The sequence below is a fragment of the Manihot esculenta genome, chromosome 9 (assembly GCF_001659605.2).
Source record: "Manihot esculenta cultivar AM560-2 chromosome 9, M.esculenta_v8, whole genome shotgun sequence".
NCBI lineage: Eukaryota > Viridiplantae > Streptophyta > Magnoliopsida > Malpighiales > Euphorbiaceae > Manihot > Manihot esculenta.
Window position 1 is genome coordinate 33,914,445 of NC_035169.2, and position 58,128 is coordinate 33,972,572.

Here is a 58,128-nt window from a genome sequence, read left to right on the forward strand (position 1 = left end):
CTCTTTGATAGGGTAAGGGGTGTTACAATTAGTGGTATCAGAGCAAAGGTTTAGGCGATTCTAGGTCATAGTATGTATGTGTATATGTGTCATATATGTACATGCCAAAATGAGTTACAGCTATGATATGGTTCTGATGTAAATCTCTTCTTTGTGTCTTTAGGTCATATAAAAGATGTCATCTGAGTCACAGAGAGCAATAGATGAAGAGGTAGATAGTCATGCTCCCTCTGAGGCAGCTGCACCTGCTGCTGCTCCTCCACCTGCTGCTACTGGCGGACCAGGGCAGGATGCATTATTTCAGCAAATAGCTGAGTTGATTAGGAGGGTCACACAAAATGTACCAGAGGTACCACCACCACCACCTGTTGTAGCCCAGGCACAACCTAGGCCTCCAATAGAAAAACTCAGGAAATATGGTGCCACAGAGTTTAGAGGTAAAAAGGAAGATGATCCTTCAGCTGCAGAATTCTGGTTAGAAAGTACAGAAAGGGTCTTACAGCAGCTACAGTGTTCACCAGCAGAGAGCTTGATGTGTGCAGTATCATTGCTGAAAGATGAAGCTTATAGATGGTGGACAACTTTGACACAGATGGTTAGACTAGAGCGGCAGACTTGGGAATTCTTTTTAGCAGAGTTTAAGAAGAAATATATTGGGGCCTTATATATAGAGGAGAGAAGAAGGGAATTTTTATACCTCAGACAAGGCAGGCTTACAGTAACTGAGTATGAGCGAGAATTTGTTAGACTTAGTAAGTATGCCACAGAGATAGTTCCTACAGAGGAAGAGAGATGTAAACGCTTTGAGCAAGGATTGCATGCTGATATAAGGATGTACCTCACAGTTATGCATATTAGGGAACTCTCAGTTTTAGTAGAGACAGCCCACAGTCTGGAGCGAATTAAAGAAGAAGAGCAAAGTAGAAGGCAGAAAGGGCAGCAGAAGAGGAGCCAGAGCCAATATCAGGGACAATCCTCTGCATCTCAGACAAGTAGTAAGAGACAGAGGGAATTTCAGCAGACAGGGCAGAGAGGGCCACCTAGGCAGATTCAAAGACCTGGGCAAAGTTCAGTAGTGAGGTCTGGACAGCAGACAACCTCAGTATCCAGTACAGGAGGACCAGGTAGAGGGTTGCCACCTGTATGTGAGCATTGTGGCAGGCGACATGGCGGAGTATGCAGGAGATTAACTGGGGCTTGCTACTTATGTGGAAGCTCAGACCACTTTATGAGAGATTGTCCTAGAGGCCAGTCAGTGCAGCCTATGCAGACAGAGAGATCTATGCCGACAGGGTCTAGAGGCAGAGGAAGAGGTAGAGGTGAAGTTAGTAGTGCTCAGAGTCACCGAGTATCAGAGACAGTAGACAGACCAGACACTAGAGCACCTGCCAGGGCATATGCCATTCGTGCAAAGGAAGACCAGGACAAACCAGATGTTATTGCTGGTAAATTTTCTATCTTTGGCCGATATGTTTATGCATTAATTGATCCTGGTTCCACACATTCATACATCAGCATACCCATTAATAATGAGATGGGAATTCAAGTAGAACCTTTAGAACATGACATAGCAGTGACCAATCCCTTAGGACATCTTGTGATTGTGAATAGAGTTTACAGAGATTGTCCTATATGTGTGCAAGGTCATACCTTTTTAGGTGACTTGATAGAGTTACCTTTTAGAGAGTTTGATGTGATTCTGGGTATGGATTGGTTGTCTAGACATCATGTCATAGTTGATTGTAAGTTAAAGCGGGTTATACTCAAAACATTAGAGGGTTCTGAGGTTATAGTTGTTGGTGAGAGGTCAGATTACCTCTCTAATGTCATATCTGCCACTACAGCTAGGAGGTTGATTAGAAAAGGCTGTACAGCTTATCTAGCCAGTGTGATTGAAACTAAGAAGGAAGGTCCTACCCACAGTGTGTCAAACCTACCCACAGTGTGTGATTTTCCAGATGTATTTCCTGAAGAGTTGCCAGGGTTACCTCCAGAAAGGGAAGTGGATTTTGCTATAGAAGTTGTGCCAGGCACCGCACCTATTTCAATTGTTCCTTACAGAATGGCTCCTACAGAATTGAAAGAGTTGAAAATACAGTTGCAAGAGTTACTTGATAAGGGCTTTATTCGACCTAGTGTTTCACCATGGGGTGCACCAGTGTTGTTTGTGAAAAAGAAAGATGGATCTCTTCGGTTGTGCATTGATTACAGACAGTTGAATAAGGTAACTATAAAGAATAAATATCCACTGCCCAGAATAGATGATTTGTTTGATCAGTTGAAAGGGGCCAGCATTTTCTCTAAGATAGATTTGAGATCGGGCTACCATCAGTTGAGAGTTAAAGGGACAGATGTGCCTAAGACTGCATTCAGAACACGATATGGACATTATGAGTTTCTGGTTATGCCATTCGGGTTAACAAATGCACCTGCATCATTCATGGATCTGATGAACCGTATCTTCCATCCATATTTAGACCAGTTTATTGTAGTATTCATTGATGATATTCTGGTATACTCTAGAACTAGAGAAGACCATGACAAACATTTGAGGATAGTATTACAGACTCTGAGGGAAAAGCAACTTTATGCTAAGTTCAGTAAATGTGATTTTTGGCTCAATGAAATAGTATTTTTAGGACATGTTGTATCAGCAGAGGGAATCAGAGTAGATCCACAGAAGATTAAAGCTGTTCTGGAATGGAAGCCACCAAAGAATGTTGCAGAGGTTAGGAGTTTCTTGGGTCTAGCTGGGTACTATAGACGGTTTGTGAAAGGGTTTTCACTTATAGCAGCTCCATTGACTAAATTACTACATAAGAATGTTAAGTATGTTTGGGATGATAAATGTCAAGCAAGCTTTGACAGATTGAAGACTATGCTCACTGAAGCACCTATACTTACACAACCTCTTTCTGGCAAGGAATTTGTGATATACAGTGATGCTTCTCACAATGGACTTGGATGTGTTTTGATGCAAGAAGGTAAAGTGATTGCCTATGCTTCCAGACAATTGAAGCCACACGAGAAGAACTATCCTACCCATGATCTAGAGTTGGCGGCCATAGTTTTTGCACTAAAGATATGGAGACATTACTTATATGGTGAGAAATGTTATATCTATACAGATCATAAAAGCCTGAAATACTTGCCCACACAAAAGGAGCTAAACCTGAGACAGAGAAGATGGATGGAGTTACTGAAAGATTATGATTGCATCATAGATTATCACCCAGGCAAAGCTAATCTGGTAGCAGATGCACTCAGCAGGAAATCCTTATTTGCATTAAGAGCAATGAATGCGCAGTTGACTATAGCAGATGATGGAGCTATCATAACAGAATTGAAAGTGAGACCTAGCTTACTACAACAAATTAAAGAAGCACAGAAAGAAGATACAGAGATAGCTTTATGGGCTAGACAAGTACAAGAGGGGAAGAAGCAGAAGCATGTCATAAGTGATGATGGTTACTTGTACTATGGTAACAGAGTATGTGTACCTAACATTGGAGAGCTGAAACAGAGTATTCTTATAGAGGCACACAATAGTCCATATGTTATGCATCCAGGTAGCACTAAGATGTATCAAGATCTGAGGGTGCATTATTGGTGGCCGGGTATGAAAAGAGATATAGCTGAATTTGTAACAAAATGTTTGACATGTCAACGGGTAAAAGCAGAACATCAAGTCCCATCAGGGTTGTTGCAGCCTATCGCTATACCAGAATGGAAATGGGATAGAATTACCATGGATTTTGTAACAGGATTGCCACTCACACCAAGGAAGAAAGATGCCATCTGGGTAATAGTTGACAAGTTAACTAAATCAGCGCATTTCTTGCCAATCAGAATGGATTATACATTGGAGAAGTATGCAGAATTGTACATTAATGAAATTGTGAGACTGCATGGTGTTCCTATCTCTATCATATCAGACAGAGATCCAAGATTCACATCCAGATTTTGGGAAAAACTACATGAAGCTCTAGGGACAAGATTGAATTTTAGTACAACTTTTCATCCTCAGACAGATGGCCAGTCAGAGAGAGTAATTCAAGTTTTGGAAGATATGCTCAGAAGTTGTGTAATTGAATTTGAAGGAAGCTGGGAAAGATATCTCCCACTAGTAGAATTTGCTTACAACAATAGTTATCAGGCTAGTATTAAAATGGCTCCCTATGAAGCATTGTATGGCAGAAAATGTAGAACCCCATTGTGCTGGACAGAACTCAGTGAAGCTAAACTTGTAGGTCCAGAGTTGATAAGACAGACTGAGGAGAAAGTGAAGATTATCAAAGAAAGATTGAAAGCTGCAACAGATAGGCAAAAATCATATGCAGATTTGAAAAGAAAAGATATAGAATTTGCTATTGGGGATAAAGTGTTTTTGAAAGTTTCTCCATGGAAGAAAGTGCTAAGATTTGGCAAGAAAGGTAAGCTAAGCCCTCGGTTTATTGGTCCATATGATGTAATTGAGCGTGTGGGTCCAGTAGCCTACAGGCTAGCTTTACCTCCAGAGTTAGACAGAATACATAATGTCTTCCATGTATCCATGCTAAGAAGATACAGATCCGACTGGACTATTAACTGTTACAACTTGTCTGTAACACAACCAGACTTAACCTGTAAAACACTCTCTGGAGGTCCAATCATATGAACCAAAAGCTCAGACATACTAATCTGAACTAGCCCTCAGGGCTATCTGGAATACATCAGTGATACTCTACCAAGTAACCTCCATGCACTATGCTCTGAAACATAGAACCCACCCTGTAGGGTCAGCATATCATAAGTTAACTTGGCTACCATAGAGTCACAGGAATCAAACCTGGTCTTCTCTAGTGGTCTCCTCTGTGGATCACAGGAATCAAACCTGGTCTTTCCTATTGCACTGGTCTTGGGTCAAAGGAAGTAATCCCTGTCTTCCCTCACAGTTATAAAGCACTGGGTTGTCGAAACACAACATGTATTAAGCCTGGTTTGACTCATTTCTCATTAAGAAGAAACGTAAAACAGGATACATGTATACACTAGGGATTAACATACACTAGACAATAGGCAAAAGCACATTCTAATACATTTATACCTTAACTGCCTAACTATTACATCACTTTACATATATCCTTTGACATACATCATGTCCACACTATGCTATTACATATGCAATCCTTTAGCAACTCTGATGCTTCTACCCTTCCCAGCTACTCTGAACCTGCAAAACTGGGATTAAGGGAAAGGGATGAGCTTCTAAAGCCCAGTGAGTAGAAACACTGAAAACAGTTCATTCATACGCACTATATATGAAAATGCATCACAACACAACCATCTCAATATATCTTGGATTAGACATGACCCCAAAACTCCCTCGACGGGCTATTGAAGTCGCCTTGGTCCAATCCCCATTAAGGTAGACATGACCCCAAAAATACCCTCTGTCAACACTGGCCCCCCAAAGGAGCTACACAGGGCATTCCAACAAGTAATTGCCCAACTGACCTGACACAATGACAGGAGCCGAAGCTTAGGCTATTGGAGTCGCCTGGGTCCACCTAATCTCTGATCACATAATATGCAATGCAACAACTTCGTGATTCTAATGCAAATCACCCTAATATAAATCATAGCATCCATGATGCATGAACTATGCTCATACAGTCTGTGTCTGTAGTAAAAAAAAATTAAGTTTCGTTCTACTCACCTCTGCTCTTCTAGCAGAAACTGAACTGACTCTGTAATCTCTAACTCTGATGACCTCCTCGAACTCTCGGGTCCAAACCTATACAAATGGACTCGAATGAGGTGTCAAACATACTCTACAACAACTCTCCAAAACCCCTCTACAAGCTCATAAACCAAACACATAAAGCATGCAAAAGAAAGCTGGACAGGATACTTTCGGCGGCAGGTTCGGCGGCCGAATGTCCTCTCCAGAGACGAAACTCATGCACCTTCGGCGGCCGAATCTCAACTTTCGGCGGCCGAACCCTTTCGGGGCATGGTTCGGGGGCCAAACCACACTCCAGAGACGAAAGTCTCCTACCTTCGGCGGCACCTTCGGCGGCCGAACCTCCCCTCCAGAGACGAAAGTCTAATCTTTCGGGGGCAGGTTTAGGCAGCCGAAACCACCTCCTCACAACGTTCGGCGGCCGAACCCTCCTTCGGCGGCCGAAGCTGGGTTCTCCAGTTAGGCAGAACCTCGCTCACCTCATGCTCAACTTCCCCCAAACCTTACTCAACATGCATACAACACTCCACAACGTGCACATATGCTTATATATGCACAAAGGGGTCCAAAACTAGCCTATAACCCCAACAAAACACACTCAACTCATCAAATAGCACATAATCACCTCAAACTCCTCAAAAACTCAAAACATGCAACGAACCATGAAAACTCCTTAAAACCTTCAAAAATCATGAAAACATGTAAGAAATCTCCATACTCCTCTTGTAAACAAAAGGATGGAAGATCCTAACGTGAAGAAATGGAGGAAACCCTCTCCAAATCATCACACCGTCAAAACGCAACCTTTTTTTCTTAAAATCCTCAAAACATGCTTAAATCTGAGTAAAACTCTCAAAGATTGGAAAGAACACATAGAAATCACTTAGAGAGGAAAGAAGACACACCTGAGGCGGCTGGGGAGTCGGAAAGCTTATCCCTTGACCGACTGAGGGCCCCCATAAATAGTGGCTGGCCAAACCTCCTTCGGCAGCCGAACGTGCCTCCTAATCCATGCAAAGTTCGGCGGCCGAAACTCAACCTTCGGCGGCCGAACCTGGCAATTCTCCTCTATGCAAGTTCTTGCCAAAACTCCATGCTTAAATTCATTTAAAGAAAAACCGCTAAAAACACGTGTAAAAACATCCATGATACCCTTTAAGAGGAAACCGGCTCCGGAAAGTCCATCGGAACACCGGAATTCCAGACCCCACTCTAGCCGGGTATTACATTCTTCCCCCCTTTTAGAACATTCGTCCCCGAATGTTCCTCAAAGGAAAAGAACAAAAACAGGCAAACAAGCCTAAACTCTCCTCTAACAGCGATACAGGTGTACCAGAGATCCTCTTGATCACCACCTCTGGTCCACTATACCCTGTACTAGGACGTATCATGCTCCCTCTGCGCTACTCTGATTCCTTGCCCTTCTCTCTTCATCTTTACTATCCTGGTTTCTACACTGCTCGGACTATTCTCAAAGCTCAAAGCTGCAGGTGCCATCCTGGAGGGAGAAGGAAAGAAATGGTTCCGCGTCTAGACACCACTCCTGAGCTACCCTCTCACTCCTGAACAGAAGGGAACCCTGACAGCTCGTCTGGGAACATCTCGTACTTCCTAGGAACGGGCACTGAGGCTGATTCCCTGTCCTGACTACTGAACTTGCTCACAAGAGCTAACACCCTTTGACAACCTTTCCTGAGCAAAAGATGAGCCTACGGGACTGATATCAAACCTCTGAGCATCTATACTCTGTCCCTCCAAAGGACTACCAGTCTGATCCATCCTGAGTTACTGCACTCTCCTACCTTGTCTCTGTGGACACAGGTAGTACTCTGAGTAGTTAGCCAATCCGCCCTAGAATGACATCACACAGTCAAATCTAGAACCATAAGGTCAGCTGGATCGCATCTACTCACCCTAAGCTCTGAACTGAACTGACTGTGTCTCAGATGGATCACACTTAGGGCCACTGACCCAAGAAAAACACTCTAAGCCCAGACGTCATCAAACCCCCTCTAGCAAATGGCTCACTACGCAACAAGGAAAGCGAAACACTGGGGTTTACACAAACTGTATACACATCCGAGCACTTCTAAGTGAACGTATCTCACGTCACGTGCTCAATGTGTTAGCCTGTACTATGTCAGGGTGAAGATCCAAGCGAAAGCTAATGGAACTTCCCTCGGGAATTTCTAAAGAAAAGGCTAACCCTTTCCTCTGCCTCTCCCTCTCAATCCCAGACGGACTCTAAGCTCTTTCTGTACTCTTCCTCTTTCTCTGTTCGTACTTACTCTTATGCTTACTCTCTTTCACTTACTTCCTCGTCTTATTCTCTCTATTGACTCTTCTACTCTAGCTTCCTCTACTCTTTTGCCTTACCAATTCTTATTCTTTTCTTCCTCTTACACTTTGCTACCTTTTGAGCTGCATATCTCTCTCTCATACTTATACACTTCAGACCACGCAAAAGTAAACATACCTGGTACCACGGGGTCTACTGTGGCTGCCTCCTCTCCTTGGCTCCTAGCCTGAGCCACTCTGCCTGCCAACATCTGCTGGGACTGACCTATCCTGGGCGCAGTAGGACACTCACGTGCGAAGTGCCCTTCCTGTCCGCACTGGAAACATGCCGTAGTCCCTGCACGACAGACTCCCTTATGCATCTTTCCACACCTCTCACATTGCGATCTTCCTCTGCCAGAGCTTGCACTCACATCTCGATTTACCCTAAAACGCTTCCACATCCTGCCCTTCCTAGTCCTACCCCACTCCCTCGTGGTTTTCCCCCACCTTTTGCCTCTTGTGGCAGCTGTACTCCAAGTGGAGGGATCATTTTCTCCTGAACCAGAAAGTTTGGAAGCCTTGGTCTGAGCATCTCCTGAACACTCTTCATCCATATTCACCTGTATACCTACACTCCTTCTCTGCCTCGCTAAGGCTACCTCTACTTCTCTTCTTCTTAGGTCTATTCCTTCTCTCCTTTGCTCAAACGATCCTTCAGACGGATCTGATTCCACAGAGCGACTAGCTCCACTCATCTTAGCTCTCCTGAAGATCAAAAACAAACATGAGCACACATAGAGGTCATATGAATACACATGAACACACAAACTAGACACCTGCATACACAGCAGAGCAGTCATGGCATTCATATCATCCTCAAAACTGGACTCATCCTATGTGGACATGAGTGAACCTAATGTGCTTTGCCGTCTAAGACAACCTCGTTCCGATGTGAGATCTCTCTCATCCCTGAGCATCTTAGCTCAACACACCGTACTCTAGAGGCCCTATGCTCTGATACCATCTGTAACAGCCCGGAAACCGGTACCTCTCTTTGTAACGGCCCAAACTGCTCGGCACTAGGATCCAGATCGACTTAAGGCCGCCTAGACCCGTAGTAAGCCTATCCTGAACTCTGTGTATCTGTTAAAATCCCATACATGATCCGACTGGACTATTAACTGTTACAACTTGTCTGTAACACAACCAGACTTAACCTGTAAAACACTCTCTGGAGGTCCAATCATATGAACCAAAAGCTCAGACATACTAATCTGAACTAGCCCTCAGGGCTATCTGGAATACATCAGTGATACTCTACCAAGTAACCTCCATGCACTATGCTCTGAAACATAGAACCCACCCTGTAGGGTCAGCATATCATAAGTTAACTTGGCTACCATAGAGTCACAGGAATCAAACCTGGTCTTCTCTAGTGGTCTCCTCTGTGGATCACAGGAATCAAACCTGGTCTTTCCTATTGCACTGGTCTTGGGTCAAAGGAAGTAATCCCTGTCTTCCCTCACAGTTATAAAGCACTGGGTTGTCGAAACACAACATGTATTAAGCCTGGTTTGACTCATTTCTCATTAAGAAGAAACGTAAAACAGGATACATGTATACACTAGGGATTAACATACACTAGACAATAGGCAAAAGCACATTCTAATACATTTATACCTTAACTGCCTAACTATTACATCACTTTACATATATCCTTTGACATACATCATGTCCACACTATGCTATTACATATGCAATCCTTTAGCAACTCTGATGCTTCTACCCTTCCCAGCTACTCTGAACCTGCAAAACTGGGATTAAGGGAAAGGGATGAGCTTCTAAAGCCCAGTGAGTAGAAACACTGAAAACAGTTCATTCATACGCACTATATATGAAAATGCATCACAACACAACCATCTCAATATATCTTGGATTAGACATGACCCCAAAACTCCCTCGACGGGCTATTGAAGTCGCCTTGGTCCAATCCCCATTAAGGTAGACATGACCCCAAAAATACCCTCTGTCAACACTGGCCCCCCAAAGGAGCTACACAGGGCATTCCAACAAGTAATTGCCCAACTGACCTGACACAATGACAGGAGCCGAAGCTTAGGCTATTGGAGTCGCCTGGGTCCACCTAATCTCTGATCACATAATATGCAATGCAACAACTTCGTGATTCTAATGCAAATCACCCTAATATAAATCATAGCATCCATGATGCATGAACTATGCTCATACAGTCTGTGTCTGTAGTAAAAAAAAATTAAGTTTCGTTCTACTCACCTCTGCTCTTCTAGCAGAAACTGAACTGACTCTGTAATCTCTAACTCTGATGACCTCCTCGAACTCTCGGGTCCAAACCTATACAAATGGACTCGAATGAGGTGTCAAACATACTCTACAACAACTCTCCAAAACCCCTCTACAAGCTCATAAACCAAACACATAAAGCATGCAAAAGAAAGCTGGACAGGATACTTTCGGCGGCAGGTTCGGCGGCCGAATGTCCTCTCCAGAGACGAAACTCATGCACCTTCGGCGGCCGAATCTCAACTTTCGGCGGCCGAACCCTTTCGGGGCATGGTTCGGGGGCCAAACCACACTCCAGAGACGAAAGTCTCCTACCTTCGGCGGCACCTTCGGCGGCCGAACCTCCCCTCCAGAGACGAAAGTCTAATCTTTCGGGGGCAGGTTTAGGCAGCCGAAACCACCTCCTCACAACGTTCGGCGGCCGAACCCTCCTTCGGCGGCCGAAGCTGGGTTCTCCAGTTAGGCAGAACCTCGCTCACCTCATGCTCAACTTCCCCCAAACCTTACTCAACATGCATACAACACTCCACAACGTGCACATATGCTTATATATGCACAAAGGGGTCCAAAACTAGCCTATAACCCCAACAAAACACACTCAACTCATCAAATAGCACATAATCACCTCAAACTCCTCAAAAACTCAAAACATGCAACGAACCATGAAAACTCCTTAAAACCTTCAAAAATCATGAAAACATGTAAGAAATCTCCATACTCCTCTTGTAAACAAAAGGATGGAAGATCCTAACGTGAAGAAATGGAGGAAACCCTCTCCAAATCATCACACCGTCAAAACGCAACCTTTTTTTCTTAAAATCCTCAAAACATGCTTAAATCTGAGTAAAACTCTCAAAGATTGGAAAGAACACATAGAAATCACTTAGAGAGGAAAGAAGACACACCTGAGGCGGCTGGGGAGTCGGAAAGCTTATCCCTTGACCGACTGAGGGCCCCCATAAATAGTGGCTGGCCAAACCTCCTTCGGCAGCCGAACGTGCCTCCTAATCCATGCAAAGTTCGGCGGCCGAAACTCAACCTTCGGCGGGGGTCCCATAGAGCCTCTCATAAGGCGTGGACCAACCAAAATGCTCCATAGGCATTCTGTTAATGAGGTAGGTGGTAGTTAAAATGCATTATGACCAAAAATGAATAGGGGCTTGTGATTGTATTTTCAAAGCTCTAGCAGTGTCAAGTATGTGTCTGTGTTTCCTCTCTACAACTCCATTCTGTTGTGGAGTGTAGGGGCAGGATCTTTGGTGCTTAATTCCCTTGCTCATAAGCAGAGAACTATAATTATGGCTTAGAAACTCCCCTCCATTGTCACTTCTAATGACTTTAATGGTAGTATTAAACTGATTTTCTACCATGTGTATAAAGTTTCTAGTCAAGCTAAAGGCCTGACTTTTTAAGTGCATCATGAAGGTCCATACAGCCCTACTATAGTCATCAACAATGGTGAGGAAGAACTTAGCTCCAGTGATAGAGCTAGTCTTATATGGCCCCCATATGTCAATATGAACCAATTCAAAAGGTTTTGAGGCTAAGGTGTGGCTTCTGGGAAAAGGTAATCTGGCTTGTTTAGCTAAGGGGCAAACAGGACAGCATCTCATAGCCTCATTACTGATGTTCATGCCTTTAACATGTTTGAGCTTACCTACTGATGCATGCCCTAGTCTATCATGCATGTCATTCATGGTCACTACATGCTTATGTGTCTGCTCAAGTTGCATGGTGTAACATCCTCAAACCCATAGCTAGAGCAGTGACATCACTAGGTATGGGTTAGGCTATTTCACTACTAAAGTAAGTGGCATTAGGGGAGGTGCTAGCTTACCCCGAGCTACTTAGGGGAGGTACTAGCATAACTCTAATATGCTAATAACTGAATTATAGAAAACTCAAATATAGAAACAGACATATTCAGAAATAAAGTAGACAGTGTGATTAGCGAGTCGGGAACGAGTCACTTTTGGGAGGTGCTTAGGGTTTTCTGACGTGCTTGCTTGAGGTGTTTGTTTTAAATCCGTCATGCTTGCTTAAGTGGAAAGGACTTCTAAAGGCTAAAAGCATATTTTAGTAGGTCAATCTATGATTATTGAAAGTTTAAAAACTAAATTGAAATATGGTAAAAAGTTTAGTGGGTTAAAGTATAAATATGGAAAGTTAAAATATAAAAGTCAAATTTTACTTTCCATGTGTCACCTAGCTATTGGATGAAGAAATGACCAAGCAATTTGAAAAAGGGATTGTCATCTTCTCCATTTCACTTTGCCGTAGCTCACACCATAGGAAACCAAAGAATTTCTTTTCTTTCTCCCACCAAAGCCAAGCCAAAACCTCACCAAATCAACTTCTTTCTTTAACCAAAATTCATCCTAAGATCAAGATCTAAAGGAAGAGCCATATATTGAAGGGATTGAAGAAGAAAAGTTTAGGGTTCCATATACACCAAGCTTGAAAATCAAAGGTAAGTTTAGAAATGAGTAGGAAATAGCATCATCTCATTTCTTCATGCATGGATTTGAATTATAAAGCTTTAATTTATAGTTTATTCAATCCTTTCCTAAGACATAAATTGACCTAGGTGAAGGAACATCAAAGGGAAAGGAGATAGCTAGAGATTAGAAGAGGAAAAGAAAGGAGGAATTCAAGAAAGGTTTGGTGTTTGTATGATTTTCTGTTTTCCTTGGATTCTGCCATGAATAAGTGAAATTAGGGGTTGATTTTACTTGCTGGAAATGTTGCTTTGACTGTATAAATATGTTATATGAATGTTAAAATGATGTTTGAAAGGCTTAGAGTAAAGAAATTTAACATGAGAGCTAAAAGTGCAAATCTGCCAGAATAGGTTCTAACAGGACAGTCAGTGTTGGAAGCCTTATAACTTATTGTGTATTTATTGAAATTAGTCCTAAGATATACCAAATGAAAGATAAGACAAAGATCTAAAACTTTTATGAATTGACCAAATTCGAAATCTGTATGTAAGATGATGAAAATTGCAAGTGAACCTAAACTGGATACAGTGGTAGTGCATCCGGAACAGAGTCTATTGATGATACCATAACTAATTTTTTACTCAGTGAAATTTGTTAAGACCAGTTCCAATTGAATCTTAAGAAGTATACCTAAAACTTTGTAGAAGACACTTTAGCTTGAATTAGTATGGAAATGCATGAATCTGATAAGTTTTGTGATACTATAAACAGGTACCAATTCTGGACTGATTAAGACCTTATGGAGCAGCTTGTAAAGAAAAATTCATAACTTAAGATAGGATGATCAGATTTGCATGAACCATATCTTGTTGGAAAGATAAGACATAAATTTACATTTCTTATGAAGAAATTGAAGTCAAATTGTGACTCTAAGCTACTTGAAAAGTTTATGCAAAAGATGGCAGAATGTAGTTTTCTTAAATTGGAATGCTATGTTGATAAAGTTTTGCACTATTTGCCATGAGTTTTCCATATTGTAAATCTTGGCATATGATATATGGACTTTGGAAAATGAATTCAAATAGCTTCAAATGGCATGCATTTTACATTGATACATTGAATTAATGGTACTTGGCCCTGGTAAACGTAATAGGAGTCGAGGTTAGCTTAAGGGTATGGCATGCCATATAAACATACAGAGTTCGCAGTACTGCTACCGATACATGATTTTTATTTGAGGTTACATATCAGGTACCTCATAAGCACGGTCATAGAGCCCTGCTATCACAGTTTTGGCCTCTGAGCCTACCGTTCGGCACCCTGTGCCTACCGTTATAACTCCTTATCTACCTAGACGATCCTACTATGTGTTTATAAGGGCTAAGATCTTAATTAAGATTGATACTTGATTTTGTGAACTTATTAGTGAGTGTTAATATGTTTGCATCTCTTACATGCACTAAGCTGTGGTAATTTATTATAAATAGAAAATGTGCAATAACGGAAAAAGAAGATGTTTTTATTCCGATTATCTGTATACGTGAACTTGTTTGCTCTATTTTGTTATTTGTTTGCTATCACCCACTGAGCATTAGCTCAGCGTGTTGGTTTTTACCTCACGCAGGTTGTAGATAAAATAGGGCAACAGAAGTTATCAGAGATCTACATCAGATATCAAGGCCATCATCATAGCTGGTTGTTTTGAGTCTCGGAGTCATAGTACAGTTTTATTTTGGCATGTACATATTAAATAGAGTGAGTTGTGAAGGTTATGTAAATCAAAGAATAGTAAGATATCAAATGACAGTTGTTAGTGTAATTATAAGTGTGATGTTCATATGTATTACAGGTTAAAGTGCTAATGAAACAGAGGAAATTCTGCCGAAAAATTTTGGTTTAGAAATCTCACATTTATTTTAATCACTTGATGAAAGTTACATGCATTACCTAAAAACTTGGTATTTACAGATAAAAGAAATTGTTTAGTCCTGATATATCTAAAAAGGTATAGTTTGTGACATTCCTCGCTCTATCTACTCTTTGATAGGGTAAGGGGTGTTACACATGGAATGTTCTTTATTCAAATCCATTTGGGAGAAAGTGCTATTTACAAAGCTGTAAAGATCAGCATTAGAGTTCATGATTTCAAACAAACAATTCCTTACATCAGAATGAGAAAAGCTCATTTGGTTCAGCCTGAAGAGGCCTCTTTGTTTCTTGCCTATGGCCACTACCTTCTTATTCAGTGGGTCCTGTATAAGGCAATAATCCTTCCACATTACTATACAGTAGCCATGGCTATTCATTAATTGACCAACAGAAATCAAGTTATATTGAAAGTGTGGAATGTAAAGAACATCATCTAAAATCAATTTTCCAAAGAGATTTAGCTTTCCAGATTGAGTAACTTGAGTTGTTTTCCCATCTGGAAAGCACACACATATGTGCTTGTGTAGTGGATGTAAGGTGGTGAACAGATTGCTGTCTGAACACATGTGATTTGTGGCTCCAGTGTCTAGGATCCAATTAGATACATTTTGCATATGTGCATTGCAAGTGTTATAGACAGGAGACTTACCTGCAAAGTCCATGAAATGTGCCTCAGATCCATGAGATGTGCTTGGGGCAAGAGTTCCTTTCCCTTTTACAAGCTGGGAGACTTCTTGTTTTAAAGAGCTCAGCATGGATGTCAATTCATGTATTTTACCTGATGTGTCCAGGTATTCCAGAGGATTATCCTCTTCTGACTTGTTGCCCTCAAAAGCAGCCATAATTCTGGTGCTTCTATTTCCTTTGAAAGATTGAGTTCCTGCCTTGTTCTTACCCTTGAACCAATCAGGGTACCCAATCAGCTTAAAACACCCTTCTCGAGTGTGACCATCCATGTTGCAGAAGGTGCAGTGGCCCTTCTTGACCTCAGACCTCCTTGGTCTGGACAGATTCTGAGCTTGAGCCTTATTTAATAAGGCAAGAGATTCTGAGTTGTCATTCATTGCCCCTAGAATCTCCCTTTGAGACTCAAATTTTACAACCATGGAGTAGGCCTTGTTTACTGTAGGTAAAGGGTCCATCCCCAATACCTGATCTCTCACAGACCCAAAGGCCTCATTCAAGCCCATTAGGAATTGCATGAGCCTATTCCTGTTTGTTATTTCAGCTATGTCCCTAGAGGCTCCACAGGTGCAGGTTGGAAGAGGTTCGACTGACCCAAGCTCATCCCACAGCCTCTTCAGCTTAGTGAAGTAGACAGATACAGACTGGTTTTCTTGGGAGATGAGAGACATTTTCCTGTGTAACTCATAGATCATAGGACCATTGCACTCTCCAAATCTCTCACAGATCTCTTGCCAGAGATCTCTGGCAGAGGCGGTGTATATGAAACCATCGACTAACTCCTTAGATATGGAGTTGAGAATCCAAGATGTGACCATGAAGTCACATCTTTTCCATTGTTCATAACCTTCACTGTCTTTACTAGGTGCCGAAGTAGTGCCTTCGACAAAACCTAATTTCATCTTGGCTCCTAAGGCTATTCTAATGGCCCTACTCCAAGATCTGAAATTAGTTCCTACAAGAGGTGCGGAAACGAGACTCATACCTGGATGGTCGGATGTTTGAAGGCTCAGTGGGTCTCCCATCCCCGCATTCGCGATCTGCAATTTTTCTGGAGCTCCAGTCCCTTTCTGTTCCTTGCTATTGCTTGCCATGACCAAATCTATCGAAAGAACCAAGGATCTCTCCTATGCAATCGGCGACGCGCCGGCGTGAGTTAGGAACCGCGCTCTGATACCATGTACAGAAACAGAAGAGAGGGAGGAAGAAAATGAGAACTTTTATTTAAAATCAGAAAAATGACGTTATGTGCTGTTCTGGAAGCATCGCTTCCTGTTTATACCAAACTGAGTCACACGCACAGCATGTGCATACAAACAACTCAATCTAAACAAAACGACACAGTTTAGATAAACAAAATAAAATAACAACTACAATCAGTAAAACGACATAGCTTTTAACAAATTGTTCTACGTTCCGCACTAAAACGAAACAAATAAATTAATTAATTAATTAAAAATTCAATTCGAATTAAATTCAAAACTAAAAAACAACAAATTAAACCAACAACAATTTTGAAAAAAGACAACTCAACACATAGATTCTAAGAACATAGATTCCAAGAAAAGACATGCAAGAACATAGATTCTAAGAACAATAATATATAATTTACGTATACAATTTTTCAATATATAAATTTATGATTTAAACTTATTTAATTCGAAAATATTACTTTCCTTATAGTAAACTTCTAAAAAATAATTTAATTCCTTCAAGATAAAAATAACTTATCTATCTGATTTTTTAAAAATTTAAAAAATATTAATAACCAAATAAATAAATTTTTAATAATTATAATTACTTATAAATATAAATTTGTTAAATAATTTTTTTTTAAGCAAAACTATTTATTGTAGTAATAAAATTTCATCAAATAAAAATGATATTATCTCAAACATATAAACGATTATATCTGATAGATTTTTTAGCTAAAATATAAACCGTTAGACTATTATTATGACAAATTTATCTAACAGAAATATCAGTTTTAAAGTCTAACAAAAATTTACAATCATTTAGAATCAAATCCCTGCATAAGATAATTTGGTAAATTGCTTCTCAAATGCCTGTCTAAACTCCATAATTTGACAAATATACTCTTCATTTTTTATCATCTCTCGAGTATAAATTATTAAAATTTATCGAACAAAATCACGGCAGAGAGTTTATATGAGATAAAACTCGAATAAGGTTTCAAGACTGACGTCGTTGCTGCAATTCCGGAAACCCATAATAACTAGTAAACCTCCATTGAACATTACCTTCCGAAACAATCGAAATAATAACTAGTAAACCTCCATTGAACATTACCTTCCGAAACAATCGAATTAATAAAATTAAAAAAAAAACCAACCACATAAATAAATTCATGACTCTTCTATATTAACGAAAAGACTTCTCCCAATAATTGTCTATTAACTGAGAAACAACCATTAAAATGTAAAAACTTACGAAAAAATTATATACGAAAACTAAGAGTTTTATTTTCATAAAAAATAAAATGTCCGCCTTGTAATTAGAAATCAAATCATTCAATGCAATAACTGTTAGAGGATTGTCGCTATAAATTTAGATTTATTAAAGAGATATGTATATTTTAAAAATTGATTAGATTATATGTGATAAATTTCTCTACCATATATAAATCATAAGTGACGATCAAAATATCTATGAAACTCGAGACAATAACATATTCTTATTTATCGATAAAAAATTAACACAGATTATATTTTATAAAAAAAAAATAAAAAAATAAATTTAAAATAAAAAAAACGAGAATATCGAATAACAAATTGAGTATATAAAAAACTTAATTAAATAATGACTTTATTAAATCTTCTTTTAAGTAAACTTTATCATTAACATTTTAAATTAAAACTACGTTGTATTTTAAAATTGAAAATTTTAATTATATAAACTAGAAATTTTATACTTCAACCAGATTCGATGCATTTAAAAATATTAATTCTAAAATAATACGGTCAAATATCATTTAAGATGAATATTAAGAGAATTTTATAATAAAATAAAATTTTCTAGCTTTAGTCAGAGATTTAATTTTAATTAAAATATCAATAATTTAATTAAGGAGGAAGAAACATTTTTTATATTATAAACCACACTTATATGGTGGAGATTTAATTTTGAATTATTATAAAATATAATATTTAAATTATTTAATTTTAAAAATGGAGAGATATATTCGAAAAGGATAGTTTTAACTACGAACAATTGCAGGTAAGACAAACCGAGCAGAATTGCACTAGCTAGAAACTGCTTACGTGGCAGAAATTGATTGGAGAACTGTACACACAAAAAGCAAACTTGAGAGTAACATCCCAAAACCCAAGCTTTAGTCAAGCCCCTCTATTTCCCCTTTCAATCTTCCCTCCCTTTCCTCCCTCCTTTTGCAGCCACCACCACACACAAAAACTCAAAAAAATTCCATCCGACTGCCTATCCATGGCCGCAGCCGACCCAATTCAGTTGCAGCAACTCGCCTTTCTCGTCGGGCCCGATCCTACTCACTTTGAAACCTTAGTAAACCACCTCATGTCTTCCTCCAATGAAAAACGTTCTGCAGCTGAGTCTCTCTTCAACATCTGCAAACAAGCTCACCCTGACTCGCTTGTACTCAGACTTGCTCATCTCCTGTCATCCTCCGCTCTTCCTGAGGTTCGTGCCATGTCCGCTATCCTCCTGCGCAAGCACCTCACCCGCTCGACTGCCAACGATGACGCATTCCTCTACCCCAAGCTTAACGAGTCAACTCGCTCTGCAATTAAGAACATACTACTCTCTTCTCTGCAGCGAGAGACTACAAAATCGATAATTAAAAAGATTAATGATACGGTTTCAGAGCTTGCTGCCTCTATTTTGCCAGATGGCGGGTGGCCTGAGCTGTTGCCGTTCATGTTCCAATGCGTGACGTCACAAAATCATAATCTCCAAGAATCGGCGCTTTTGATCTTTGCGCGATTGGCTCAGTTTGTTGGCGAAACCCTAATTCCGCATTTGAGCACTCTTCATGAACTGTTTTTGAATTGTTTAAGTGATTCAACGAGTGCTGATTTGAGAATTGCGGCTTTAAACGCAACAATTAATTATATACAATGCTTATCGAATAATAATGATCGCGAAAAGTTTCAGGATTTGTTGCCATTAATGTTGCGGACTTTGACCGAAGCATTAAATAGCAAACAAGAGGCAACGGCCCAAGAAGCGCTTGAATTGTTGATTGAATTGGCAGGGAGCGAGCCGAGATTTTTGAGGAAGCAAATAGTGGAGGTGGTAGGCTCCATGTTGCAAATAGCGGAGGCGGAGAGTTTAGAGGAAGGGACGAGGCATTTGGCTATAGAGTTTGTAATTACACTAGCTGAGGCGAGAGAGAGGGCACCTGGGATGATGAGGAAGTTTCCGCAGTTTGTGCATAAACTGTTTATGGTGTTAATGACGATGTTATTGGATATAGAAGATGAGCCGGTGTGGCATAGCGCAGAGAGTGAGGAAGAGGATGCTGGGGAGACTAGTAATTATGGGTTTGGGCAGGAGTGTTTGGACAGGCTATCGATTTCTCTTGGTGGGAATTGTGTGGTTCCAGTTGCTTCTGAGGTTTTGCAGGGCTTCTTGGCAGCTTCAGAGTGGGAGAAGCATCATGCTGCACTCATTGCACTGTCACAGATTGCCGAGGGTTCCTCAAAGGTATAAAATGTTGAGCATTATGGTTATCATTTGCAATTTGTATTAATTGAAGTTTTTATTATTCTCTCCATTATATACATGATAGATTTTTATACTGTAGGCAAAAATAATGCTATGTTAGACACATGCTGAAGGATGTGACCATATTTATATAATTTATCCAAAGAGGAACTGGTGCTTGGTTTTCCTTTTGGCACCTTAAGTTTTAGTATTGGTTTCCTCTTATTGTACTTGTTATTGTAGGAGTTTTATTGTTAATATCATTTCAAATGTACTTCCTGTTCTTTAACATTTGATTGATATGTTAGTTGTATTTTAATAGGTGTTCAAGAAGGTTTATTTATCATTCTCCTGGCACACGTGTTCTTATATTTTCTTTCTGTTGGGTAGGTAATGATAAAGAGCCTTGAGCAGATAGTTTCTATGGTTTTAAACTCATTCCAAGATCCCCATCCCCGTGTGAGGTGGGCTGCTATAAATGCAATTGGACAATTGTCAACTGACCTGGGCCCTGATTTGCAAATAAAGTATCATCAGCGTGTGCTTCCTGCTTTGGCTGGTGCAATGGATGATTTTCAGAATCCTCGAGTTCAGGTTTGTGTGTCTCTTATATTTTCATGAATATAATTTTGCTTTCAGCTTGTGAATGGTGTATATACAGTGCCAACCTTTTTATTTGTTTCCATAAGATGCACCCTAAAAGAGCACTCCCTCCATCTAACCTGACATATTTGATTTTCACTTGTGTACATGCATAGAAATGGGGAGCGGGAGAAAAAAGTAAGAAACTTGTGAAAAAAGTGATTTATTTAGTTCCACTTAGTGCTTGAGTTGATACTTTGTAGTAATACCTGAACTAAGTGATAGATGTATTTAATGAAGACATAGATCATGTCTAATGGCAAGTAAATAGTAACAAATTTACAATTATTTACTTTTAAGATAATTATGTTAATTGATTTTGCTTACCTATAGCTACTATCATTGTTTATAGAACTAAAAATTTAAATTTTGAATCAATTTCTGCAATTTTGGGAAAATATGTTTTATTGTCATTTTGATACATCGTATTTAGTTTTTGTGAATAGTTTCTGGTTGGTTAATGTTTTGATGGATCTTTTCTTTTACTTTTTTATATTTATTCTCTGTTTATCTTACTATCTATGGCTTTGTACTTGGTTCATCTTCCCATTTGCTCAGTCAGCAGTATGCTTATCTGTCATATTTCCTTTGTTGTTGTAGGCTCATGCTGCTTCAGCAGTACTTAATTTCAGTGAGAATTGTACTGCAGAGATACTGGCACCATACTTGGATGGAATTGTGAGCAAACTTCTTATACTCCTCCAGGTATATGATCGTTTTCCTCATCAATCTCATCCTCAAGCATGCTTTTTTTTGTCTATTATATGTAATTATAAGTTGAAGTGCTTAATTCATACATGCTGAGCTCTCACATGAAAATTCAGAATGGCAAGCAAATGGTACAAGAGAGTGCCCTGACTGCTTTAGCATCAGTTGCTGATTCATCACAGGTACTTTGTTTATCTAATTAACTTGAAGTTTATTGTTTGTGCTTCCTTCTAAACTAATATGAGTAGCATGGTTAACTAAGGCTCTGACTTAGGATTCGGATGCGTCAATTATACTTCTGCTGAACAATCAGGATATGCAGTCTGTTGAGTTCTTGTGTATCTTGATTGTAGTTAAAAAAAGAGAGAGAACATGCTTTTTTTCTGAAGTAGTGTTTTTGTTTTAACAGGAGCAATTTCAGAAATATTATGATGCTGTAATGCCGTTCTTAAAAGCTATACTGGTGAATGCAAATGAAAAATCTAATCGCATGCTTCGTGCGAAAGCTATGGAGTGCATTAGTTTGGTTGGGATGGCTGTTGGAAGGGACAAATTTAGGGATGATGCTAGGCAGGTAATGATGGAAAACACATTATACACTTTCTTTGGATTATGGTAATTATTTGTTTAAGATTTTTCCATCACATATTCTCCATTTTGCTACGTTGTGCTTATATGGATGCCTTGTGTTAAGTAGTTGATGAAGTCTTGCCAATCTTCTCATTAATTGAATCTATGCCCAGATTTGCTTATATGTGCAGCCTAACTCCTTGATTAGGAGGATAGCCCCCCTGCTATCTCAGGGTTTTGGCCTTAAATTTTTAGCTGATAGTTCAGATTGTGTCACACACATCAATTCTAAACTTTCTAAAAATTAATGGCTTTGGTAATTGTTGTTTTATTCAAGGTTATGGACGTCTTGATGTTGCTTCATGGATCTCAAATGGAAGCAGATGATCCAACAATAAGCTACATGCTACAAGTATGTTTTAACCAGTTGAAGTTGTGATTTGACATTGCAATTCTATGATTCTCTTAATTATGTTTGATCATCTGGCTTATGTTTCTGTTTGGATATTGAAAAACTAAGGGGGGGTAACAAAACCTAATTGTATATCTGTGTTGCAGGCATGGACCAGGCTTTGCAAATGTCTTGGGCAGGATTTTCTTCCGTATATGAATGCTGTCATTCCCCCTCTGCTTCGGTCTGCACAGCTTAAGCCCGATGTAATCATTTCTTCTGCAGATTCAGATGTTGATATTGATGATGATGATGACAGGTGGTTCTTTCTGTTTGGCTTGTTCCAAATCATGGGATTTATGACTTCTAATTTTCACCTGCATGATTTTGTCATCCTGGTTTATAAAGATGCTCTTTTTTTTTGTGTATTTGCTTGTTATATAGATTTAAATAGTTTTCTATGGTTGACGTGCCTAACTGCCTATGTTGTTCTATACTATCTATACAGATACAGGTAAAACACAAGACACTAGTTGGCTGTTGGATACAGTGGGATAATTTCAGCTAGGCAAATTGAAATACTTATGTGCAGTCTATTGATAAATGTTTTTAGATGCTCTCTTGCCTGAAATAAATACTAACTGAAAACTTCCCTCTTTTTAGGGTGAGAATACATAAATTAACATGAAGCCCAACTGCACCATTCCAGTAATTGTAAAGAAATTATTTGTCTATCACCTTTAAAATTTTTTTTTCTGGGTTTCCATGTACACCTTTGCCATGTGGAAAAAGGAGGATCCCTTCGAAAATAACATTATTATTTATTACTCTGGGTAAAGATGCCACACTTAGCGACATGATAGATTTGCTCTCAAATAAATATCTTCTTGCAAACTCCATTGTTCTCAACATACCCCTGCTTAGTCCAATGCTTAACTTGCATACAGCATTTATGAAGATACTGTGTTATGTTATATTTCCTCGTTTTGTTTGCTATTGTTAAAACTCCTTTTGTTCCTGGGAGGGAAAGCAGGAATGAGGTTTTAGTATATTTGTTCATTGGTTATAGATGTGGAAGTTACTTATTGAGGCTCTCTCTCTCTCACTTCTTTTGCAGCATCGAAACAATCACTCTTGGGGATAAAAGAATAGGGATCAAAACTAGTGTTCTGGAGGAAAAAGCTACAGCATGTAACATGCTTTGCTGCTATGCTGATGAATTGAAGGAAGGATTTTTCCCATGGATTGATAAGGTTCATATTATTTCATGCTATTTGTGGGTTTCTCTTGTTGGGCTTTCTACCAGTTTGTTACTTATAAAACAATGCATGAAAACTGCAGGTTGCCACCACACTGGTTCCTCTCCTTAAGTTTTATTTCCATGAAGAAGTAAGGAAGGCAGCAGTTTCTGGTATTGTCTAGCCTTTATTCTTGAGTAATACTACATGCATATATGCACATAAAATCTTTCTGTGTAGCTGTTCAAAAAATCTTGATTTCTTTTGCTTATGTTGCTTGTAGCTATGCCGGAACTGCTACGTTCAGCAAAGCTAGCTATAGAGAAGGGTCAATCTCATGGACGGAATGAGCTGTATTTGAAACAATTGTCTGATTACATTCTACCAGCTTTGGTGGAGGCTTTACACAAGGTTTCACTTCTGTTTGCCTCATAATCCTCTTGAATATGCATATTCAAATGTTCTTATATGTGTGTGTGTGTGTTTTGTTGTTTTAGATTTGCCTAATTAGATAAGTAAATTTGTCTTCTCAAATCTTCTTGCAGGAGCCAGAGGTGGAAATTTGTGCATGCATGTTGGATTCATTGACTGAATGCGTGCAGGTTTGTGACATTGATTTATGATTAAATGGACCTGGAAGCAAGTTTGTATAATGTTCTCAGTTTTAACATATTAGATGAGTGATTTCTTAAACCACTTGCAGGAGTAACAGTAGATACAGTTACCTTTTTTCATTTGATTAAGCCTCAGGTTATCTGCACATTTGTGGGTTGACTTGTGATATCCTGGCCAAAGACTTTTGTATCTTTAGTGGGCTAAGGAATTTTAAAGGTGCAGGGGTCTTATATGTTGCTTTTGACTAGCTTCCTTTGGATACTTTTTCAATAGATTCAATTCTCACTGTTCCACTTTCATATATTAACGATTGTATTTGTACCTTCATGTTCAGATTAGTATAGTTTTTAATGGTCGTCAGGTTTAAGGTTTCTCTTTGAACTGGAGATCTTATGAAATATTTTCATTTATACAGCTAGTCATCATTCAGTCTGGCACATGTTCTGTAATATTGTTGGTTAAGACTACTGTTTAAGTATAGTAAACACAGATTTAGTACTTTCCCTTCATGCTGGAGCTGTATTTTTAGTCGACATTAATCTTAATGTAGAGGTTCTCTCCCTCAGGTTTCTGGACGCCTTTTAGATGAAAGTCAAGTAAGGTCCATTGTGGATGAGGTGAAACAGGTCATCACAGCCAGCACAGCCAGGAAACAGGAAAGAGCAGAGAGGGCCAGAACAGAGGACTTTGATGTAGAAGAAGGGGAGTTACTAAAGGAAGAAAATGAGCAAGAAGAAGAGCTCTTTGATCAAGTAAAATTTCTGCTTGGATTTGGGCTTATTTTTTGTTGGATTTTATGTGCATATTAGACATATTAATTTATTGTTCTGATTTCTCTTCTTATTCAAGGTTGGTGAATTACTGGGTGCGCTAGTTAAGACCTTTGAGGTCTCTTTCTTGCCTTTCTTTGATGAGCTCTTATCTTACATAACAGCTATGTGGGTGAGTTCTTAGTTCTGCATATTCTATGTTCTTTCCTTTCTTTCAAAATAAGGTGCCACTTTTTAGATATGTTTCAGACAAGCCTTCTGTCAAATTGTCTTGTTGCTTTTCAGTACATGAATATTGTCCTGTATGATACCTTTGGTTTATTTTTCCCAGCTTTGAGCATCTTTTGTCTGTGAGTGTAAGCCATTAACAATTTTTGGTCGTGAGGATGCCATATAGTTTACTAACGTAACAACATGATTGTAAACTTAAATTATTTTCCTCAAGTCCTCTTGAAATAAATATTATGTTAGAGGTATCGAAAATGGGTACCATATTTGTGTTTCAGATTTGTGAACTTTTTAAATAGAAAATATGGGGATATTGATCTAAATTTAGATGCAAGTGCTCAAAGCATTATGTAAATAAAAAAATATAAAATTATTTAGAAATAACTATGATCTAAATGGATCATTAGATGCAACCAAATGTATCATCCAAAATACAATTAATAACTATTTTCCATCTAAGAAAAAAATTGCTCTGTTGGCTCTACTTTTCGTCTTGAGAGAAAATGGTGCTATACAAATTGTGTTTTTTATCTTCAGAGATTTCTGTCACTCAGAGTGTCCGAGTGCATGAACATATGTTGGATACATATGTCATGCTGTGCCCAATTATGTGGTATTGTCATGGGTATAACATGGCAAAATGAAGAGTCAGAATATCAGAGTGGATTACTTATTAAGTTAACACTAGACATATGGTGATCAATGAGCATGATTAAGTTTGGCTAGTTGATATTTGACTTGATCCAGATCTCTATAGATTCAGCTTTCACTTGTTAGCCTTTGGTTTTAAAAATATTTGCCTATTTTGTTCTTTCAACCAATAATTTTTCTGCACTTGCTGATTGGATTTTTATTTTGCAGGGTAAGGATAAAAGTGCAGAAGAAAGGAGAATTGCTATTTGTATATTTGATGGTGTTGTGGAGGAATGCCGGGAAGCAGCTCTTAAGTAAGCATTCCCTGCTTTTCAAGATACTACTGTTGACAAGGTTTTTCTAATTGCTTATTCTATGTGTTGCTGGAACAGATATTACGATACTTGTCTTCCTTTTCTTTTGGAGGCCTGCAATGATGAAAATCCAGATGTTCGTCAGGTTTGTATTAGTAACTATTCTGTTCTGGGTAGCTTGTGAATATGGGTTTCTTCCTAAATGACTGCCACTTGCTTTGCAGGCAGCTGTTTATGGGGTTGGTGTTTGTGCAGAATTTGGTGGATCTGTGTTTAAACCACTTGTTAGGGGTAGTTTGTTCATCTGTTGCGTATTTGCTTTTCTCCAGGCTTTGGTGCCTCCATATGTTGTAATCCTTTTATCTTCTTGCAGAGGCTCTTTCTAAGCTGAATGTTGTAATAAGTGATCCTAGTGCGCATCTTTCGGACAATGTGATGGCGTATGACAATGCTGTTTCAGCGCTTGGAAAAATATGCAAGTTCCATCGGGATAGTATAGATGCAGCACAGGTATTTATATACTAGTGATTTATATGTTGATCATGCTTTCTACATTGTCAATATTCGTTGGAATTGAATAAATTATTTGTGTAACGGGTTTTTATTTTTGTGCTTTGGGAATAGGGAATGCATATGTTGTTATTTCATACAAAATACAAACAAATTATGAAAAGAGATGTCTGATTAACTACATGATTCTGGTAGATAACATGTAACAACATTAGATTGCTTAGTTTTTCAAATCAGTGCAGCATTAATATTTTGTACATGATTTATTCCTCTGTGTTACCCTTCTATGTTTTGAAATTGCTTTATGTTCAGCTCCTTAATTGACTTGACAGATGAATATCGAGTGGTTAGAGTTACTCGCAAACAAGCCAGCCCAAAAAAAGAACTGCTTTATAAATCTATATGCTGGGTATGATAGCTGGTGAATTGATGTAGTTTCTGTAGGGCTTGACCAAATTTCAGATTATGTGAAGCTTTGGCATAATAAAAAGTAATTAACTAACTTGCTTGAGGAGATTGAGATAGCATGCTAAGAGTATAATTCCTGAATCTTAGATGTATGTCTCTCCTGGAATACCACTGGGCAATAGCCACTATCTAGATTTCCTCCACTGTCTGTTGCAGTGGGGGACTTGTTTAATCTATTCATAATGAGCACAAGCTATAGAATTGGCGCAGTGTTATATTCTGAGTTTTGGGTTATTTTTATTTTTATTATTTTTTTAATGCTTGGGCACTTGTCTGATGCTATACAAGTAGAAGAAATTGCCAATGCAAAGATATAATTGCAGCATTTCTCCTACCGTGTCTCATATGTGTTGTTTGGCAGGTGTTCCCTGCTTGGTTAAGCTGCTTACCAATAAAAAGTGATTTAATTGAGGCCAAGCTTGTGCATGACCAGCTTTGCTCAATGGTTGAAAGGTAAAGATTTGGGACTTTTTAATCAGTTCCCTAGATATTTTGTTCAGACCAGCTGTATTGTAGTGCATATGCTCATCGAAAGAGAAAAAATGCAACTGTTTTCAGGTCAGATAGGGAACTTTTAGGGCTGCATAATCAATATCTTCCCAAAGTTGTCCATGTTTTTGCTGAGGTATAGTTATTTTGTTTTCTACTTGTAGTATTCTTTTTCTTCTTCATATCTGGACATCTATAACATTTCCCTTATTTATACTTATCTTTTTCTAACTTCTTGCGATGCTTGTTGTAGGTCATATGTGCAGGTAAAGACTTGGCAACAGAGCAAACTGCTAGCCGAATGATTGATCTATTGAGGCAACTTCAGCAGATGTTACCGCCTGCCACCCTAGCATCAACTTGGTCATCCTTGGAGCCACAGCAGCAACTTGCCTTGCAATCTATTCTGTCTTCTTAATTCCCTGGAGATAATGGAATGCCGTAATCATTTCCTTGGTGAAGCCGCACTTCCTTAATCTTCTTCCATTTTTGGCCATGCCATTGTTCCTCCTTGGAAGGAGCTGTCCAGTGATCGAGTTGCTTAGTGGTGGTGGGCACGTCATTGTTTTTAGGATGCCTTTATATTTTGTGCATACCGTGTGCATATTAGTATGTGTTAATATCTTCCTTTTTTTCCCCCATCAACTGTTACTGTGAAGAAATTTCTAGAGTGGCTCTTCATTTGATGTGGAGGTAGGATTTGTATATTATGAGTGCTATCCATTGATTGGAGTGAATAGGAATTTATCAAAATTTACAGCTCATGGATGTCCAAGTTGGTGTGACGGAGGTTGAGGGACTGAGGTTTGTGCGTGGGCTATTTTTGTTACACAACTGGTGGAAATGGTTCATACATATATATATTCATATATATATTCATTTGGTAGAAGAGTGTGTATCATGCTACTCAATTTTCTGTTCCAGTACTGTTGAATTCACTATGAATTCTTCGAATTTCTAATTTTTCTTTTGGCTTTTTGAGTTGTATCCCATAAGACTAGGTTTTTATTATTCTTGGAATTGATGAGATTCCAATTTGAGTGATGTGGAAAGTTAAGCATATTTAATGTAATATTTATATTACTAAACAGGTGTATATATAAATATATTTCTATTTAGGGGATTTGATATATTTTATTTAGTTGGAGAATCCATTGTTGATGGTATCATAGTATGTCTTGGGTCAACTACAAGTACATAAATCTTTGTATTATGAGAGATGGGGAATCCAATCAGATAGAGATGTAGCTTCTTTAGTTATTTTTCTACTGTCTCATTCATTTTCTTCTTTTTCTTATGATAAGAAACAATTATTATTGCTGTTTTTAACTTGATGTTGCTATGTAATGATGTGATGATGATGATAACTTTTAGTAGTAATAAGTCGTTTTCCCTGATTATAACCGACTGTTTTTGAAATCCTAGTCAGCAAACGTTCATTGAGAATTGAGAATAGCTCAAGTGAAATGTTTTTGTTGATAATTTTCACATCTTGCTTGAAAGTTATCAGACCATAAATGATTGATTAAAATAGGTTGGTTCTTAAGCAATAGTATTCAATTTAAATAATTATAAACGTATTTTTTACTTTTGCATTGAAATGTTTAATTAAAATGAATGTAATTTTATTTACAAAGAGAAGAGGGGACGGGAGAAAGAGTGCGAATGGTGAAAGAGAATCATCTAATAGATATCCACACTTTCCATTTTCACTTTCAGAAACAAACTATCCTTAGATAAGCAACTTAAAATACTGTTACCAGATAAGTGTATACCATAAAAATTAGGATGACAATCATCATTAGATATTTAGTTCTCTTCACTAGTAATTTAATGCAAAGATACAACAAGGTTTTGCTTGGTGATGTAAGAACCAGAGCAGCGTGCACGATGATATTACTTTGTCTGCTTAGTGCTTGACAAAGTTATCCATATTTTTGTCCTGAACCTCAACCATGGTTTGGATCTTAACTTCTGGGTTATGTAGAAATTCATTTTGGTGCCTCCAAGTGGCAACCATTTGAGCCTTCAAGACTCCCCGTCATAACCTCGACCAATATATAGTAAGAGTAAATACAAGACTAAATAATTACACCAAGTATTTTAATTAAACTTTTATGAGAGACTCAATTTGAGTTCTCAAACCTCAATCCCCTACTAAAAAAAGTAACTATTTATATCCCTATCACACATTACCGCCAAATTGCTCCTAAAATCTCAAGGGAACCTTTCAACTCTGTGAATATATATAGGCATCTCCACTGAAACCCAAACAAGAATTATGTAGACAGGCTCTCTATCTCTCCTTTTGAGTTACACTTTCTCTTTTTTCTCTCTTCATTAGATCAAATCAACTCTTTTTTCTTTCTAATCCAGATCTCTTTTAGTCCCATAATTTAATTTGTTGTGCAAATTCTTTAAAGGATATTCAGTTCCAACAACAGAAACGGCATAAAAATTTAGGTGTTTCAATGAACAAACCAAGCAAATTCAAGGGAAGAAATAGGGACAACAACAAGAACAACAAGTTTGTTGGTGTTAGACAAAGGCCTCCTCAAAAGATAAGAATGTGGCTTGGCACTTTTGAGACAGCTGAAGAAGCTGCAAGAGCTTATGATGAAGCTGCCTGCCTTCTTCACGGATCGAACACTCGCACCAACTTCATCACTCAAGTTTCATTGGATTCTCCTTTTGCTTCCAGGAGAATGCAAGGAAAAAACAACAAATTGAAGAAGAACGTCTTGAAGTCTCTACTCCATCAAGTAGTAAACTCAGTACTCGCACTAGTATTAGCAGCAGCAGCAGCAGGAGTGATACCAGTAATCCTTCCAGTGAGATAATTAATGATACCCAGTATTTTTATGATGTATACAAGCCAGACACAAGCAACTGCAGAGAAGTTGAATTGGGTTCTTCTCCTTCTGATCTTTCATGGAGTTTTGGAGCCGGGTTTGATCTGTTTCCATTTTCTCAGGAGGTTCTGGACTTTCCCAGGCAGATACTGTTGCCTGAGACAACAAGTGACCTGGAGTATTTCACAGAATTTGATAGGATGAATGTGGAAAGAAAAACATCAGCATCTCTATATGCCATGAATGGAGTGCAGGAGTACATGGAAACAGTCCATGATCCTATTGAAGCTCTCTGGGATCTCCCATCAATATATTAATTACTGTAGTCTCTGTTTCTTTTGTTTAAGATTTGCTGCAAAGTTAGAAAGTTAGATAACAGTTGGAAATCTTCTTGTCTAAATTTGTTTCCTCTGTTTCTGGAAGATCTTCATGTACAATCATAGATGAGTACAAAGTCTAAGCCCTATTAAAAAGAAGTTCAACAATGACGCCTTGTTTTAGAAATACATACGAAAGAACAAATCATTTCAGATATTAAAATCATTTCCAGAATTATGAACTCTCGAATTTAAGTCCCTATAGAAAATCAGGAAGGGAGGCGGGAAAAAATCTCTTTGGTTTAGATGTTATCTATGTTGCTAACATAGACAAGCATGTTGCAACCTCTGAAAGTCAAATGGGGAACTCTCAAAGGCCCCACAGCTAAATTGACCATTCAATAATCAAGTTGCAGATTCTGCTAAGGTTACCTCCAAACATTTCTGAAAAGTTATGGTCATGTGTAAATTATCATGTAAGGCTCAGTGCTTGATCCATGCTAATCTTGACTTTTTTCTTTTTTCATTTGTGAAGAAGATTTTTCTCATGGGACAGATGGGTTTAAAAGGAGTCAGTGTCCTTATTTTTATCTAAAGTTGCTAGATTTTGTTAGGTGGGTTTGTTACTTGTAAAGGCTTTCTTTTGCTGACAGCGATTTGCTGCTACAAAAGAGAGAGTATTGCTATAAAAATGAGAAAGAAAAAAAAGAAAAGAAAAGATGTATTTGTATTTTTTATGTCTTTATCAATGAAATTTGAAGTTCATTTTCTCTCTATCTTCTTTCTTTTTGTAATGTTAATTTCAAGCTTTTGAGAGGTGTTTGTCCAAGTCAAGAATCCAACTTTTGTTTTTTGCTTTTGTTGCTGCATATTTAATATTTTGTTGTAGAAATTGATTCTTTTTTGCTTTTGTTGATACTTTTGTTCGCCCCAGAAAAGTCGCAATCAATGGATAGTGTAGTAATAATTTTCCTCACAACTAAATCTTTAGAAGCAGTATTAACTAAACTGTTTTGCCAACACAGGAGATTTATCAGTAGAAGATAAATACTATAAAATTGAAGGAACTTATGAGGGAAAGATTTAAGATTTTATTGGCATTGACAAGCCCCATTTAAACAGGAGGTTTGAAATGATACAATTTCATACCATGCTTCAAGAACACCATTAAGTACAGAGCTAAAATAAGATGGACATACAATACAGTGATCACTGACATGGATGGTTTTCACATGCTGAAAAACAATAAGAGATATAGAATGAAACACATACATCTGCTGATGACTCGGAGAAAACATATTTCAATAATCTTCTCCTTCATCCTCATTTTCACCACCTTCAGCACCAACTTCTTCATAATCTTTCTCAAGAGCAGCAAGATCTTCACGAGCTTCTGAAAATTCACCTTCCTCCATGCCTTCACCCACATACCAGTGTACAAATGCTCGCTTGGCATACATGAGATCAAATTTGTGGTCAATTCGAGAGAAAACCTCAGCGACAGCTGTATTGTTGCTTATCATACAAACTGCACGCTGCACCCTGGCAAGATCACCTCCAGGTACTACTGTTGGTGGCTGGTAGTTGATACCGCACTTGAAACCAGTTGGGCACCTGAAAGCAAGCGTACAACACATGTTCTGTTTTTAACAGAAAAAGAGAATGATGTGCAAAATGTGAACTCTGGAACAATTATTTGAATGATCCTTTGCCTATTATAACCTTTTAAAAGCTCTTTCAACCTGGTGGAATTGTTCCCTATTTGCTAAAATGTGAATATAACCATAAAATTTCATGCCATAATGAAAGGCAATTGCCAACTAAATTGCAAAGTGAAACCGGCACACCACTCAACAGAATGATGAAAACTTTGTTTCTTTCTTGAGCAGAGGAGAGGATCACAATATCAGTTAGCCTCCAGAAAGAAGCAGCATAGGTTACATGCTATGACTGTGAAAACAAGTCTCATCTCAATGGGGGGGGGGGGGGGAGGTGGTGGTGGAGAAGTTCAGCTAGAAACTAATTCTGATAAATTAAGCACATGGGATATCAACTCACCAGTCAACAAATTGAACAGTCCTCTTTGTCTTAATGGTGGAGACAGCAGCATTAACATCCTTTGGCACCACATCTCCACGATACATCAGACAACAAGCCATGTACTTCCCATGCCTTGGATCACATTTGGCCATCATACTTGAGGGTTCAAATACAGAACTTGTGATCTCGGGAACAGAAAGCTGCTCATGGTAAGCCTTTGCAGCTGAGATTACAGGAGCATATGATGAAAGCATGAAATGGATGCGAGGATATGGCACAAGGTTAGTTTGAAATTCTGTAATATCCACATTGATGGCCCCATCAAATCTCAATGAAGTGGTCAAAGAAGAGATAATCTGGGATATTAAGCGGTTCAAGTTGGTGTAAGTTGGCCTTTCAATGTCTAATGATCTCCTGCAGATATCGTAGATAGCTTCATTGTCTAGAAGCACGGCTACATCTGTGTGTTCAAGAAGTGAATGAGTGGCGAGCACGCTATTGTAAGGTTCCACAACAGCTGTAGAAACCTGCATTATGGGAAAGCGTTTTGTGAGAGAGTCTCATACTATTAGTTCAAGCCTAGAGAGAGCCTTTTGCATAAATTCATGAAACACCCACAATTTTCAGTCAGTGTGTCGCAACCAAAGGCAAACAGGTTTGTAGATTTTAATTTGAAAAATCAATCATTATGTTATAATTTGAATTTAAGAATTGCAGATTATTTGAATAAATTCCTTATGCTTACAACCAAACCAGTTTATATGTTTCTACAGCAATAGCCTGGTGCATAAGATCAGGAAGAAGAATGAATTTATGAATCATTTGTATTCTATAAGCATGTTATAGTTTGACTTTAATGCATATGCTAAAGGTCTTTAAGTATGTACTTGAGGAGAAGGATAAATGGTGAAGCCAAGCTTTGACTTCTTTCCATAATCTACCGACAAGCGTTCCAAAAGTAGTGAGCCCAAACCAGAACCAGTGCCACCACCAACAGCACTGAAAACCAAAAATCCTTGCAAACCAGTGCAATTGTCAGCCAGCTTCCTCACTCGGTCAAGGCATAGATCAACAATTTCCCTTCCCACTGCAGTATTCAACACCAAGTAATCAAATTTTGTCAGCATTATCAGAACAAGAATGCCATTTATCAGTAAATTATGAATCTGTCAACCTGTATAATGTCCTCTAGCGAAGTTATTAGCTGCATCTTCCTTGCCAGAAATAAGTTGCTCAGGGTGAAAAAGTTGTCTATAAGTCCCAGTTCTAACTTCATCAATCACAGTGGGTTCAAGGTCAACAAATATAGCTCTTGGCACATGCTTGCCGGAACCAGTCTCACTGAAGAAGGTATTGAAGGAATCATGTTCAACACCTATCGAGGTATCACTGCAGTAGAACATGAAAAACACTAATCAGGTTAAAACAAAGGGAGTAATGAAGTCATAGGATCCAACCTTGAGATATGCAGTTCAAAATTGATTTAGACAACATTGGAATCAACGCCCTAAAAATAGCAAATGGAAAATTATGCTGCTTCAAATTTAGTATTAGGTTTTGATTTTCATATTCCTCAACTGCTCTTGTAAAATCAGGGCATTTGAATTACACAAAATTCCTACACCAAGTGAACAGCCTAAAGAATTAATTCACCACAAACACAACAATTATCTCTTCAAACTGCTCAAATTTGCATATTACCGAACTACAAAGAAAAAGAAAAGACAGAAAAAAAACCTGAACAAAATATCTTCAAACATCAAACACTTCTTACGCAAAACGGAACATATAGAATTCGGAGAAATCAAAATCATCCCATAGCTCAAAATCTTATAAAGCAAATTCCTATTGATTTAAAACCCAAAAACTCAGAGAAAAGCAGAAAGAAGCACAATGATCCTTGATTCCCTTGCACTACAAGACCTTTTTATACAAAATAAATGATCAGATTAATTACATAAAATACATAAAAGAAAGAAAGAAAGAATTGGACCTGGGCATCATTCCATCAGGCTGAATCCCATGTTCAAGGCAGTAGAGCTCCCAGCATGAATTCCCAACCTGAATTCCTGCTTGTCCTATGTGCATGCTTATCACCTCCCTCATCTTTTCTCTTTCTCTTCTCTTTCTCTCTGCTCAAACAATGTGTAGAGAACGTAAAACAATATCAACTATATAGACCCAATTCTCCCTCTATCTTCCTCTTTCTAAAACGTTTAAAACTTTTTTGCTGGAGAGAATATGAAGAAGAGAAGAAGAAGAAGAAGAATGAGATGAGGAAGAAGAAAGAGAGAGAGAGAGAGAGAGGGGACAGAGGTGAGGTAGTTAAATTTAAATCTTAAAAAATAAAACTGCCAATTATAACTTTGAGATGGGTCCCACCACTTGGCGCCAACTGCGTGGTGGCCACTTTTAGCCTGGCTTGGCCGTTGTCGGTTTCCCTGGGCCCACGCTAATGGCTGCTCCAGCCTCTGCCTTATTTTCAAGATTTTTCTGAAAAAAATCATATGTACATATATATATATATGATCTTATTTTTATTTATTTTGTTTTATTTTATTATCTAAATAGCATTCAATCTGAATACATTTTAATTAGATCAAAGTTTACAAATTTTGAATTTTTATAGTTTTCTCAATATTTTTATAATTTTCGATATTTTTTATTAGAAATAGTGAAATTGAAGATCAATTTAGAAAATATAAGAAAAGAATGATATTTTGAGAGGTCTGGTGGGGTTGGGATGGCAATGGAGCTTCACAATCACAAGTGGTTTGGTCATTCAGATAATGAAGAAGAAATTATAATAACTTGGAAAAAGAAAGATACCCGAACATTAAATTCAATGCTGTGTTTGTGCCAATGATTGCCTTCAGAGTAGGGGACTTTCTCTTTAGAAAAATTATTGTTAATTAATCAATTTCATTAATTAGTTTTGCAATTTTAACATTAAAAGTTCATAAATTTTAAAAATTTAATAATTAACTTTTAAATTGATTTTTTGGAAAAAAAAGGATAATATAATATTTTGCTTAGTCAAAAAGTAGTTTTAAATAAACAGATAACTTGTAGGTAAGGAATAATTATGACTTTTTATCTATTTTAAGTAATATTCTCAATTTATAAGCCTTAAATACTAAATTAATTTTGATCTTTTATTTATAAATAAAATTGATTAATTTATAAATTAAATCAAACACTCTCTTAAATTGGTAAAAACCCTAAAAACATTTAAAATGGGAAGGAGGAAAATACAAGGGATTAAAGCATTCTATATATTATTGCAAAGCTAAGTTAGGTAATTTCACTTGTTGTATAAGAACTAACTATTATTATTATAAATTCATGTTGCATGCTTTTCTTACAACTCAATCCCACACAATTTAAGCTGTGAACCAAACCAGTAAAATTCAGAATCAAAATTAATCAAACAGATCTAACTTATAAACCAAACCGAGATTGTTTAGTAGAGGTACCAATTGCGAACTTTTCCTCCTCAAAAAATTATTTAACAAACAAAAAAAATGTATAATAAATTTATTTTAATTTGTTTACTATAGAAACTTAAAACAGCTGTAACTACTTAAATCGAAACCGGTTTGAATTGTTAAATCAAAGAACCAGTGGTTTGGGCTTGAAGCAGTGATTTCAATCCAAAACCGAATCGTGGCCACTTTTAAAATATAACCACCATATTCAGACCCATTGCCTCAGATCTTTTACTGGTTTAACTACATCTGCCATGTACTAGAAACATTATCCTGAAATGGGCAACATCATGCCTTTCAGACAAAACTAGTAAAAGAATTTGGAACGTTTTCAAGAAAGTAGAAAACATTAACAACAATGGATTAGAGGCAGAGCCTCTCACAAGGTAAGGAAGAGGTGTTTCCCACTTTTTCAAAGAAAAATGAGAAACGGCCATATTCATTCTTGCGGAGACGAGAAACTTGCGCCTAGATCTAACAAGCATTGCATTTTATCTATAATCATCTAACAAGACAGGCAACATAGTGAACAAATGTAACTTTCAATGCCGAATAAGGTATTGCATTAAACTCACATTTGTCCAGCCAGTATGACTAAATCCTACAGGATATCAAGTCAATCAGCGGACCCATAAGTTGAAAGCTTGAGATATGAAAGGATTGCTTGATCAGGGAATGAACTGTAAATTGAAGCAAGGGTCAGGAAAGAAGCCTCTGCACCTCGATTGCTCATCCAGCTTCATAATCCAGGATATTTTAACCTCTCAACCAAGTGTTTCTATATGATGAGTTGTCGCGCAAAGAAGCATCATGGGGCTTGTATTCCATGACATAGTTGTGGGGAAGCTTTAAATGCCTTTTAAGCGAATCTCTTAGAGCCATCACAGCCTATGTGGCATACAAACAATAAAAATGGTTGTTGCATTACATTTTCAGATAGAATGCAAATAGGGAAGGATGGACAAAAAAAAGCCAATAACAACAGACCTGATGGTCAGATGCATTACGATTCCAAATACTCAGTATATCCTCGTTAAAACGAATGCTTAGTACTGCACCACATACATTATCACTGTAACCAAGTTGGTCACCCACTAAGGCAAGCACCTGTATTTGCATGTGAAAGCAAATAACAAATATCAATCCCAAACTTTCTAAAGTAATGGAAAAGCCACCATTGAAACACCATAATCTTAGCTTGTAACTTTCATGAGTGAGGAACAAAAGAGGACCACATAATGCAATTGAAAAGTGACATCACATGCATCTAACTTGTATAGAAACTTACAAAGTCTCAACTATTACCTGTTACTATTATATGGCATCCTTCTACCAAACAGCCAAACACCCACAGGTAGAAGTTGACTTATTCTATATGAATTATAAATAAAATAACTTAAATTAGATGAAATCTAATGCAGCACATGTCAAAAATAAAATAGCAGCACAATGAACGTGTTCATCTGCACAGCCGCTATCTTCCGAACAGTCAAACACAAATTACAGGCCTTCAGTAAGGATCCTTATAACAAAGGAAGCAACATTTCAAGAAGCATTACACTGTCAAAAACAATAACAAAGCAACAAACAAATCATTTCAACTTTTTCTCTTACCAGATCCTCCCAAAAGCGACCTGAGACAGCCTTTTTGAATCGTATTATCCACTTGCCACCATTGGAGTTTGCAGAATCCTGACAGAGAAATTTTAAAACTACGTGTGTTATATTTGGCATAATATGAGAATATATGTATGCAATAATGGAATTACCACAACTAAAATAAAAGGGGACCAAAATGGATCAGAAAGTTAGGTTTATGATGAGACCTCCCATAAAGGACGGATACCCTCCTTGAAAAGATGGAGATCAGTTGGAATAGGCAAAGAAGAAGGTCGAGCCAAGTGGCAATAGCAAACCCAAAAGCCTTCAACCTATAGAGAACAATGCTAAAGGTCCAGTTAGCAAACTGAACCACGAAAAAAGTCTTGTATTTAAGCAAGAATTTAAATCAAACCAGTATTTACAAAAGTTCAATGGTGATTGAACTTACTGTACTGAACTCCATGATTTTCTTTATATTCTCCTCATATGATGTCTGTGTTCGAACTCCTGGTGTACGGCGAGTGTACAAAAATACAAACTTGTGCTGATCACAGATATGCAAAAGCCCAATAAGCACTTCTATAACAAAGCAATAATAAATTCAATGTGTAGAAAAAAAAACACCATGCTATTAGTAAAGATGAAAGGCTCCATGTGGGCAGTAATATAATGCACATTACAGTTTGATGGCATGCGCTTCTGCAGCCCTAAATTAAAGTAGCGACAACTCCAAAATGAGCTTACTTTCATGGCATGGCTATAATTTATATCTCAGGAAGGGCAATTAAAGGAGGTGGGGAGAGAGAAAAGGAACATGCTTTCTCCACCCACAGATTTCCTTAGTGGCTCAACAATGAAATGGTCTTCAAATTCCATAGATACACATGCTTGGGAGATTAACTAATGCACATAGCTGCTATTGTAAAAGTGGCATATAATTAAAAACTCTGATGCCTTGTAGATTAATAATCTAAAACGCTTAATTTCAAATATGTGTATAACTAACCTAAGCAAATAACTGTTAAAAATATTAACTTTGCCTTCAGAAAAGGGGGAAAATTTCTTTCTTCAAGTTTCCAAATTAACTATATGTATTTTCAACTTGAACCTCCTGTTAGGCATTTCACCAATTTCACAAACAAGGTCATTCAAAGTTCCCATTTGCCTTTTTCCCCACCCAGTTAAAGATCATACATCAATGTTTGTACTTTCCAGTGCCTAAAGTCCATGCACAAAGGTGGTTCAGGAATTAACTGTGTTTCTTAAGAACTCATTGCACCAAATGAAAATATGTGGATTTTAAAAAGAGACATAAAGACCTAAAAACTCCTGAATTCAAGTATAAAACAATAATACAAGATAATAGAGCATGCTTTTCCACAATCTACTTCTAACCAATCTTCTAAAGCCCGAATACATTTAAGCTCAATCTTGCCTTATACATCAATTAAAATACCTATCAAAATTTTTCCTTTCAAACCCAAATATAAAAACTAAAACCCTAAATCCCGCTAAATTGACCATCTCAAACTTATGAATCACGATATAATTTGGCTAGCATTTCAAAAACAACATATCAAAATTCTTTCTTATTGTAACATAACCGCAGATACAACCACTTAAAAATAATTAACAAACAGATTCACCGAATGACATTAATGAATCCCATTAATCTATCGCAAAATAATCAAATTTCAAAAACTGGCAAGGATCGAATGTCTACCTACAAAAAATTACACAACACAAACTCAAATAAGGAGAGAGGAAGCGAGAACCTTGAGAGGATGCAAACCAGCTTTGAGGTCCCTTGCTTGGCGTTCTTCGGCTACTTTATCGATATTATCCGGTGATGATGCAGTTCGAGCATTATTATTGCTATAGTTATTGTTTTCTGTTTCCTCCTCTGTGATCTCCATTTCTTTTAGCTTCTTTGCTGAACCCCAAATCCTAAAAGCTCTAATAGGAGGTCTCTGTATTCGAGTATAGCTTCCTATGAAGTACAGTTGAGAGCGGAAACCAGAGAGGATGACAGGTGAAAACCGTTCACCTCTAGCGCTCTTATTCATCGGTAAAATTATTATTTAATCCTCGTATTATAATAAAATTAAAACGATCGAATAAAAAAATTCAAATTTTAAATATTTAAATAATTCACAACTATATCCAACCTTTCAAATCTTAAATAATAAAATTAAATTTTTATTGCACTCCGCGACTTAATCTGGTGGAAAGTGTATGCTGATAGATCTGAGAAGTATAAGGTTCGACTCCCCAACCCCTATTTCAAAAAAAAAAATTAAATTTTTATTTTTATAATTTTTTAGGTATTAGGTGATATTATTAATGTCGATGAGTATATGTAATATGTATTTTGTTAATATTATATAAATTTGAAATTTACTAAGAAAATGTGAAATTAGAAGTGAAATAAATTTTAATTAAATAAGTTATTAGTATATAAAGTAATATGAAATTTATATTTTCCCAAATTAAAGCTAAAAAAAATAAAGTTGAGAAAATAGAATATAATTTATTTATCTTTAATAAATGGAATATGTTTAAAAAATGTAGTAATAATTTTTTCAAATGTAGGACAAATTTTAGAAGTTAAATAATAATTTTTCCCTAAATAAAAGAGAAGAAAAAAAAATTGGACATTTGGTGGAATATAGAATTGGGAAGGGGACAGCCCAAGGGCAAAGGCGCAGAAAGAACACCCACCTAAACCCAATAGCAAAGCTTCATACAAATAAAGAATCAAGAATTTCTATGCATCTGCGCTTACGTCTACAGAAACCCATCAAAATCCAAAGCAAATTTTATATCTTTATTATTAATTATTACTAAACACAAGAGGGATCTTCATTTCTTTCTCTCTTTCGTTCTTCTTCTTCTTGTTTCTCTGTGTATCCCCCTTTCTTTTGTTGTTTGATCTTCTGGGCTTTCCTATTTTGACCTCGGAGCTGGTTTTGTTTCGCGATTTCTGCCCCTGAAATGGCTCGGCTTGCTGTTGTCTTGCTCTTTATTGGGGCTTTGTCTTCGATTCCGTTCCTTTCGGCGTCGGAATCCATTTGCCCTGTTGAATCTGCTTTCTTTTTATATAATTTTCAATCTACATGTCCTCTTTCGATCTCTCCAATTCCCCCTCTCGAGGTAAGTTTTCATCTCTCTCTTCTTTTTATTCTTTAATAATTTTTGTTTTTGTTTAAATTTCTTTGCTTTGATCGATTTGTTGATTGCTCTTGTTGTTGTTTTTGTTGTCCTTAAAAAAAAATTCGTGTTTTGGTACAAATTTTGTTCCTATTTATTTGCTTTTGCTTGGTTTAAGAGGTTGTTGTTGTTTTACTGGATATGTGAATTTGATGACATTTTCTCTGTCGTTCTAATTTTGTTTTGATCCATACTTCGATCTTTGTGGATGGGTATTTAGGTTTTTAGGTTTAATTTGCCAGTTTTTTGTTGAACATAAAAATATTGAATTTGTGATGGAATTTTGCGGATTGCAAATGATTAATTGACCTTGATTTTCTTGTATTGGGTGGTTTGATTTATCATATAATTTTTGGTTCGAAATTCTATTAGGTTTAAAATTTCATTGGTAGAATTTGTTTATATTCCTAGATAGGGTTTGATTTGTATTTTCCTAATACGGGTTCCAATTCCTAATACTAGTAGGATTACAGAGTATACTCTATATCTGTGACTTATAGGTATTTTGATGAACTATTTTTTATGATTGACAATTAAGTATAATGAATATTGAGAATTTGTTTCTCACCCTTTATTTTCCATTTCTTTATCTGTTTACATCAATATGCTTGGCAAAAAGTATATATATATTTGAACAAGTTGTGAAGGAAATTTCGATCACTTTTCGGTGCCTATTCAGTGAAATGAGGTGTCAAGTCATGATATTCCCCTCATTCTTGTGGAAAATTATGTTTTTCATGTACATGGGTAAAAAAGTTATGGACCACTAGCTTCTTTTTTTTGGGACGGTTCATCACATTATGACGTTATTCTTCTTTCCACTTCCTATCCCAAGTGTTGCCTTTGTTCTCATTTGAAATTGATGATAACTTTTCCTTTACATGTGTCACCTTTTGACTAATCGTCTGGGACAAATTCATAGATGAATTAACATTGGCTTTTATTGTTATTATTATTATTATTAGTTGAATTTGCAATTCAGTTCAGTAGTTTGAAGAACAAAGTTAGAAGCGCACATTTGAATTGCAATTTCTATTGACATCACACAATGTCTGGTTCCAACAACAAAAGTTCGCCCTAAATGAAAATTGAATTCTATGCTTCTTGCTCAAGACAGGTTGAAGAAATATTAGTTACTGCATAATGTTTATTTATGGCATTATAATATTGTGTCTCAGCGCCTTATATGCTTCTTTAACACTATCTGCTGGATCTGTCTGAATTTCAGTTTGGTGTATATGATTCGAAGTATATGCTGTCTCTGATCAAGTTGATGTGTGTTCCTTGCCATGTTTCCTTCTTCTTTTTGTCATCATTTCCTCCATAGTATTATAATGTCATTGGCTTTGATCTACATTTGTAAATAGCGTACAGTACATACATATCATCTACTTACACCATGTCTTATTACTAAAAAAATTTGTGTGTTACTTATTCTTAATAGGTTGGTGAGAATTTCCTGGACAGAGCTTTGACTTCAAAGCAGAGAAACTCATATACATCTGTACTGTTCTATGCTTGCTGGTGCCCATTTTCACAGAACATGCGTCCTAAATTTAATATGCTAGGTTCCATGTTCCCTCAGATTGAGCATTTGGCTATTGAGCAATCTTCAGTCTTCCCAAGGTATGATTCCATTAACGTGAACTCTTCTAATAAATCAATTGAGATATCTGTTCAGAAAACTTTTGCTTTTCTGAGTTCTACTGAGGAATGTATTTTGATATAAATTCTCATCATTGTTTTATCTTTGCTTCCATATGCCAAGTGTTTGGAAAATAATTATGCTCTATACCTACTACTGTATAATACATGCGGAGATGGACGTATGATTGTCTTTATCACTAGATTTTATAGTTGTAAGTTTATATACAGTGCTTTTGGGGAACAACTATATGAGACTTTTGAGCTAATCTGTTTACCCCATTTCTTTAGTTGTTTGCTTTTTGGTTGAAATTCTCCTGAACTTTTTAGGCTTCCTTTCCATCTACTAGCTGTGCCCCCTAGTAAATTTGGCATTTCTGTTACCTTTTCTCCGTGTCAGTCTTTATAAATGATCGTTCTTTGGAGGTATCATAAAAAAGCCAGGGTTATGTTTGACTATGTTGTACTTTCTACTGATATCAAAGTCACGTCATTTTCTTTCCAGTTTGTTTTCAAGATATGGAATTCATAGCTTGCCCTCAATATTGTTGGTCAACCAGACGTCTAAGGTGCAATATCATGGGCTGAAAAATCTCCAACCCCTTGTACAATTTTATGAGAAAACAACAGGTAAATTTAATTTTCTGTACAATTATTATGAATACCAGTGTTACATCATCCATGTTCTTGCTTTGTCTGTACAAATATTTTTAAACATCAAGCCATTTGTCTGTCAAATTATCCTTTCATCTAAGAATCTCAGCGCCAGACAAGTGAACCCAATTTAGGAATCTTCATTAAGATTTATGCTTCCTGTTTCGTAACCAACCTTTCTGTAATTCAGGGCTCAAACCAGTTCAGTATTTTGCTGAAGATGAGCCAAGAAGTTCGGATAGTGTTGAAGAATTGATCATGCATCCATGGGATGGATCTTCCTTGGAGGATATGATGAAAAGGGATAGCTACTTGGTATTTGCTGTGTTGTTCCTTTGTTTAAGAGCAGTGCTATTTATGTCTCCAAAGGTGTTATCTCATCTCAAGGCTTTCTATGGGTCGTATGTTCCCCATCTCAACTTGGAAATATTTGGGGAGACAAGTCAATTATTTGGCCGTATCCTCCATATGGTTGATGTAAGGAGGATTTGGACCAGGCTAAGATTATGCAAGGTGAGGAACTTCCACGAAGGCGCCAAAAATTGCAGGGTTTGGGCTTCTTCACTGGCTTCTGTTTCATTGGGTGAATCTTCATCATCAGGCAGGTTACAATCCTAACACAGTTGCCATCTTGCCGCGGGATTTGAATGAGGTCAGAAAGGGGCTTAACGATGAGATAATGTATTAACAACTGTTTTGATGCTCAGGGACAGGTAGTCTACCCCTTCTCTCTCTCTCTCTCTCTCTCTCTCTCTCTCTCAATTTCTCTTAAAAGTTTTATTATAATTAGTGATGATGATGAGGATGATGATGATAATAGCTGAAGCTGTTGTGGTTTGGTTGAGTTTTGGGAGGAGGAGGTAAAACAGGCATGTAAATTTGAGAACATCTTTTCCCTTCTTGTATATTATTTGTGGTTTGGAGTAAACTCCAGACATGAGTGGAACCTAAGCATATAATATTATGTGCTCTTTTCTGTCTCTCACACACATCTGCGTGCAATAAAAGTTTTTAAAAGAGAGCATTGCTGGTGACACAGTGGTGTTAACGGTGGATTGTGCATTGTCGCCCATTTTTCCAATAATGTACTCTTAAATAAATCACTAAAATTTTGCATATTTTCCTCTGTCTACCCTCAATATTCTAAATGTTTAATTGTTTACTTACGAGTGAAACAGCTAATCCTTTTTCTTTCTCCTATTATGCATTTTCTCTTTTATCTCGAATTATGCTTATCTCTCTTTCTCTCTCCTCCATAGTCCTCTTCTATGCTTATTGCCATTAAGCCAGCAGGTAAAAAACTAGAAGCTTAGAAAAAAGAAAAGAATGGAAATTTAAGCATCAAATGTTAACAAACAAATTTAATATCCATAATCCAACTCCTTGTGATAAAGAATGGCCAACTAAAGTAAAATTATAGCCGTTTCTGGAAATTTTAAACTCTGCTTATAATGTGAGGTTGGCTAGAATAGAAAATGACCAAAAAATGAAAATTCTTACCTGCTTTTAATGTGAGGTTGGTTGGAATAGAAAATGACCAAAAAATGAAAATGTTTATTAAGGTTTGGCTAGCATGTGAAAAATGAAAGTAAAATATTTCCTTTTCAACAAGAGTAAAACTTGAAATTCTCAATCATTAATTCAAAAACCATGTGAAATATTGACTCTTAATTTTTTTAATGTTTTAAGTAATTTTCTTTAGCTTCCTTATCATCACCGATCTGCCTTAGGCGTGTTTAAGAAGTAGTCGGTTGTCAGCTTTACATAATCAAACTAACTTAGTGTATCTATATATATATATATATACATATTTTCTTTCTTGTCATGGATCAATTTATATTTATGATTCGTCAAAATGTTGAAAATAAACAATTCATGCAAAATTGTCTAATTAATGAGAATAAGTTATTCTTTAAAAAAACAAAATATAATTGTTGAAAAATTTTTATTTAGCTTTTATAATTAGTGAATTAACTACTTATTTCTTTATTTTTAAATACTTTCGTTTCACAGTTAATTATTTAGTTTATTCATTTATTTAAAACTTTTTAAATTCATATAACGGATCGAATAATTAATATTTTTAAAATAGATTCATTATTTATTTTTCAAAAATAAATGGGTTATAAAATAAATTTTAATAAATTATAAAAATTAAATATTATTTTTTTAAAAAAAACAAAAAAGAAAAGAAAAGTGGAAGGCCATGGCTTTCACTTTCATGTTTTCCGACGTTGCTTTCTTTCCTTTGATGGGAGCGAGCGAGTCTTTTTAAAGGAATCTCTTTGCTAAGAACAAATCCTTCTCTCCCTCCTTTTCTTTATCTCTTGGTACAATTCTAGAATTTTGATTTTTTTTTTAAAATTATCCAAACCGACGTTATTGTAATCAAAATTAAAGAATATAAAAATTGAAAAGAATCCCATGGAATAAGGTTGGGTCACTTAAGTGGGTCCCAATGGACCACCTCCAAATTGTCAGCTTTTGCAGGGATAAGATCTGAACTCAAGTCTCATTATATCACCGTCCCCATCTGTCTTCCTTCTCTCTGGCTTCAATCTTAACACTCCCAAACGCACCACAACATGCCAAGCTGCTGCCCTTGATGAAATTTCCATGAGAATCCCCCACCTTCTTTGATCATAATTCAACCCCAGTTCATAATCGACGCATATCAACCCATCTCTTTGATCCTATCTCACTTCCAAGCTTCCACATCTTTGAAATGGATTTGGAAGAATGGGAGGTTTTGCCTCATGGGGGGTTTCTTGATTACCATGAAGATGGTGACAATAAGAGTTCTGCAGCAAGCAGACGCAGTTCCAGTTTAAAGAGTGTGTTTGATATGAACTACTTTGTTTGCCCATCTTCTTCGCCTCCGAGAAACTCGAGGATGGTGCCTAATCAGCTTGTCCCAGTTCCTTTTCAGTTGGAACCGACAACAATCATAACTGGTAAGGAACAAGAAGACAAATCAAAAGCTATTGAAATAAGAGTTGTGCCTTTGCCAGATGTTAAAGGTCCTGATATAGCTTCAAAAGAAGCTAATCAAGACCCAGTTTCCCAAGTTTTCTTCAAGAAAATGAAGGAAAATGAATTTGTCGACATGAAAATTGATTCTCCCAAGTCCCCAACAAGCAAAAGTTTTACCCCTCCTCAAATTGATGCTGCCAAGTTTAATTTTGATGATAAAGGTGAGACCTCGGAGAGCGTCAGTTCTCCAAGATTGAAGAATGAAAAAGAAATTCTGGAAGTTGAGGAAGTTAGCTGGGAGGAGAATAGTGGTGGCTTGAATTTATGGAAGTGGAGCTTGAATGGAATTGGAGCAATTTGCTCCTTTGGCGTTGCAGCTGCTACCGTTTGTATTATTATTTTTGGAAGCCATCAAAGAAACAAACAGCAGCAGAACCAAAGGCTGAGGTTCCAGATTTACAGTGATGACAAGGTTTCTACCAATCTCTTCAATTTCTGGAAATTTTTTTGATTACCCAGTTTCATTTTTCTTTTTCTATCACTTGGGTATCAAGATTCCTGATCACCTTAGTATATATAATCGTTGATAAATTAGAACTTGACATGTTTTGCTTATGAATTGAGTGTTTCTTGAAGCTAATGATGAACATCTAAATATTTGTTGCAGAGGATTAAGCAAGTGGTTCAGCATGCAGCAAAATTCAATGAAGCAATTACAACAGTAAGAGGAGTTCCCATTGCTAGAGCTCACATATCTTTTGGAGGTTATTATGATGGCCTTTGAACCAAAATTCCTGTTGCTTTCAGTTGTGGGAATGAATCTGTTATGCCTATATTTAAGCTTTTATTTCAGGTTTTTCATATTTTGTACAGAAAAAAAAAAGGGAGAGGGAGAGGTTCCTGTCTGCAGTAGAGATTCCTCTTTATTGTGATGCACTATCAGCCCTAGATAGCGGACAAAACGTTATGTATTTACACAGTAAATTTATATGAATTCTAAGTTAAAAGGTTTATATTTTGAAGATCAATTCTTTTAACCCTGTAGGCTATGAAGAAAGAAAGTGATTGATTGAACAACCCAACTATCCAAACAAAAGAGATTAATTAAGTGATGACCCACTTGAGAAAGAGTAGACAAACACAGATAGCATGGACTGTGTAATTGTCAAAATTGGTGACATGTGGTTCACTATAATTGGTGGCATGAAATGAAAGCTTAATTAGAAAGCATATACTTAGATACGTGTCGAAATTTATGTTTATGAGGTGGCTGCAATGCCTCCTTATGGAATAATGTAAATCATGCGAATTGGTGGGTTGGCTTTGGCCAGATGAGTGTTGGGTTGGGTATCCTCTTTTTCACAAAATCAATCATAAAAAATTTGAAAATCAAGTTGCCCATCAAAATTTATTATTTGTTTTGTTTTTTTTTTTTCTGAATTAGATGTCGACAACATATATGTGACAAATTGTCCATGCCACCAACTTTGTTACGCAACCTATATTCCTCAATTTCGTTTATATATATATATATATATATATATATATATATATATTTTTAAAAAATAATTATACATCAAACAATAATTTTAAATTAATTTACCAATAATTATTAGATTTAATGGCGGATAATCTAACAACAGAATACCCTTTTAATTGTTAAAAATACGAAAACGTAAGAAAACGAGATGGTTTTATTTTAAAAAGAAAATGACATTCTGAAAGTTTGTTGTTTTCTTATCAATTAGAAAACAAAGAAAACAATCTATGCACCTCTCGTGCATAGTCAATCACCAAATTACATATCAATCTTAAACTAACTGAATATGCACACAATAAAACAACGCAGTTTATCAATATAGAGTTGCAAAAAAAATATATATATATAAACAACGTAGTTTCAACACTTTCTCTTCAAGTTTAAGCTGGTAAAAGCAAAAAATTCAACTTGTGAGTGAGGTTGCCATGACAATATACAGACAAGACTTTTGTAAAGATGTTTGCCAACTGTTTTTTGGTAAGGAGATAATGAGGCAATATGAATCCTCGTTAAAGCTGATCTCGGACCAGGTGACAGTCTATTTTGATGTGCTCTGTACGTTCATGAAACACCGGGTTCGCAGCTATATGCATGGCGGCCTTGCCGTCACAGTGTGATGGGATTGGCAATGGAATGGTAACCTGCAAGTCCTGCAAAATATAGTTAATCCAGAGGAGTTCACATACAGTGTTAGTCATAGCACGATACTCAGCCTCGGCTGAGAATTTAGAAACAGTAGAGTGTTTCTTAATTTTCCAAGACATAAGGCAATGTCTCAAGTATATACAATAACTAGAGAGTGACTTTCTGGAATAGGTACAAACAGCCCATAATTTTGGTGCTTCTAAACCCTTTGACTGGTTGTGTCCCAGCCTTGTTTTTACTCTTGAACTAATCAGGGTAGCCAATCAACTTAAAACACCCTTCCCGATTGTGACCATTCATGTTACAGAAAGTACAATGTCCCTTTTTATTCTCAGACCTTCTTGGTCTAGTTAGATTTTGAGACTGAGTTTTGTTTAATAGGGCAAGAGATTTAGTGTTATCATTCATTGCTCCTAAAATTTTCCTTTGAGATTCAAATTTCATAACCATAGAGTAAGCTTTGTTTATTGTTGGCAGAGGGTCCATTCCCAATACTTGGTCCCTTACAGACTCAAAAGTCTCGTTCAGACCCATCAAAAATTGCATGAACCTATTTCTGTTTGTTATGCCAGCTATAGCCTTAGACGCTCCACAGGTACAGGTTGGAAGCGTTTCTACAGACCCAAACTCATCCCATAATCTCTTCAACTTAGTGAAGTAGACCAAAACAGATGCATTTTCCTGATATATAAGAGAGATCTTCCTGTGCAACTCATAAATCATAAGTCCGTTGCACCCTCCAAATCTCTCACAGATCTCTACCTAGAGATCTCTGACAGAGACAGTGTATATGAACCCATCAACCAATTTCTTAGAGATAGAGTTAAGGATCAAAGATGTGACTATGAAGTCACATCTTTTCCACTGTTCATAACTCTCAAAATCTTTGCTAGGTGTCGAAGTTGTGCCTCGACAAATCCGAATTTCATCTTGGCACCCAAGACTATTCTAATAACCCTACTCTAAGATATGAAATTAGGTCCTATAAGAGGTGCAGAGACCAAACTCATACCTGGATGATCAGAGGCTAAAGGCTCAGCGGATCTTCCATTCTGACGTTCGTGATCTGCGATTTCTCGAGTGGTCTAGTCGCCTTCTGATCCTTGCTACTACTTTCTTGCTCTGCTATCATCATATCTTTCAAAAGAACAAAAGAGCGTCTTCATGCAACCGGCAATGCACCGAGCTAAAACCCTAGCTCTGATACTATGTTTAAAAACACGAGAGAGAGAAAACAAGATGGTTTTATTTCAAAAAAAAATAACGTTACAAAGTATTCTGGAAGCCTGTCGCTTTCTTATAAACCGAATAACAACCTGTGTACGTCACGTGCATAGAGAGTCAATCACCAAGTTATGTATCAACTCTAAACTAGCTGAATACGCACACAATAAAACGATGCAGTTTATCAATATAGAGTTGAAAAAAAAAACAACATAAACCACGTAGTTTTAACATTAATAAAATAAAAGTTTATAGTATTATAAAAAAAATGAAATATTTTCTCCCATTTTTCTTAAAATTATCTTCAAAGATTTTTATCAGGCACTCTACCATTTCAGAAAAAAAATTTTATTTGAAAGTTATACATAATTACTTAATTATATTCATCACTAAAATAATAGATAAATAAATTTTAATTCAAATATTTAATTTTACAAATGCATAAAATAAAATCTTTTAAAGAATTAAAACTCTAGGAAACCAAATGAAAGGTTTATAATAATTCATTATAGTTAGGTATTATCATTATTAATAAATTAATTTTTATATTTTTAAAATTTTATTAGAACATTTTGAGTTTTAATTCCAGCTCATTATTATGGAAATATTTTAATATATTTTCTAAAATAAAATATTAAAAGTGTGAAATATACTTAAAAAGTAAATGAAAATTTACTGTGTATGGAAATTATTATTATTTTTTTTTAAATATAAAAATCAATTTATTAGTAATAAGAAATCTTAACGTTGAAATTAAAATTGATCCAAAGCTGTATGAAGATAAACCAATGTTATGAATTATTGTTATTAGAAAAATTGGTTAATTTAAGGGAAGCATGCGGTTAAGTGTTTCTGTTTTTGAAGTTAAGCCGGCAATTAAGGTGGCGTTAGGCCCACATTACTTTGTAATGATTTGGGAGTTCAGCAAACCTAATCCCAATATAATTATGTTTCTTGGTGGGGCCTTGTCTACCCATTTTGAGGGCAATGTCTCCACAAACCATGTGCGCAGATATCTTTTGCAAAGAATTTTTTTATGATAATCTACAATATTATATTATATTATTATTTATTATATTTAAATATAAAATTGAGAATGAGGGCTGAACTTTTGAATTGATTAAAATATTTTTATATTTTTAAAAATTAAATAATAATTTTAATTTTAAAATAATTTTATATATATTCGATATAATTCTAATGAGAATAGGGTTGTAAACGAACTGAGCCGAGCCGAACTTTGAAGAGTTCAAATTTGGTTCGTTAAAATTTTTTCGAGTTCGAGCCGAATTCGAGTTTTACTCATATTGAACTCGAGCCGAGTATTAAGAAGCTCAAGCTTGGCTCGTTTAGCAAACGAGCTTAGACGAGTCGAGCTTTTATTGAGCTGAGTCGAGCTTTAATTGAGCTGAGTCTCGAATAGTTCACGAGTAATTTAATTTATTTATATGTATAATAAGTTTTAGTTTAAAACTAATAAATTTAAAACTAAAATAATTTTAGTTAAATAAGTATATCTACAAATTAGCATGTAAACTTATAAAGATGAGTTTTTAAATCTCAATGATCCAAATATATGCAAGTTTAAGAGTGTAACTAAACTATATAGAGCTGAATTTTAAAAAATTTAGATTTGGCTCATTAAAATATATGTAGGGTTTGAGTTTATTTCCTTTATGATAGTAATTTCAGTTTGCTTAACGAGACTGTTCACGAGCCTATTTGCGAGCCTGCTCATGAACTCAGAAACGAGCCGAGCTCACGAGTCTTAACGAGCCGAATACTATGGAGCTCAAACTTGACTCGTTTACCAAACGAGCCTAAAAATTAAGCTCGAGCTTGGCTCGTTTAGAAATCGAGTCGAGCTCGGTCGAGCTTTTATCGAGTCGAACCTCGAATAGCTCACGAACGGTTTTGTTCATTTACACCCCTGAATGAGAATATAGTGTTGTATAACTAGGACTCTTAATAATATTAAGCTAATTAAAGAAAATCACAAAACTGTTGAATTTAAATTTTTATAAGACTATATTTATAAATATAATTTTATTAAAAAATAATTAACTTTTTTATTTATCTAATATAATAAAATATTAGTAAATAATAACAATAATAAGTGATCGGTGATGGAAATTATATTATTTCGTATTTCTATTTAATTTATTTAACAAAATATTTAAAAAATTTAAATTAAGAATTTGTACTAAAATGACTTAATATAATTAATAAATTTTTTGCCGTAAATGATAATAATTTAATTTAATTTAATTTTTTAATTTGATTAATGTATTTATAATAAAAATAATAAATGCAAAATAATGAGCCATTAACTTACTTTAAAAGATAATAGAGTCTGATAATCTTATTTACTTTTTCCATATAATAGATTTTTTAATTTATCACAAAAGTTAAATTAGGTTGCCCATATTATTTACTATTTAAAATTAAAAGTAAAATAAATTTATATAAATTATCTTATTTTATATGGAAATTTGTAAATTTTTATATAATAAAATATTTTTAATTGATGTTGTTTTAAATTTTTTTTATATTTTTAAAATAATTTGTTAATTCTATTTTTTATTTTATATTAATATATCAATTATCAATGTAAAGGAATCATTTCAAATTATTCTAATAAATTTACTCTGTAAAAATCGAACTATTTATGTTTGGATAAAAAAATAATTTTTACAGATAATAGGTAAAAAATAAACAAAATTATTCAATTTATCATGTGAAAACTATAATCCATATATATATTTAATGCTTTAAAAAAAATCCATATATTTAACAATAAAAATATTTTTTTACTTTTAAAAAATGAAATTTTAAAAATTTTTATTTAATAAATAAATAAATAAATAAAAAATAGAAAACTTCATTAATTTAAAGAAATAATATGAGGAGAGGGATATCAATCCAAACTCATTGACCTGACTCAAAATGAACCGATATTTGATTTTGCTAGAACATAAACGATATCATTCGCAGATCTATGAACAAAAACACACTTTATTTCCTTATACTGTTAAATGTTATGACTAGATTTTATGATATTATTTTAAAATTTTATTCAATAAAATTATAAATTTATTAATTCGTGTAATTAAATTAAAAAATTAAAATTTTAATATTAAAATATTAACCCAAATGAAACTAGTTAATTCATGAAAGAATGAAACCATTAATCATTAATATTAACTCATACCAAAGGCATCATGAGCCATTGTAATTAAATAAAAAGGAGAGGACAAAAACAAAAAATGTAAATATAGATGGAGAAGAAGATGAAGCTCAGGCTGCTCGGAGAACAATTGATGGTGAGATTCGCAAGATTGTCCTTTCAAGAAGGCCTTGGATTGTGAATTACCAACCATAGATTGATCAAACCATTTGATCTCTGCCTCCTAACTAAGCCAGATATGAAATTGCAATTACCATTCACATGGCTACTCTATCTGCAGTTATTTTAATCAAGAAGAAGAAGATCACGATGATGAAGATGAACAATCGGATAGGAAAAGAGAAAGGTGGATGATAGGGAGGAGGAGTTGGCGAAGGCGTTGGAGCCGAATTAGGGATCTAAAAAGAAAAAATTAGAGAGAGATGAATAATTGAGGCAATAGGTGGTGGAGTGTCGTTTCAGGAATCAAGTGGCATGTGCAGACACCTTTTACTTTTCATTTTTTAAAGGTTTGGTATAGATTGTGAAAGATTCGCTTCGATTCTTCAACTTCTGTTCATTTCTTTTTTTTATTTAAAGGGAAAATTACTTTTTAGTCCCTCAAATTTAACATAATTAACACTTTTGTCCCTCTATTTTGGCGATCTAACACTTAAATCCCTCACTTTCTTTTCTGTCCAAATTTATAGTCTTTCCGTTCAAAATAGCCGTTTGGTTGAACACGTGAATTGACAAAATTAAACCTCACTAAAAATCCTGCTATTTCAAAATCACAAAACCCAAATCCAAATGCATCTTCTTATTCTTCTTATCCTTTCTGCAACTTCTTCTTATCCTTTCTGCAACTTCTTCTTCTTCTTCCTACCCTTTTTGCAACTTCTTCTTCTTCTTTTTTCTTCTTCTTCCTATCCTTTCTGCAACTTCTTCTTATTCTTTCTACCCTTTCTGCAATTTCTTCTTCTTCTTCTGCAACCGGAGAAAAAATAAAAAAGAAAAAAATAGAAATTTCACATTGAGAGAAGGGTATTTTTGAAAAAAATTATCACCTCTCACCTTTGACTCTTTGACCAAACGGTTTAAATGGACGGAAGGACTATGAATTTGGACGGAAGAGAAAGTGAGGGACTTAAGTGTTGGATTGTAAAAATAGAAGAATAAAAATATTAATTATGTTAAAGCTCCGGGATTAAGAAGTAATTTTTCCTTATTTAAATGAAAATTATTATTTTTTTAAATAAAAATTACGGCAGAATATTTACTCAAATAATACATTTATTATTATTTTATGTTCAATATTACCATGGATTATTATTTTGTGTATTATTTTATGCTTGATATTTGTAAGGTTTAAATTTATTGCTAAAAAATCATTTTTAAAAATATTAAATATTAATCTCAAATTAAAATCAATTATTATTATCACATTTCAAATTATATTTTTAATTTTTTAACCTTTTAATTATAGTTTTTATAGCTATGATGTGTTATTGAACTTTTTTTTCTCCAATTAATTCTGCATGTCAAAGATTTCACAGTTTCAAAGAAGAATTAAGCAAATCACATCAAATATACAAATAAAGAAATGGTCATAATAACATGATGAGAAATGAAAAATCAAAAAGCAAAAGGAATCAAAGTCCCTCACATCTCTTGCTCTCCCACAATTACAAATTTACAATACCAAATTAGCCCTATCAACTGGGGAAAACAAAGAGCTCAGAAAGCAAAAGAACTCGGAATGTACCCATTTTCAAGAACCCAAGCAACAAAGATTCAAAGAGAAGATAAAATAAAAGACCCATTTAGAAGAGAAACCCAAAAGCAAAAGCTGCAACAGATGCGAAAACAGCAGGTACAAAAACGGTGGCATCAGAGGCAGGGCTTGGAGCTGGGGCTTCCTGAGCACCCACATTCTGAACAGCAAAAACGGCCATGAGAACAACCACAACAGCCAGAAATACTCTCATCTTCAATGCCTCCATTGTAGAATCGCGTTTTTTTTTCCTGTTTGGTAGATGAGAAAATGAAAACTTTCCCAACAAAGTATAGAATTAGAAGATCGGAAAATTTGTGGAGGCAAAAGGAAGTGAGACACTGGTGGTGGTGGTGGAGTGGCAGGAAGTGGGGAGGTTGATGGTTTATATAGGAGGCGGTGGTGGAGACAGTTGATGGAGGGCACATGGATTATGTGAGTTATACTTAATTTAGGGGTGGTAATGGAGCAGACAAGTATTGCTGTCTGGGACAGGGTGGCTTTCGCTTCTTTTGGTGCTTTCCAGCTGTTGCCAACGGTTTCTTTGGTCTTCTCTACTCCTTAAACCACCCCTTTTCTTATCTTTTCTTCCCTTTTACACACTTTTTTTTTTCAATCTTTAGTGACTTTTCTTAAATAAAAAATTAAACAAATTTACTCTGAAGAAAAATGTTAAATTTTTATTGAAATAGGATGAAAAAAAAATAGTTTTCTTAATTAAAGTGTATTAATAATTACTATTGATAATATTTTAAAAATTTGAATTCTAGGGTATTATTATCCTCTGTAACGGTCAACAATCATCACATTTGAATTTAGCAAATTGGCAAATAGAAAGAGATGGAACCCATTATTCATTTGATATGCCTTTGTTGGTGGCATTTCAACTTCAATTCAACAACCCTAGAAAAATCACTTCCAAAAACATCTTAATTATAAATTATAGAGATAATAGAAAATGTGTGTTTGAGTGTCTTGACTATTTTACTCCTTTGTTAGCTTTAAGAAATGAGTTGTGCAAATTTGTGGTTACATGTATAAAAATGTAATTTGATTGAAAAACATATCAATGGTTGCTTTTAGATGAAGGGATCAAGTGATTATGAGTTGTAACTAAACATTCCAAACCATAAGCATGGCAGCATCAACATCAACTACCAATCAACCCAAAAATAGTATATAAATTTCAGCCATACAAAAAGAATAAGGTAATTCACCCGTAAATTTGAACTAAAATTTATTCGAACTTACTTAATACACACGTTGAATTAACTGACTATATAATTAATATGAAATATACGAAAACATGTCATCTAGATATTCTTATTGAAAAAGTAAGTAAAGTGTCCTGAAAAGAGACATTAGCTAATCAATAACGAAAGAAATATATAGTCTTTTTTTTCTCTAACTCTAATATATCCTTCAACAATTGAGGAATACACCACCATACTAATCTTTAATACCTATGAGGTAATAGGTTAAGTTCTATTTTTTTAAAAAAATACATAGTTGAAACTAATTAAACTAGGATGAGATGATTTATGTACAATAATATATTATTTTTCACAAATAACATATATCACTCTAATTACTCATACTTTGATTAAACAATTATTAGATACGATCGTCTCTCTGTTTGTATTGATATTCCCCTCTGTTTGGATTGATATTCCCCTCTGTTTGAAATGATATTTCTCTATATTTCTCTTTATTTGATAAAATTTTATTAATATAATTAATATATTTGTTTAAAAAAAACATAAATATTAATTTCTAAATATAGAGATTTTTTAAAAAAAAAATCAATATAAGAATTTTTATTACCGATGAAAACGGCAATGAGAGAATTTGAAAGAATGAACATGTTTTTTCAGCTTTCCAATTTTTAATTTGGAAAAAGAAAAATTAAAGAAATGAATTATGAATATGTCTGTGGAATATATTAAGATACTCCTTAAAATTTTGCGCAATAAAAAATATATTAAAATTTTAATAAAAAAAAATTATATTACTATGTACAAATATTATGGATATAATTAATGTTTTAGAAATACTCAATCATTAAAACTAAATCAGAAAAAATATTTAATGAAATATTGAAATTATACAAAGTTACTTATTTAAAAATAAAATCTAAAAAAGTAGATAAAAAAATAGAGAAGTAAATTCTTTTACCATTATAAAATAAAGTTAAATTAAAATATAAAATTATTTCATAATTTTTATTTGTTTTATTTTTATATATATATAAAAAAAAATTTTAACATTTTTATTTCTATGCGACGTAAATTTGGTCATTTAATTATACCAAATTTGGTTTTGACATTTAGTATTATGATAAAATAATTAATTTATTGCAAAATTTGAGGTAAAAGATTGAGTTGTGGTTTTGAGATCCGTTGGCCCAATTGCTACCAAATCGAAAAGCAATTAGCCCAAAAACATTGGGTCTAAAAAGCCCAATTTAAAGTAGCGGGTAACAACCCGAAACAGCATGTGAAAAGGAAAATGGGCTTGGAGAGTACAGAGCCCAGTACCCTCATCTGACCGTCCGTTTTCAATCCAACGGTTGAAATAATCTGCAGTTATTTTTATCACGCAGGGCCATCGAGGGCGAGATAAATACTGTGAGAAGGGAGAGATAACACAAGAAGAAGAAGAAGAAGAAGAAGAGCAGAGCAGAGCAGAGCAGAGCAGCCCACGCAGCTGAGAGAAACAAACTCCCAAGGTAGATTTGAGAGAGACAAATAACCAGCCTCTTCAAACACAATCACAGAGAAGAGCTTACTAGAACAAACACAAACAAGAAAATTTCAGAGAGAGAGAGTTTTCTGTAGACGTTGCTTGTTCTCTACATATTTGTTCAGGGGTTCCTTCATTCTTAATGCAATTATCTTAGGGTAATATATGTTTTTCATCTCTCTTGCCTTCTCTGTAACACGTCAGTCGCTTTTGAATATCTGGGTGGATGATTTTAGGAGGATTCCTTCCTGATTTTCCATTTACACTCATAGATCTTGTTGTTTACCTCACAATTGTTTCCAACTTCAATCTTTTTTACTCATTTCTACCATTTTCTGATGCATCTTCTTGAAAATCTGTTTTTCTCTTATCTTCTTTCTGACCCATTTTTATATTTTCTCTGATTTTGGTTTCTTCTGGTTTTCTCTATCAACACATTTCTTGTCCTAAAACTCACCATTTTCCTTCATTTTTATTTTATTTAATTTTTGGGTGATGACAGGCATGGATAAAGACGAGAAAAACCAGAGAGCAAACAAAGCAGTAGAGCCAGATTTTTTCTTGCAGTGGGGGAATAAAAAGAGGCTTAGATGTGTGAGAGT

At 35.8% G+C, this 58,128-nt stretch overlaps 7 protein-coding genes, 1 non-coding gene and 1 pseudogene across 8 annotated transcripts in view; 5 read left to right on the top strand and 4 right to left on the bottom strand.

Annotated features, from left to right (window-relative positions):
• Positions 1–18,719: 18,719 nt before the first annotated feature.
• On the top strand, positions 18,720–28,796 carry LOC110622707 (importin-5). The gene is made up of 20 exons (XM_021767308.2): positions 18,720–20,079; positions 20,470–20,673; positions 21,322–21,426; positions 21,546–21,611; positions 21,839–22,003; positions 22,337–22,411; positions 22,558–22,709; positions 23,508–23,643; positions 23,732–23,801; positions 23,912–24,039; positions 24,174–24,230; positions 24,810–24,995; positions 25,093–25,185; positions 26,103–26,188; positions 26,267–26,333; positions 26,413–26,479; positions 26,562–26,698; positions 27,528–27,619; positions 27,725–27,791; positions 27,909–28,796. The coding sequence occupies exons 1-20, from the start codon at positions 18,841–18,843 to the stop codon at positions 28,071–28,073; spliced, it is 3,357 nt and encodes a 1,118-aa protein (XP_021623000.1). The 5' UTR covers positions 18,720–18,840; the 3' UTR covers positions 28,074–28,796.
• A 647-nt stretch (positions 28,797–29,443) lies between these two features.
• On the top strand, positions 29,444–30,917 carry LOC110623322 (annotated as a pseudogene).
• Positions 30,918–31,895: 978 nt separating this feature from the next.
• Positions 31,896–35,335, bottom strand: LOC110622915 (tubulin alpha-5 chain). Its single transcript, XM_021767643.2, has 5 exons — positions 34,858–35,335; positions 34,039–34,253; positions 33,752–33,951; positions 32,883–33,391; positions 31,896–32,438 (listed from the first exon to the last, which is right to left on the bottom strand). The coding sequence occupies exons 1-5, from the start codon at positions 34,968–34,970 to the stop codon at positions 32,126–32,128; spliced, it is 1,350 nt and encodes a 449-aa protein (XP_021623335.1). The 5' UTR covers positions 34,971–35,335; the 3' UTR covers positions 31,896–32,125.
• Positions 35,336–36,875: 1,540 nt separating this feature from the next.
• On the bottom strand, positions 36,876–40,020 carry LOC110622140 (eukaryotic translation initiation factor NCBP). Its single transcript, XM_021766546.2, has 6 exons — positions 39,730–40,020; positions 38,403–38,498; positions 38,179–38,283; positions 37,967–38,044; positions 37,340–37,459; positions 36,876–37,240 (listed from the first exon to the last, which is right to left on the bottom strand). The coding sequence occupies exons 1-6, from the start codon at positions 40,018–40,020 to the stop codon at positions 37,109–37,111; spliced, it is 822 nt and encodes a 273-aa protein (XP_021622238.2). The 3' UTR covers positions 36,876–37,108.
• A 598-nt stretch (positions 40,021–40,618) lies between these two features.
• Positions 40,619–44,496, top strand: LOC110623601 (5'-adenylylsulfate reductase-like 5). Its single transcript, XM_021768597.2, has 4 exons — positions 40,619–41,107; positions 42,609–42,790; positions 43,314–43,438; positions 43,653–44,496. Exons 1-4 carry the CDS (start codon positions 40,949–40,951, stop codon positions 44,078–44,080), a joined length of 894 nt encoding a protein of 297 aa, XP_021624289.1. The 5' UTR covers positions 40,619–40,948; the 3' UTR covers positions 44,081–44,496.
• A 1,472-nt stretch (positions 44,497–45,968) lies between these two features.
• Positions 45,969–47,457, top strand: LOC110623602. Its single transcript, XM_021768599.2, has 2 exons — positions 45,969–46,907; positions 47,103–47,457. Exons 1-2 carry the CDS (start codon positions 46,188–46,190, stop codon positions 47,217–47,219), a joined length of 837 nt encoding a protein of 278 aa, XP_021624291.1. The 5' UTR covers positions 45,969–46,187; the 3' UTR covers positions 47,220–47,457.
• A 5,679-nt stretch (positions 47,458–53,136) lies between these two features.
• On the bottom strand, positions 53,137–53,269 carry LOC122724730. Its single transcript, XR_006352183.1, has one exon. It is a non-coding gene; the product is annotated as a small nucleolar RNA U19 (small nucleolar RNA).
• A 1,310-nt stretch (positions 53,270–54,579) lies between these two features.
• LOC122724500 (arabinogalactan protein 13-like) lies at positions 54,580–55,213 on the bottom strand. Its single transcript, XM_043959637.1, has one exon. The coding sequence runs from the start codon at positions 55,011–55,013 to the stop codon at positions 54,834–54,836; it is 180 nt and encodes a 59-aa protein (XP_043815572.1). The 5' UTR covers positions 55,014–55,213; the 3' UTR covers positions 54,580–54,833.
• Positions 55,214–57,416: 2,203 nt separating this feature from the next.
• Positions 57,417–58,128, top strand: part of LOC110622298 — a 2,396-nt gene continuing 1,684 nt past the window's right edge. The window contains exons 1-2 of the mRNA XM_021766765.2: positions 57,417–57,684; positions 58,029–58,128. The exon at positions 58,029–58,128 is cut by the window's right edge and continues 132 nt beyond it. Coding sequence (XP_021622457.1) covers positions 58,031–58,128 — 98 coding nt within the window. The 5' untranslated portion in view covers positions 57,417–57,684; positions 58,029–58,030. The remainder of the gene's footprint in view (positions 57,685–58,028) is intronic.

Coding starts and splice junctions, on each gene's coding strand:
- LOC110622707 (XM_021767308.2), top strand. CDS start 18,841: ATGGCCGCAGCCGACCCAATTCAGTTGCAGCAACTCGCCTTTCTCGTC. Junction 20,080..20,469: donor TTGCCGAGGGTTCCTCAAAG/GTATAAAATGTT, acceptor TCTGTTGGGTAG/GTAATGATAAAGAGCCTTGA. Junction 26,189..26,266: donor TGCCGGGAAGCAGCTCTTAA/GTAAGCATTCCC, acceptor TTGCTGGAACAG/ATATTACGATACTTGTCTTC.
- LOC110622915 (XM_021767643.2), bottom strand. CDS start 34,970: ATGAGGGAGGTGATAAGCATGCACATAGGACAAGCAGGAATTCAGGTT. Junction 34,254..34,857: donor CCTGATGGAATGATGCCCAG/GTCCAATTCTTT, acceptor GTTCTACTGCAG/TGATACCTCGATAGGTGTTG. Junction 33,392..33,751: donor CCATTTATCCTTCTCCTCAA/GTACATACTTAA, acceptor CCCATAATGCAG/GTTTCTACAGCTGTTGTGGA.
- LOC110622140 (XM_021766546.2), bottom strand. CDS start 40,020: ATGAATAAGAGCGCTAGAGGTGAACGGTTTTCACCTGTCATCCTCTCT. Junction 38,499..39,729: donor CTGGTTTGCATCCTCTCAAG/GTTCTCGCTTCC, acceptor ATCTGTGATCAG/CACAAGTTTGTATTTTTGTA. Junction 38,284..38,402: donor AAATCATGGAGTTCAGTACA/GTAAGTTCAATC, acceptor TGTTCTCTATAG/GTTGAAGGCTTTTGGGTTTG.
- LOC110623601 (XM_021768597.2), top strand. CDS start 40,949: ATGGCTCGGCTTGCTGTTGTCTTGCTCTTTATTGGGGCTTTGTCTTCG. Junction 41,108..42,608: donor CTCCAATTCCCCCTCTCGAG/GTAAGTTTTCAT, acceptor TATTCTTAATAG/GTTGGTGAGAATTTCCTGGA. Junction 42,791..43,313: donor CAATCTTCAGTCTTCCCAAG/GTATGATTCCAT, acceptor TTTTCTTTCCAG/TTTGTTTTCAAGATATGGAA.
- LOC110623602 (XM_021768599.2), top strand. CDS start 46,188: ATGGATTTGGAAGAATGGGAGGTTTTGCCTCATGGGGGGTTTCTTGAT. Junction 46,908..47,102: donor AGATTTACAGTGATGACAAG/GTTTCTACCAAT, acceptor TATTTGTTGCAG/AGGATTAAGCAAGTGGTTCA.
- LOC122724500 (XM_043959637.1), bottom strand. CDS start 55,013: ATGGAGGCATTGAAGATGAGAGTATTTCTGGCTGTTGTGGTTGTTCTC.